Source organism: Mustela erminea, chromosome 1 (genome assembly GCF_009829155.1).
Source record: "Mustela erminea isolate mMusErm1 chromosome 1, mMusErm1.Pri, whole genome shotgun sequence".
NCBI lineage: Eukaryota > Metazoa > Chordata > Mammalia > Carnivora > Mustelidae > Mustela > Mustela erminea.
The window spans coordinates 311,309-377,112 of NC_045614.1; the positions used below are offsets into that span (position 1 = coordinate 311,309).

Below are 65,804 nucleotides of genomic sequence, written 5' to 3' on the forward strand. Positions count from 1 at the left end.
GCGGCGGCCGGCAGGGGGCGGGCGCGGGGCCGCGGCGCCGGGAGCCGGCAGGGAGCGCGCGGGGAGCGAGCGCAGGACGCGCAGCGGCGGCGGCGGAGACGCGCGCGCCCAGCCCACCCCCTGCGCCCGCCGCCGCCCGGACAATAAACAGCCGCGCGCGGGGCGATGCCCGAGCCGGTGCCGCCGCCCCCGCGCCGCGCAGCCCCGGCCGCCAGGCCTTAGTCCGCCAGCCCCCCGCACCCCGCCGCCGCCCGGCCCCCGCGCCCGCCCCGCGCCCGCCCCCGCCCAGCATCGCCGACCCACCCGGACCTCCGCGAGGAAATGGAGTGAGTAGGCGCGCTCGGGCCGGAGGCGGAGGGCTGGGGGGCCGGGGCGGGGAGGAGGGGGCGAGGGAGGGGTGAGGCCCTCCTCCACTCCAGCCCCGCGTAGGGCTCGTCGCGGCCCCCGCGCGGGGAGGGAGGCGGCGAGGGGCCTCCGGGACCCCAGCTCGGCTGGGGAAGCGCTCGGGTTGGGCCGCGCCCGTCCTGAGGCCTCCCCCACCCCCGACCCCGGCGGCCCACGGGCTAACGGGGACTCGGGCCGCAGCGGCTGGGAGCTGCCCAGCGGAGAGGGAGAGGGAGGCCGGGTGTCCGCCCGCGCCCCGCCCGCGCCCCCGGGCTAGCCTGGACCCTGGGCCACCTGTGGGCTCCAGAGCGGGAGTCCCGGGGTGATGGACCGACCCCTCCCCACCGCCTCGCGCCGGCCTGGAGCTCACCGCCGCCCCCCATCTCCAAGCCTGAGCTGGCGCTCCCTGTACCCTGGACGCGCCAGTCCGGGCTCTGGCTGGCGGCTCTCCCTCAGGGCCACGGCGCTGTCAGGGGCCTCTGCTCCTGCCTGGGTCCAGCCGCTAGACACTGTCCTGAGAACTGCCAGAGAGAGGGGACTGTTCTAGCCTTCCTTGTCCGCGATGTGTGTGGGCCTGGAGGTCCAGGTGCTTTCCAGCCCGGGAGCCTGGGTCTGGTCTTTTCCCAAGAAAAGTGTTCCCAAGATGGGGCCCCAAATGGTGTAGCCAAGAGCCTGGCTGGCCTGTGGTGCAGGTGGGGTGGGCCTGGGTCCTTGCGGGGTTCGGGGTAGAGCTGCTGGGGGGCAGAGAGCTCTCACACAGGTTCCATCCATGAGGGTGCCTGGGCATTCCAGGCAGAGTCCACTCTCTTCCTGGTATCAGGGTGACCCCCAGGCCCCACTCCCACAGGTGGGCGCTGGAAGGTTGCCGGGTGTGTTTACGACGCCAGGGGATGGGAAGTGGGATCTGGGATCCTGGAGGCCCCCTACTGTGTGCGGAGGCCTGGCAGGCACCTTGCTGTGGACCAGGTCCCCACCCTGGCCAGAGGCCTGGACTCGGAGGTCCAGCCAGCCCACCGGACTGTCTCCTCCTGCCCTTCTCACTGGGTGTGAGCCAACGACTCCTCTCCAGGGATTCGCCCGTGACCCGCCACCCGCCACACCCTCGGCCGGGTGGGAGCTGCTGCCTCCCGCCCTCCCCAGGAAGGCGACACCCGATGTCCTCTGCTTTTGAAAACTCAGACAAAAGCCCAGTTTGCTCCCCCACCCGGCCCTGGGAGCCCAGCCAGGGCTCAGGGGAGCCAGGGCCCGGATGTGTCTGCGCTAGGTTCCCCGACTTGTTTATCTGCTCTGCTCCCCAGGCCCACAAGGGAGCCTCCAGGCCTCCTGACAGTAGACCCTGAGTGGAGTGCGGGAGTGGGGAGGGGGCTGCTGAGGGGACAAGGGGTGAAGAACTAGGGAAATGTCCACGCAGAGCCAAAGAATGAAGGGGTAGTCTTGTCGGACTCCGCCTGGGACTCTGCCGTCGGACTCCGCCGTCGGACTCCGCTGTTTCCTTTCCTAACGTCGCTTTTGCTCTCCGTGGCGATGCCGAGGCCCAGAGTGGGGCAGACACTGCCCAGAGTCACTCAGCACACGCTGAGACCCCTGCGTGCTTGCTGCCCTGCCCCTGTGCCCCTTGGCACATAATGCCACAGGCTCTGCGCCGCATGGATCACTGGATTTTCTGGGTGCAGACCTGGGCAGGGACTGAGTAGCCAGGAGAGAAGGCCTCTGTCTGGGGTGCTTGGGCGGATGATGGGTGGGGACTGGTTCCGTCTGGTGCTGGCCCGATGGAGCGCCTACCCCTCGCTCGCGCCCGCGCTCCTTTTCCGGGGGGCAGATCGGGCTTCGGCCTGGAGGCAGCAGCTGCGGGGACCGAACCCCTCATTCCCTTCCCATGGGTTTTTGCCATCAGAGTTGCGAGAGGTGGTTGTGGCTTATGGTGATGCTGACGAGTTTGTTTTAAAAATAAACTTAAGAATTTCACAAAATTTTGTTAATATAAGCATTAAATTAAAGATTAAATTAGTTTTTGTTAATTTAACAATTTGAGGATTTAACAGTTCTTTTTTTTTTTAAGATTTTATTTATTCGACAGAGATCCCAAGTAGGCAGAGAGGCAGGCAGAGAGGGGGGGTGAAGCAGGCTCCCCGCTGAGCAGAGAGCCCGATGCAGGCCTGATCCCAGCACCCGGGGACCACGCCGAGCCGAAGGAAGAGGCCCCAACCCACTGAGCCACCCAGGCGCCCCAACAATTTTTTTTTCCAAAGAGTTTATTTATCTGAGAGAGCGAGCTTGTGAATGCAAGTTGGGAAGGGGGGACCGAGGGAGAAGGACGAGCAGACGGCACGCTGAGCCAGGAGCCCGACTCAGGGCTCGATCCCAGGACCCGGCATCACGGCCTGAGTGGAAATCCGGAGTCGGATGCTTTGCCGACCCAGCCACCCAGGCGCCCCTTAGCAGTAATTCTTGAGTAACTCCAGGGAGGCAGAGAGCAGGCTGCTGAGGTGGGACAGAAGGACAGACGCTCCTGAGAGCATCTCAGGCGCCGCCGGCTGGAAATCCTGCTCTGGGAAGGATTTGCTGTGGGCCCCGGGGCGAGGGGCTGCTACCCCGGGAGCCTCAGGGGCTGGCTGGTAATGAAGGCTAAGTTAGCTCGGAGCTGCATCTCTCAGACGCTCAAACGCCCCTCCTCCCCCGCAAGTCTCGGACCCCAGGGCCAGAGCCGGAGAGCACAACCCTTCCCGGACCCCGTCCCTTCCCTGCCCAGGCCTGGACGTCCTCCAGGAGGTGGTCTCGGCGGGGTGCAAAGTGGGTCCTTCGCGCCTCTCTCCCACTCGGTCATTTCACGAGAGATGGAGCCGGTTAAAAAGGCAGCACCGTCCCCTGGTACCTGAACCTAATAAGAAGATTCTATTCTCGTTGTATCTGTTTTGTAATGTGTTTACTCGGATGCTTGTGGGAGCCCCTTCTGCTTCTCAGTCTTGGTAACAGTGTAGCATTTCCTTCTGAAACAAGGGGAATGCGCGGGAACAGCGAAGGCAGAGAACATTCGGTGGCAGTGGAGATGGTGGCAAGAACTCAAGAAGGTGGTTAACATTTAGTAAGCACCTGCTGTGTACTGGGCCCTGTTCTGAGTGCTTTGTCTGTGTGAACTTGCGGGATCTTCACGGCAGCCCTACAAGGTGGGAAAGTGAGGGTGCAGAGAGGTGACCGTGACACTCCTGGAGCCACACGGGACATACGTGCTTCTGGGTTCTTCCAGCTGCCAGAGTTGGGGGCGTGCAGGGGTCTTTGCTCCTTCCTGTGTCCCGCCGGGCTGTCGTCTGGGCGTTCCTAGGTACCCTGACATCGGCTTTTCACCCTGGTTTGTTTCTTCGGCCACATGGAAGGTGGCTTCCGCCCCTAACAGCACCTGCCTTGTACCTGTGGCCCCCCAGGGACCCCTTCTGTGTCTGCTGAGTGGGAGCGGTGCATGGACAGGTGGAGTCCTGACCCCTCCATGAGCCTTTGAGCATGTCACTCACTTTCCTTGGTGAAGCGGGTGCGCGGGGACATGAGTGCGCCGCGTCCCCTCCCGGGCAGGATGTGCGGAGAGACGCGGGCTGGCGCTGAGTGCCCCGGCAGGGGCTCTTCCCCAGCCCGGTGCTGAGGTCCGTCTTCAAGATGCTCATGCTGGGGAATGAGTTGATGTTCTTTTAAAAAATTCGTATCATTTTCCAAGTCTGGGACCCTATTTCTCTCTGGCTTCTGCGCGGAGAGCTGTCGGGTCGTCCCGCGGCACCCGCTGAGCCGCCAGCCGTGTGCGGAGCAGGCCCTGCGGGAGCCCGTGGACGGCCTTCTCTGTGGTCTGGGAGGGTTTCCTGGTCCCTCCCTTCACGGACTGTTTCTGGGAAAAGTATTAAGGGTGTACCTGGGGGCGCCTGTGGGGCTCAGCCGGTTAGGCATCAGACCCTTGGTTTCAGTCCTGATCTCAGGGTCGCGGTGTGGGCCCGGGATCCGCCTGGAGCTCAGCGCGGGGCTGCCTGAGACTCTCCCGCTCCCTCGGCCCCTCCTGCCGCTTGCACATTCAGACTCCCTCTCTAGTGAGTAAATCTTGAAAAAGAAAGAAGGAAAGGTGTACGTCGGTGGGCAGAAGGGCGTGCCTGGCGGAGGGACTGGCCTGTGCAAAGGCCCGAGGGCCCAGTAGGGGAGCCATGGGCAGCCATGGATGGTGCCCTCGGGAGGGGAGGGGTGAGGTTCTGACCTCACCTCTGACCTCTGGGGTCTGAGGAGCAAGTCGGGCTCAGTGTGGACACTTACCATGGGGGCAGCTTGGAGAAAAGTGCTGGGGCTGTGGGGGTAGACCCCGTGTCTGGGCAGCAGAGACCTGAAATCAGAGCTGCCCCCAGGTCAGGGAGAGATGGTGCAGTCCCTGGACACACAGGGACAGGGACCCTTTGGCCGGGCTACAGAGGGACCCCACATGGCATGGGATGGTGGAGTGCAGGTCTCGGTGTCCGGGGAGTGGGACGTCAGGCTGAGGTGTTTGTCTTCTGCCCAGAGGCTCAAGGTAGGAACTCAGGGACCATCTGAGCCCATCAAGGGACAGTCTGGATCAGGCTGGGAATCCGGAGGGGAGCCCAGGCCGGGCCTGGTGGTGGGAAAGAGAGGTAGGAATCCGAGTGGGTGGCAGTTGCTGTGTGAACAGAAGGGTAGTGGTGGGATGGAGCCCGGCCTGGGGGAGCAGAGGGTCCATGGGGCTGTGAAGACCAAGTGAGGGGCAGGGGTTTGGCGGGGGCACTTCTGGTGACGTCTGTCGCAGAGTAAGAAGGCCCTGCCCGGCTGGTTTGCGCTCAAACCAGGCGGAGTTCAGGGCAGGGCTGGCGTGATCTCACAAGGCCCCGCGGGGTGGGCTGGACCCCAGCTTTGGCCGCAGCCCAGCCCAGCGTGAGAGGGTCTGCGTTCCTGCTGTACGGATGCACAGTTCTCACTTGAACTGAGATGCACACACCACACGGTCCCCCTGCCGGCAGTATATAATCCAGGGTGTTTACACGGTCGTACAGCCCTCGGTTCTGTCTAGGTCCAGAACATTCTGTCACACCCAGCCGTCACCCCCCATCAGCCGTGCCGTCAGCCGTCACCCCCTCCCCAGCCCCCGCCCCCACGAGTCCCCTTCCGGTCCGTGGAGGAGGCTGGTCTGGGCCCGTCACACGCGTGGACTCACACCCTGTGTGCCCTTCTGTGTCTGGTTCCCTCCCTAAGCGCCATGGGCTTGGGGTCCGTCCCTGGGGCTGCGCGTGGGGGCCTCGCTCCTGCTGGTGGCCGGGGACGCTCCCACGCGTGGGGACCTGTGTTTATCTGTTTATCTGTCAATGGGTATCGGGGCTGTTTTATACGTTAATTGTGTAGTCCCTTCTGAAGTGGTCAGGACTTGTCCCTTGTCCTCTGCTGGATGTGGGGGCCACGTCCTGTTTTCGATGAATGTAAGAGGTCACAGTAGGTTTCTTCAAAAGAAAGGAAGTGATCACAGGACAGGTGGTCCACAGGCGTGGGGTCGGGAACGTGACGGGGAGGGAGTTCTTGGGTGGGGACTCTAGCTGACTCCCCGGTCCGGTGACCATTTACCGAATGTGTATTGTTCACACATTCACAGCATCCTGCTGTGCCCGGGGTGCTGGGGACATGGTGGGGACAGAAGGAGACACTGTCCTTGTAGCGAAATAAGAGACAAAATAAGTGAAATGGCTGTAGGGTGTCGGTTGGTGGTGAGCCCAGGAAGGGACCGGGGCACAGAGGAGGCCTCCGTGAGGAGGAGACTCTGAGGGAAGTCCTGAGGGGTGAGTGAGGCCCGGGAGAGCATACCAGGCAGAGGACACAGCCAGTGCAAAGGTCCTGCGGTGGGAGCATGCCTGGAATGTTGGAGGGGAGCGGGGCCGGTGGGGACCTTGGCGCTCTGGGGCTGGTCTCTGCAGCTGACGGAGGCCCAGCTTACCTGAAGCTGGAGAAAGCCGCTGGATCCCTCATTCCCATTCGTGCCCCAATGCCCTTCCCTCGCGAGGGCCCAGGGCAGGGTCCACCCGCCCTCCTGGTTAATAGGCAACAGGTTTGCTCTTCTGGGTCTGCGGCCTGCTCTGATCTCAGTCTCCACCATGGAGAGGATGGTGGAGAGCATTGAGCGTTCTGGAAAGCCTGTGCATGCCTCCTGAGCCGGCGACGGCGGCCGTCACCTGTGCCGAGCACTCAGGGTCTCGGAGGAAGAGAATTCCTCCCCAGTGAGGGGGGGGGGGGAGTCATCCGGAAGGCTTCCTGGAGGAGGCAGTGGCCCTTGACCTGAGCTTGGAGTGGAGGAAGGGCAGCGGAGGGCAGGGGCCGGTAGAGGAAGAGGGGCAAAGGGACGAGAGGTTGAGGTGTATGCAGGATGGTTTGGAGGAAGGAAGGTTCTGGGGCTAAGGGCACATGAAGGCCCCCACAGGGAGCTGGGAGCCAGCTGTGACCTTCAGACCCCCCCCATTCCAGCCACCCCAGTGGAGCAAGGGCCACGGGCCCCTCCCCTCCCCCCGCCTCGGTGAAGCTCTGCTCCCCTTCTCTGCCCCATGGCCAAGGGCACAGTCAGCTGTTTCCTTTGAGTGAGCCCAGGCATGTTGCTGGTGTTGGGCTCCATGCCAGTGCGGCCCGGACCCCTCATGCTGCTGGGGCTGCCTGGCGTGGGCTCTGGAAGAAGGGCTCGAGCCCACCAGCACCCACGGCCCGCCTCAGACCCACCTCATCCTGCCTCCTGGGTGACCTTGGGCGGGTTGGTGACCTCTCTGGTGCCTTTAAAAACTACATGGGTCCCAAGGCTGAGGCCTCTGCAGGGCCGTTGGGTTTGGGCCTCATTAGCTCATCTCCTGAAGCCAGGATTATCTCAGACGCGCTCAGCCCACAGCCTCCCCAGTCCTGAGCCGCCCACACTGGGGCTCGAGCCCGGAATTTGCTCCAAGCTCTGTAAAAATAATCAGGCAAGGACAGGAGTGTGTGTGCGGAGGGTGGGCCTCCTGGAGGGCGTGTCCCTCCTTCAGCAGCCGCGAGGTGGCCTCTTGCCCAGCGGAGCCTGTGGAGGCTCAGAGACAGGCGGGTTTGCCCTGGGTCACACAGCCCGTGAGGACAGCTGCCACACCTCAGTGTCTCTGCCCAGCGTGTCTTGTGATCTGGGCTCTGATGCTCTTCCTGAGCCCCGGCGAGTGTCTCAGCCACCCACTGACAATGGGGGCGTCCCCCCACCCTTGGGCGCCTGGCAGGGCCTCCGGGGGACCTCAGGGGCTCTGAGGACCGCGTGTACACTGCGCACACACACGAGTCTGGCTGGACCCGGGTCCCCGCTTCCCCATGGAGCAGCTTCAGGTCCTGCATTGACAGGACGGGGACGATGGTCCAACCTGCCCCGCACACCCCTCCTGATGGGCTCAGCAAGGGTCCTTGACACACGCACCCCCTTCTGCCGTCCGGCTCCCCTCCTGGAGACCGGGCTGGGACTGTCCGTGGAAGGCAGCGAGTGCGGGGCTGCATGCTCTTACTTTACTGATGTTTAATTAGGGTTCTGTGGTTGTACTCTGTTTTATTCTTTGGACTTACGATGCTGAGCATTTTCTTGGCTTGACCTGAGCTACTTGGCCCTGGGGGCAGGTCCAGAACTGCCCTGGGGAGAGTCCTGTCCCCTGACACTAGGGCGGGAAGCAGCCCTAGGCGTAGGGGGCGGGTAGGCCCCAATTCCTCTCTGCATCCCACCCTCCCCGGCAGCCCCTGAGGCCCAGGGCAGGAAACCCTTAGCCCCCAGCGCCTGGCTGGGGGCGGGAGATGCTTGCTCTGCGCCGGCCCAACCCCCCTGCGTGCCGGCCTCCGCGTTGCCATGGGGACGGCGCAGTTGCCAGGGCTACCGCCTCCCGTGGGCCCCACCAGGGGGGGTGGCGCCTGGGGCGGGGCCACTTTGGCGCCCTCAGGCCTGGGGAGTGGGGCACACTGCCTGTGCCCTCCGGGCTGGGCCAGGGACGTTGACGGGAGGGATGGAATTCTCTTCCTGGGCCCCGTGCACGCTTCTCACTGCCCGTCTGACCTTCCCCTGACCTGGTTCAGCCGGCAGGGACACACCACCCAGGCGAGGACACTGCCGGCCTTGTTGTCTGCAGCCCGGCAGGCTGGCCAGAGCTGTCCCTGTGTCCGTGTCCTGCCTCAGTGACCACCTGCCTGCTGGGCCGCTGGGCCTCTGCCCTTCAGGGCCCTGTGTGCACTGGGGTCTCAGCCGCTCCGTGCTCCTCCCCCAGCTCTGCCTCTGTCCCCGCTGGGTCCCCGGAGGCCCCGTGACAGCTGGGAAAGGGCCATCTGGGAAAGGGTCCACATGTGGTGTGGCCCAGAGCTGGGCTGTTGTGGTTCTAGTTCCAGCTCTGCCCCTTCCCAGCTGTGTGACTGTGGGCAAGTGACTTGCCCTCTCTGGGCTTCACTTGCCAGCCAAGGAAAGAGCGTATCAGGCAGGAGGAACAGTAATGCAATGATTCTAAGTAAGGAACGAGCTTGGTGCAGTTCAGGTGTGGCCAGAAGGTCCTGGAGGCTGGAGCAGCGTAAGCAAGCAGGAGGTCAGAGAAGTGGGTAGGGCTGGGCTGCACTAGCATTTCTTTCAAGGGGTGATGGGAGCCAGGGAGACTTAAGAGCAGGAGAATGAGTCGTTCTGATCTTGTTTTGAGAATCTGGTTCTGGTTGGGACGTGGGTAGGGGCTGTCAGGGGCCAGGGGGGTAGCAGGCTACAGTAGAGGCATGGGATGGAAAATGTGAGGTTTGCAAAAAGTGGAGGGTGGGTCTCTATAGGGAACAGTGGAGGTGTCACCTTGCCTGGATTACACAGGACAGTGTGGCCGACTCAGAAATGTAGCTGACCTGGCCCTTTAGGAAGGGCCTCCAAGCTGGATTGCTGGATCAAGCCTTTCCTGAGCTCCACCCAACTGAACCCAGCCTCCCTGAGGAAGGAGAGACGGAAGCCACAGAGGGTGTGACCAGTGCTGGGGTCCCTGGGAAGCACAAAGGGGGCAGGTGCCACCCGCCAGGAAGGGAAGAGCTGGGTGGGGTCACCTGTCTGGGGCGTGAGAGCCAGATGATTTTGTGTGTCTCAGCTAGGCCAGGAAACCGAACCTGAATGGAGTGGGGGGAAGGTCACCGCAGTTCATGATGGATGTCCACCGGGAGCAGCCACCTGGGCTGGGGGGAGGGCTGAGGCTCAAGAGTGGGCCCAGCACAACGTGTGACTTTGGGTCTCCGTTTCCTTTCTGAAGCACAGGGGAGGGGGCATAGAGCAGGAGCTGGGGCGTCTGTTCCTGCTGTTTGTGCAGAAGGAGAACCAAGGCCTAAAAGGGGTGGGGGGTCTTTGGAGGCCACAGAATGGCTCCCAATCCCGATCCGGGGCCAAAGGCTGGGGGGGTCTGTGCGTAGCAGAACCAAGGGGGGGGGGTCTGTAATTTCAGTCCCTGTGCAGATACGGGGCTTGGAGTGGGTAGGGGGACGTGAGGGGTCTGGTTCCCACTGCTCAGAGCCCCTCCTTGTGGGCACAAGGCCCTGCCCCCGGGAGACCGTTGAGGCCTGAGTGAGTGGCCCTGGGGTCTTTCAGGATTTGGGCTGAGAACAGACTTCCGGATCCCGCCTCCTCTTCAGGCCGCATCTGGTCCCCCAGCCCTGGAGGCCGAGGTTACTATCAGGTGCCTTGTATGCAGTCGCTCAGGGCTGCACAGGTTTCACTGAGCGCCTCCTGTGTGCCATTCCCAGGGACCCCGGGAGAGACCGTGGAAGGGAGCGGCCAGGTTTGCAGTCTCCTCCCTGGCCTGCCACGTGGGTAGTGGGGTTCAGGGGAGCCAAGGGGAGGGGAAGGGCAGGAAGGATTCACCCTCCCTCCTGGCCCTGGGCCTGGGCCTGCCCCCACAGGGCCTGTCCCTTCCTTGCCTCTGACATTATCAAGCTCCTGGTCCACACGGCTTTAAGGCAAAAACCACACCGCGTGCCTTTCGGAAAGCATCCAGTGGACAGAAGAGGGAGTCTGGGGCCGAATTCGGGTTTGCCTCTTCTTCCTGCGTGTTCTCGGGATGCTCGGAGCCCTTTCTGTGTCTTGGGGCTCCGGGCAGACGCCAGGGAAGCAGCTTCTCGAGAGAGGACGTCCCAGGGGCAGGGCGGTGGGTCTGGTGGGGCCGGCGTCCTGCGCGTGTCCCTCCCAGGGCTGGAGGTGCTTGGTGGGCCGGAGCGTGAAGCGGGGGCTGTCCTGGTCGTCTCAACCCCTGACCGCTGGGAGTCCCTCCGCCTCTTTCTTGGCCCAGCTCAGCCTCTCGCCTCCCCAAACCCTTCCCAAGTCTCTGGGTAGAGCCTCACCCTCCTGTCCTTGAGCCCTGTTCCCAGGGAGCCCCAGGGGGCTCTGGGGGGGATTTGGGGGGGACCTCGTGAGGACGTAAGGCCAGGTGGAGAGAACTGCGCTGCCTCTGAGGCAGGGGAGGGACCCCACTTTGCAGAAGGGAGCCTGCGATGACCTTGCATCCCCGCCCCCAGGGTCCTGGCGGCAGAGACCACATCTCAGCAGGAGCGGCTCCAAGCCATTGCAGTGAGTTTCCTGCCCCCTAGCAATGTGGACAGGGGTCGCAGCCCTCACCCAGCCCGGGGCCTTGGGGACTCAGAGCCGGGGTGTGGCAGGGTCCCGGGGGACCCAGTGCGTCCCCAGGAAAGGAGGAGGAAGGCGGGGCCTCCGGACGGGGCCTCCGGGCGGGGCCTCACGCCGCCAGCTCACGGAGACCCTCTGTGCGCGGCGGGGTACAGGCTGCGGTAGGTTTCTAGAACCTTGCCCTTATGCTGGAGCTGGGGGTGGGGGGAACTGGGGGTTAGCGGGGGACAGGGGGCTGGGGGGCAGCGGGGTGTGGGGGACAGGGGTCGAGAGGGGCTAGCGGGGGGGGGGCAGGGGGCTGGGGAGGGTCCAACGGGCCACTCCACAGGAAAGCAGGGTGCGCGTGGGCAGAGCCTCCGGTACTTTGGGGGGTCGGCGCGCCCCTGGCCTCGTCCTGACCTCCGTGCCCATCCCTGTTGCCAGGAGAAGCGGAAGCGGCAGGCCGAGGCGGAGGCAAAGCGCCGGCAGCTGGAGGATGACCGTCGGCAGCTGCAGCACCTGAAGGTCCCCCCACCCCGCGGACCCGGCCTGGTGGGGTTGCGGGGGCGGGGGCGGCCGTTCCCTGGGGACCAGGCACCGGGCCTCGGGCGAGGGCGGGCACGGCCGCGCCTGAGCCCGATTCTGACGTCCAGCCCTGTGCCCCCAGTCCAAGGCGCTGCGGGAGCGCTGGCTGCTGGAGGGGACGCCGTCCGCGGTCTCGGAGGGCGACGAGGGCCTGAGGAGGCAGATGCAGGAGGACGAGCAGAGGGCGCGGCTCCTGGAGGAGTCCATCGGCAGGTGCGGCGCGGGGCCCTGGGGTGGCTCCGGAGCGCGCGGGCTGGGGGGGGGGCCCACCCTCGGGCCGGGATGGGGTTGGGCCCGGGGAGGCTCCTGTGCAGGTGGGAGCAGGGAAGGGCCCTGTTCGCTTCGACGGGGCTGCGAGCGTCCAGGCTGGGCTTGACGGGGCTGGGGGCTGCCTGGTGGGACCCCTTCTTCTAACCACCCAGCAGAGCGGGTGCCGGAGCCGGGGAGGATGGGAGTGGCCGCCGCCTTCTCCCTGGGGCCTTCCTGGCGCCAGCCCATCGGGTGAGTCTTCCCCCGCTTGGTCCTGATGCCCCACAGCCGGGCAGCTGGGCCTGCAGCAGGCCCGGGGAGAGTGACCGCCCCCCACCCCCCCACCCCCGCCGGCCCCAGAGCTGGACAAAAGGACTGGAGTTTCCAGGCAGGCAGAGGCCCAGGCTCAGCCCAAGGGCAGCAGGGTCAGGGTGGAGGGAAGTGGCCGCCAAAATTCCAGACGTCCGCTTGGCCAAGGAAGGCGCAAGAGGCCCGGGCCCCGCGGCACGCTGGCTCACCGCCTGGCTGGGTACGAGGCACACCCGCCGGGAAGACCTGGGGATCCTGGGGGGGTCGGGTTTGGAAGAAGAGGGGACAGGTGTCAGCTGGGACTTTCCTCCCCAGGCCTGTTTCCCTGCATCCACCTGGGCCAGAGCAGGGGTGAGGGGGTCAGACGGGCCTGCACGCACATAGCCAGGACTGACCGGGCAGAGGACTGTGGGCCAGCGGGACAGAGAGCTGGTGGAGATCTCTGCCCATGGGGGCTGGACAGGGCGGCTGCTTCTCGTTCTGCCCTGTTGGGTATAGCCCTGGGTGGGGGCACCCACCTAAACTCGGGTGCCTTGATGCCAGAGGGGCCCTGCCGCGAGCCCTACCCTGTGTCTGGCGTGCGCGGAGGGCTTTGGGGCTTGGCTTTCTAACTCCCGGGGAAGCCCGATCCTCGGGTGCCCCGCCGCCGGCATTTTGCCCGGTTGGTGCCCTGCCTGGACATCTCCTCCAGGAAGCCCTGCAGGCCGACCCTAATGGTGGCCGCTGTCGCTCCCTTCCGTAGGGGCCTCAGACTCACCCCCAGGGCCCAACAGGCCCGTGGCCCCAAGCCTCCGGTGGGCACTGGCTGCAAGGGGACTGGAGATCTTTGTTCCGTTCCCGCCGGGTCACATGCGCCGTTATCGTCTCGTACTTGGAAGGTGACATGGTTTTTCCAGTTTCCCCGGAGAAATAAAGCTTCCCGTAAAAATACACGCCTCTGAGCGGAAAGCAGGAGCGCGGGTTGGAAACCAACAGAGAAGCGAACTGTGGCAGTGAGGTGCCCGTGGACGGGCCGGCCTGGGGTCACACTAGCCCTGCTGCTGGCCGGCCCGTGCGGCCGCCGCGCTGCATCTCAGTTTCCCCAGTTGCAAGGGGGGAGGGTGAGACCACCTCACGGCTTGTGGGGAGATCTCGCGGCCAGGAACCCGGAGCAGTGCGGGTGCCCACAAGTGCCCAGTGAGGACCGTGGCTCCCGTGCCCCACCCCCAGGCTGCAGAAGGAGATTGAGGTGCTGGAGGGTGCAGGCCTGCCCGCTGCCGCCGCTGGGGAGAGGCCCGCCGCCCCGAGCCCAGCCAAGGACCAGAAGGCAGACGTGGTGCTGGAGTCTCAGCAGGTGAGGGGGCGGTGATGTTCCCGGGGCCCCGGCCCTCCCCGACCCTCCCCAGCCCCAGAGCTGGGGCAGGGGCCCCTGGGGCATCGTGACGACCGACATCGCAGCTGTGTGTCTGAGCCCTGTCCAGCTGTTCCCCTGGCAGCACTGGTCCCCCTCTCGCTGTCTGCCAGGGCCTGGTGTGGGGCACACTGGGGTGATGCGGGCTGGGCCCAGCCTCCCTGACTCACGTCCGTTGAGCAGAGGGACGTGGTATCAGTGACCAGAAGTGCAGCGAGGATGGTGGGCCCGGGATGGGTAAGCCCAGGGGCACCGTGCAGTTCCTGGGGAGGAAGCTGACGCATGGGAGCGCTAGGCAGACTTCCTGGAGGAGGTGGGTTTTGAAAACTGAATAGGAGTTCTCTAGGCATGGACTCAAGATGAGAGGGGGCTTCCCCTGAGGTTGATGGAGCACAGACTGTGGGGTCCCTGTCCTTGAGATGCCCACGTCCGGAAGGAGCCAGAGACAGTACCTCAAGGGACAGAGACATGACTGGGGGGACTTTGATTGTGGTCAGGGGGCTGAGTGGAGAGCTGGCCAGGCAGAAGCCACGGTGCAGGGGATGCCACACACAAAGGCCCCAGGGCGGGAATGTGTCCCAGGAACAGTGAGGTTGGCCAGCGATTGGGGGGGGGGGCTTATAAGCCAGGGTCTATGGACACAGGGCCCTGGAGGTCATCTAGAAGGGTTTCGGCTTTGTTCGGGGAGCACTTGGGAGCCACGGGAGGCTTCTGCCCAGGGCAGGGATGTGAGGTGGCCGTCACAGGCTAGGGCAGGGCTGGGGGATCCCTTCAGGAGACGGCCCCCGCAATGGGGCCTCCAGGGGCAGAGTCGAGCCCTCCGCGCACGGGTGGGGACCTCCATCAGCGGGAAGGGAGCGCCGGCACCCTGACCTCTCTCCCTTCTTTCTTGCAGGCCCCGGTGGGCACGCCCAAAGGTAGGCTTCCAGGGGGGCCTCCGTCCTGTGGCCCGAGTGGGGTGGTGGGCATGAGGCCGGCACCTGCGGACTGACGGCTTCTGTCGCTGATAAAACCAGCAGCGACAGGGACCAGGTGCCGGTGCTTCCCCCGAGCCCAGACCCCAAGCCCGTCCCATGCCATCATCTCCCTTAGGGCAGCGACCCTGGGTGGAGCTGGTGCAGGTGAGGGACCTGAGGGCTCAGCCCGAGAGGCCCGAGGCCTGGGGTGTCCCCCCCGCCTGCAGCAGGTGCCCTCGCCCAGCCCCACCTCTGCCTCATGTCCGGCCACTCTGGGCACTGGCACAAATGGGCAGGCCTTGGTTTTCACATCTGCAAAATGGGCTCTGCGGGGTTAGGAAATCAAGGTCTCAGCCGTTCTGGGAAGGGGGCACTATTAAAACAGAAGGGTCCCCCCCCCCGCACAGATGTGGAAGGTGGTTATGCAGGAAACAGACCAAAGAAAGAGCCAAAGTTTGGAGTCTGGGATCTGTTTTTCCCTTCCTCAGCAATTATTACAGGTAGATAATGTGCATTTGCAGGTATCTTGCAAATTTGTAGGACGTTTAAATATATTTAATTTAAATGTAATAGCTTATGGAACATATGAAAGTATTAAGTTATATTTTTAAAATGTATTTCAAACTCATCTATTTTCACATCTAAGGCACGGAGGGAAAGCCGCCAGCCAGGGTTGGGTGTGGTGGTCAGAGTGTCTTCGGCCTGATTTGTTGTGTGTTAATTATTCAGGGGAGTGTCTCACTGTGGAATTAAAGTTTAATCATTAAAAAAAAATTCACAGAGGCCTCTCAGGGATTTTATGAAAATCATCTGGGCTGAGAGATGGAAATGGACCGGGGGCTGGTTGTGTTTGGGGCTCTGGGTACGCACGTGGTGGGGGGTCTGGGTGCATGTGTGCATCAGGGGAGGCCCAGGCGTCTGGGTCAGTGTCTGGGGGTCTGGGGGGTCGTGGGGGTGTCTGCAGGTGTGTAGGTGTCGGGGGTCTGGGGGGTCGTGGGGGTGTCTGCAGGTGTGTAGGTGTCGGGGGTCTGGGGGGTCGTGGGGGTGTCTGCAGGTGTGTAGGTGTCGGGGGTCTGGGGGGTCGTGGGGGTGTCTGCAGGTGTGTAGGTGTCGGGGGTCTGGGGGGTCGTGGGGGTGTCTGCAGGTGTGTAGGTGTCGGGGGGTCGTGGGGGTGTCTGCAGGTGTGTACATGTCGGGGGTCTGGGGGGTCTTCTCCCTTCTGACCCATCTCTCCCCACCCTTTGCTTACTGAGCAGAGAAGCGAGTCTCCAACACGCCGGTGAGGCCGGTCGAAGGCTCCACCCTGATGAAGGCAGGTAGGTCATCTCCGGACCCGCTGCTGTCCTGGGCTAAGCTCTGGTCCTGGGGAGCCCGGAGAGGCGGGCGCGAGGTCAGACATGCCCTCAGCAGGAGCTGTGGTCCTGGGGGTGGCGGCTGGCCCCAGTCCCCCTCTGCTTTGGCTCCATGGTCACGTGCTGGCCCAACTTCCCTGAGAAGATGGGCCCCCTCGCATGGCAGCGCTCTAACCCAGCACCCCTCATGGCATCCCCCAACCTTGCTGCTCACTCCCGGGGCCTGGCAGGGGCCGCACACCTGCCCACACACGCTTGCACACGCCCGCACACGCTTGCACACGCCCACACACACTCGCACAGCAGCTCGCACACGCCCGCACACGCCCACGGCGGATCTTCCCTCCTCCGCTGTCCCCAGGCTGCCTCAGGATAGGGAGGGAGCACCCTGTTCCTGGAGGGGACCAGGCGGGGACTCAGACTTTTCTGTGCTTCTGGGAAGCCGAGGGAGACGGGGTAATGCTAAGCTTTCCAGAGCTGCCGTTGGGATCCGGGCTCTGCCCCAAGACAAGCGCCCCTCCAGTCCCTGCCTGCTGGCACTAGCCCAGAGAAGGGACCAGTGAGCACAGCGGGCAGAACCTGACTGCTGTACCGGGGTACTGGTGTGAGCTGTGCAGGCCCGAACCTGAGGGTGGTGAAGACCATCTTGGGGACGCGGTGGCCGGGCCACCAGGACACCCAGGAAGAAGAGGGCGGCAGGGGTGGCCCAGGGTCTCGTGCAGGGTCAGGCCACTTTGCCCCAGGAGGCAGGAGGCAGAGGGTAGCATCTGCCAGAGAAGGAGGTGTCTTCGGGGCCTCTCTGCCATTTAGACCAACCCTGCGCTGACCCTTAGCCAACGACCTTGTGTGGTGCACAACCCACCCAACTGTATGGAGGTGAGGGTATTAGGCTGTGTAGGGATGTGGAATTAAATAACATTCATTTGATCAGTCATTCAATAAGCACTTACTGAGCACCTGCTGTATGCAAGGTGTGAGGGCCCCAGCCTGAGGGAGCTAACGTCCTGATAAAGACCCTGCCCTGCCCGGGCTTTCGTTCACTCCAGGAACCTGTCCACCATGAGCTGCTGGAGCAAACAGCAACGTGCAGAGCTGGGGGGGTGCGGGTCAGTCAGAGGGCTCGGGGGGTCAAACTTAGCAGGTGACCTTTGAGCGAGGCTCCAAAAGAAGTGAGGGAGCGAGACCTCCGGGGTGGGGGTGGGGGGTGGGGGCATAGGTGTGTCGGGGGAGGGCACAGCACATGCAAAGGCCCTGGGCTGACCCCTACCTGCCTAGTCGGAGGAGGAGCCGGAGGCCGTGGAAGGAGTTAGGGGGAGAGAGGGAGGACTGGGGCCTCTACCCCGAGGCACCGGGAGCCCCGGAGGGTTTCAGGCAGAGCCGGGACCGGCCCCACTCGGTGCGCGCGGCGCCCTCTGGCGGCAGCGGGGGGAACAGGCCGTGGGTGTAGCGGGAAGCGAGGGGGGCGGCCGGCGCGGATTCCGGAGGGGTGGGGCCCGGTAAGGAGGCCTGGACAGGGGACCCTGGGGGCGCAAGATGTGGGCGGGTTCCAGGTGTTCCCAAGGCAGAACCCACGGGATTGCAGAGGACGTGGGGGCTGAGAGAGAGAAGGAGGAGGGAATTGCCTTGACCAGGCTGGGAAGACCCCGCAGGGGCAGCTTACAGGGCCCACTGGGAGCGAGGCTGCGACGTGTGACTCAGAGGCTCCCAGGGGACCCCAGGGGCAGGCGTGGAGGAGAGGGGCGATCCTGGGGCCCAGGGCGAGGTCCTGGAGGCTGCGGTCAGCGCCCGGGGGCGGGTGTGCTGTGGGACCGTCTCTTCACGTAAGCTTTGCGGTGATGATCTCTACGGAGTGCAGTGGCTCCTGAGCCACGGTCCCGACTGTCCTGACGCTCGCAGGGTCTCGTGCACCCTTCGTAGCGCAAGCGCTGGGGACCGGGTCACGCGCTGGGGACCGGGTCACGCGCTGGGGACCGGGTCACGCGCTGACGGAAGGAAGGTGCAGAGCAGACACAGGCTGAGCCGGGGGTCCGGGGCGGGGCCGAGACCCGGCTGGGAGCGCGGGCTAACCCCAGCTCACCCTGGGCTGTGCCTGGGGTCAGGGCCTGCCTCCCTCCGACTTACTCTGCGGCTCCGAGGAAACGGGAAGAGTCTGAGGCTTTCCCGACGGGGGGGACGGCGAGCACGGGCCTCGAATGCCAAGCAGAGGAGCTCAGGCGGACGCCCGTGGCGCAGGAAAGCTGTGGCGGGTGTGGAGGTGGGGGTGCCGCGGAGAGGGCGTCCCCACTGCTTGGCTCCGCGCTGCCGGCTCCCCTTCCCTGGCTTGCCTGCCGCCGGCGGGGGGCACGTGGGCGGGTGGCCTCAGGTAACCCGTGCCTCTCGTGCCAGCCATGTACTCGGTTGAGATCACGGTGGAGAAGGACAAGGTGACTGGGGAGACCCGGGTGCTGTCCAGCACCACCTTGCTCCCTCGGGAGCCGCTCCCTCAGGGCATCAAGGTCTACGAAGACGAGACCAAAGGTATGCAGCCCCGACCCCCCAACCCACCCCGCCCCCTTCCCACAGCCTGAGCCAGCGGGTGACCTCCATCCTGATCTGGCACAAACACGGTTCAGGGCAGGGTGCCACAGCTGTAGCCCGCTGTTGGCGCAGAGGCTGTTCCCGGCTGGACCTGCAGCCCCGTCTTTCGTTCACTCCAGGAACCTGTCCTCAAGCTTGGCTGAGCGCCAGGTCCTGGGCTGGGCTCTGGGACTCGAAGCAGAGTGGAAATTAGCTCTGTCCTGGGAGAGCCTTGCAGCCTGAGGTTCACAAATAATTTGAATAAGTATTGTTTTGACGAAGGTGACAAAACCCCCAGAGATGCACAGGGGGCTTGGGAGGTTCTAGCAGGACGGGGCGGGGGCCGGGGGGTGGCTCCTCAGAGGAAGTGCACAGAAGCTCCCTGAATGCGCAGCAGTGTGCAAAGAAACGGTGTGTCTCACAGAGGCCACAGCATGTGCAAAGGCCCTGTGGTGGGATGAGTTTGCTGGACTAGAGGAACTGGAGGGAGCCTGTGGGGCTGACGTGGGCGGAGGGAGGGGTCCGATGAAGCCCTGGAGGGAGGGCTGAGCAGGGGGCTTGGTGCTGAGATCTGGTTTGGTTTTGGGGTTCCCTGTGGCAGCTGGGAGGGGGACAGGGAACGAGAGACACCCACAAGGAAAGCTGACTGGGAGGAGCAGGGCGACCTTAGTCCAAAGCCCCAGCGTGTCTGTCTGTCTCTGTCTCTCTGCCTATAGATAATTCACACATACAAAATTCACTCTTCTTTGTTTTTAGGTAAGTAAGACTTTCATTTAAACTGTGTTATCCATCAGTATTTGGACGGCGATTTTATAAGTGGTTCGGCATTTAAACTTTGGTCATTTTTGGCCTGGCCTGTAAGGGTAGTTTACAAGCAAACCTAGGGAGGGCAATACTGACTCTGATGGCAGAGAAGGAGACGAGCCCACTTTAGTTAAACTATGTTTTAAGAAGACGTTAAAAAGGTACATTGAACATGGAGGCAAACATCTGCTTTCCGCCCGCAGTGGCGCTCGGGGAGGTGATCACCTAAGCCAGTGTGAAATCACAGCACCCGGCTGCGGAGTCCGTTAGCAAGTCCGCAAACGCCGTCTTTACACGAAAACGGCGTCTGGGGTGGGAGGGCCCGGGCCGCGCAGCTCCGCGTCCGGTTCAGTGGGCTTTCGCTCATTCACAAGGTCGCGCCCTCTCGCTAATTCCGGAACATTTTTCCTCCCCAAACCGAAACGCCGTCACCTCCTATCCCCACCAGAGCGTCCACGGGCCCCTTCCTGCCTGTGGATTCGCCCAGTCTGGGCGGGTCACACGCGTGGACTCACACCCCCGGTGGCCACCTGTGTCTGGGTCCCTCCCCGAGCATCCTGGGTCAGCGTCTGTCCACGTTCATATTTTAGGACCAAATAACATTCCGTTGTTTGGCTGGGTCACATTTTATCCGGTCATCAGCTGAGGGATGTCTGGGGTGTTTCCACCTTTTGGTTTTAGAACGCTGTACAGGTTCTTATGTGGACGTATGTTTTCATTTCTCTTGGGTGATATCTAGGCATGGGATTTCTGGGTCGTGTGGGATTCTGTGTTTAACCTTTTGAGGAACTGCCAGGGTAGGGTTGTCTTCTGCAGCGGTGGCCCCACGCCCCTTCCCACCAGCTGTGTGTGACGGGCCCCTCTCCCCACATCCTCAGTAACACTTGTTACTGTGTTTAAGTTATCGTTATCTCTGTGGGCACCGTGGTGGCTGTGGAATGATAGCTCACCGTGGTTTTGGTTCCCAAGGCCTCATGTTCTTAGAGGCTGGTGGGTCTCTGCAGCATCCAGGATGTTTTGAAGGGGGCCTAGTGTCAGCCATAGGTTTGGGGACATAGACCTGAGTGGTACCCGGTTCCAGTTCTCACTAGCTGTGTGACCCTGGTCAAGTCTCAGCTGCCTCATCTCCTGTGCAAGAATGAGCTCATGGGGCTAGAGGCAGAGGACTCGGCCACTCAGTGCAGCCTGGCCCAGCCCTGGGGGACTCTGGACATCCGCCAGACTGGAGTCTGGTTGCTTAGCAATGGGAAGGTGAGCCATTTCCATGGCAGCTGAGGGCTCGGGTTCCTATTTGGGGGCAGTGGCCGGGGGAAATACTCAGCCTGATTCTGTGGGCCTCCAGCCCAGAGTTGCTGCAAAACCTTGAGGTATGGACACTCCTCCCCAGGGGTTTGGAAACTGAAAGCAGAAAGCACTTTCCTCGTGGCCAGCAGCCAGGAACTGGCGCCCTGACCCTTGGCCCAGGAGGAGGCAAGTCCCGAGGGCCGGTGTGTCCCTCCCTCCCACAGGCGGGCAGCTGTGTTTCTCGGAGTTTGCTGGGCTGGTGTCCGAGTGTGGTCAGTACTCCTGCCGGCATTCAAACTGGCCCTCAGGACACGGCAGATCAGACCCCATGGGGCAGTTGGAGAGGTTTGGAAAAGATATTGAGCAAGATTCCCTGCACACAGGGAACTGCCTAGGGGAGACCGTGGCTTCCTTTCAGACACAGGGAGCGCCGTTTCAGAAAGTGATTGTGCCCGAGGTTGCAGAGGTGGCCGTAAGGAACGTTAGGAAGTTTCTATCTCATGCCCTGTGTTCCTGGACCAGAGTCCCCTTCCTCCCAAATTTAAAAGTACCCTTCTCCATGACCCTTGGTTTCAAGAGACAGGCTATCAACGTGGGAATTATAAAGTGCTTACATGTGACAGAGAAGGCCAGGGCGCCTGGGAGGCTCCGTGGGTTAAAGCCTCTGCCTTGGGCTAAGGTCATGATTCCAGAGTCCTGGGATCGAGCCCCGCATCGGGCTCTCTGCTTGGCGGGGAGCCTGCTTCCCCCTCTCTCTCTCTGCCTGCCTCTCTGCCGACTTGTGATCTCTCTTTCTCTGTGTCAGATAAATAAATAAAATCTTTTACAAAAGTAAAATAGAGAAGGCCATCACTGGTTTCAGGGACAGAGTAAAGCAGACCTGGCCTGCAGCGTGTTTCCTAGGGAACAGGACACTGAGTGACCAAGCTAAACCACAGGGACCAAAGACGGAGGCTGTCACAGTCCCTGAAATCCCTCATGGAGGAGACACACTTAGCTCCGGAGACGGAGCAGCGGCTCGGCCTGACCAGCTGTGGGACCGTAGGCTGGGTGCAGCCTTTTCCCGAGCCGGACCATTTCGCAGTGGGAGAAGCAGACTGGGTTTGCTGGGGGGCCGTGCGGGACCCAGTGGCGGGCCATGTGGAAAGGCCGCAAGAGGCGGGCGCACACAGTCCCCAATCCAGATTCCAGTCCCCCGGTCTCTGACCGGCGCCCGGGCCTGGACACTGCCCTCTCTGGAGCTTGGGGAGGCAGCTGGTTCTAAAGGTGTGACTCAGTTTCTCATTTCCCCCAGCCTGGAGGGCGGCCCGCAGCCTTGCCAGGCCTCCGCCTCGAGAGCCCGCTCACTCTCTCTCTCTCTCTCCCCGCCCCCGCCAGTGGTCCACGCCGTGGACGGGACCTCGGAGAACGGGGTCTGCCCGTTGAGCTCCTCCGAGGTAGACGACCTCCTTCACAAGGCAGACGAGGTCGCGCTGAGCGAGGCCGGGTCCACAGCTGGGACGGCGGAGACCCGGGGGCCGTCCAAGGAGCCCGTGCAGACCACACCGTCCAGGCGGGAGATCCCCGGAGTGCAGGCGCAGCCGGGAGAGGCCACGTCCGGCCCGCCAGGCGTCCGGCCCGGCCAGGAGCCCCCGGTCACCTTGATCTTCATGGGTTACCAGAACGTGGAGGACGAGGCCGAGAGCCAGAAGGTGCTGGGTCTTCAGGACACCATCACGGCCGAGCTGGTGGTCATTGAGGACGCGGCGGAGCCCAAGGAGCCCGCCCCGCCCAACGGCAGCGCCGCGGAGCCCCCCACCGCCGCGGGCTCCAGGGAAGAGAACCAGGTGGGGCCCGAGGCCCCCGCCAGCGACCCCCAGGACCTCGACGCGAAGAAGCAGCGCTGTAAATGCTGCTCCGTCATGTGAGCCCCCCGGCCCCCTGGCCCCCCAGCCCCGCCCTCCACACCACAGCCCCCCACCAGCCCGGCCCCGGCGTCTGCCCCCGCCACCTGCAGTCACGGGCCCCAGGATGTGCGGTTGTCACATGTTCCTTCCGAGGTTTCTTCTGTTGGAGAGAGAGGGACAGGGGTCCCCCACCCCATCACCACCCGACACCCCCAAACCACTGAGCCGTGCACCTACGTCTGGTAGGAGAGAGACATGGACAGACCCGCTTTCCCCGAAATGAAGGGCCCCCCCCACGTCACGGCAGCTCCACAAAACGGCCCCCAGCCCCAGCTGTCCTGGCCGGGGTGACCGGGGGCCTCGACGCAGCCCCGGGCCAGCCAGCCGCCCTCTGGGCCTCCTGCCTGTGCCTTCCTGCCACCTCCAGTGAGGTCCCTGAGGGGACACCCTGCCAGAGAGGAACCTGGAGAGCCGAGGGCTCCTGGGAGCGCGCTCTGTCCCCGCTTAGCCCCTGGGAGTGCGGCTTCCCGGCCAAAGCTCTGGTGTCCATAGCTTGGACAGTTGGGGTAAGGCCATGCCTCTCTGGGGAGTCTTGGTCAGAGGTCAGGTTCAAGGTCGTGGAGAGGAGCAAGGCCCCTCTAGGCATCCCCAGCCTGACGCGCTCCTCCCCCCATGCCCTCTTGGGGCATGGCCAGTGGGTGATGGAGCCTGGGAAGGGAGAGCCCCCCCAATATCCCCCCAGGCAGGAGGGGTCCGTGACCCCTGCACTGTGTCCTGCAGGCCGGGCCCTTCGAGCCGCCCCTTGCATAAGGCAGGCCCCTATGAGCCACTTCCTGTCCTAGCTCCGACTCCCATTGGGCCCTCCTTCCTCCTGGTGCTAATTTGGGGACCCTGGGGGGCGGCCCAGGACCTGCTTGGACCAGGGCGCTGGGTCCCTCCAGCCGTACCCCAGAGATCAGGCCACTGCCAGCTCCACTGGGCTTGGCACATTTCGGGCAGCGACGGGCGCACGCAGCCCGGGGCAGGGGGCTTCCTCAGCAGAGTCCCCTGCGCTGCCCCGCCCGACGTGAGCCTGTCCCCCTCTGGCCAGGAGGGGTGAGGGGTTCCCCCCGGATGCAGCCACACTCGCCCCCAGAGGCACATCTGTGCGCACGCTCACAGACCCACACCTGTGGGCTGTGGCCCGTGAGGCCCCATCTCGGCCCGCCCCCGGGGCCTCCGGCCTGGTGCCAAGGGCAGGTGCAGGGCCCTCCTCGGGCCGCAGCCTGGACCCCGACTCAGCTCTGCCCCTCGGTGGCGGGGGGGAGGCCGTCTCTGAGGTGACCCCGGGCAGTGGCCGTGGGACCCCCTCCTCCTTGAGTCCTTGAGCTGTGAGCGTCCGCGGGAGCGCCCCTCTGCTTTGATGTGCGACAAGGCCCTGATGTTCCTGACTTTCCCAGAGAAGCAAATAAACCGTGTGAACAGCCCCCGGCCCCGCAGTCCTTGGCTTTCACCTGGGTGGGAGGGTGTGGCCAGGCCAGGGGGCGGCCCCACGGGGGCGGCTCGGCCAGGAAAGGGGCCCCCCCGGGAGCTGGCTTTTCCCTCCATCCGCAGTCTCCGGGCCCCCTCGGGCTCAGCCTAGTGCGGGGGGCGGGGGTGGGGGGTGTCAGTGGGTGCCCGCCTGTCCCGGTGCCCATCTGAGCAGCACCTGGGCAGGGGAGGCCTGGAGGTAAGGGGGACCCGGCGGGGACAGCACCGGCTCTGTAACTTCCCTAACCCGCCCCGCCCACGGCGGCCCCTTGCTGGATTCCCAGCTTTCCCCCAGCTCTGCAGAGGAACCAGTCCCTGGGAAACGGGGTGGGGGGGCAGTCTACAGTGGCTGCCGTCCCCCGATTCTGTCTCCCCAGCTGAGCTGGGACGTTCTCCGCCCTCTCTGTGCCTCAGTTTGCCTCTCCGGGGGCAGGATGGTGTCCTTGTCTCCGCCACTGTCCCAGTGAGCGGGGTGACCCAGTCTCTGCCCTTTGGGCCCGCACTTTCCCTGTATAAGCAACAGGGGGGAGTGGATAGGATGAGGGGCTCCAGTTCAAATCCCAGTCCTCCCATTTGATGAAAGAGGAGACGGAGGGTCCAAGGGTCCCCAGAGCCAGCCACGGGGCAGTCAGGACAGAGCCCCAGAGCAGGGGATGAAGGTCCCGTTCACAGTGTGTGTGTCCCTCTCCTGTCCCCACTGTGGACTGACCACCGGGCCGCTGGGTCTACTCCCCAGAGAGACTGGGCTTCTGCAGTCCTTGACGGAGAATCAGGCAGGACCCCTGCCCACGCCAAGCCTCGGTGCCCCGTCCATCAGTGGTCCTGGGCTTTGCACACCCTGCACGTGTTTTCTGGCACTTTTGATGTCCTCCTTTGGTCTTTTATGTCAAGGTGGCCAGGGGGACCTTCCCAGCCCTGTAATGTCCCCATCTCAGAGGAGGGGACAGGCTCCGGGAAGCTTAGTGGAGTCTGAATCCAGGCTCGGCAGAGGTGCCCCCCACCCCGACCAGCCCCCCACCCCGACCAGCAGGCCGGGCCTGCACCCGAAAGGGATCTCCGGGGTAGTAGCCCCACAGGATGGGCTGAGCCAGGCGGCAGGGGGGCAGGGGGCTGGGCGGGCCCTACTGTGGGACTCTGGGCAGGGACACCCCCTCTCTGGGGTCCTGGAGAGCCTGGCAGCGGCAAGAAAGAGGCCTCTGTGAGCTCTGGCTCCGTGGGGCTGGAGGCCCTGGGGGCTGAGGGGCGGCGGGCCATGGGCATGCTGCCTGCCCTCCGCCCTGCCTGGGTATCGTCTTTCTCCTTCCTCCTCTGGACTTTGTTTCCCGAGCCCAGGTGGAGCCCGGGAGGAGGGGGTGCACCTGCCTTCCCCTGGCAGGGCCCTGTCCCCTGGCAACCTGTGGGCGGGGCGGCACCCGGCGTCTCTGCGCCTGTCGGCAGGTCGGAGCCAGGCTCAGGGGCTGCTGGGGGCCAGGAGCCCGCAGGTGAGGCCCGGGATGTGGCAGTCCGGGGCGGGGGTCCTGCGTGGGGCGGGGGTGGGGCAGGGATCCCGCCGCCCCGGGACGGGGCGGGGGTCCCGTGGGGGCTGGGGGGGTCCCTTGGGGGGCGGGGTTTGTTTCCGGCATGGGGGGGCATTGCCAGCTGGTCTCACCGGGGAGCAGAGACTCAGTCCCAGAACCTTGCTGGGGCCTCAGCGTCTGCCCTGGGCTTCCGGCCCCCAAACCCAAGAACCTTGAGCCCCGAGCCTCCAATGAAGGGATCTGATTGCACCCGCCCTGGTCCTGAGAATCCTGTGGGAACAGCCATCAGCACCAGCCAGAAACTTGGGGGCGGAGACCTTGCCTGATGGGCGACACCCCCATGAGGTCCAGGTCCGGACACAGGGGTGGTGGGTGAGGCAGACACTCTGTTCAGAGTCCCGGGGTCTCCAGGTGTTGGAGGCTCTGCCCAGGCCCCAGTGCCTGCCCACCACTTTGCCGTGAGACCTTGCCCTGTGGGAGCCTCCGCGCCTCCAAAGGGAGTTTGCTCCAGAGCGGGAGGCAGGTGCGTGGCTCTAGGGGCCATAAACCCCACTTGGGTCTGGTATCGGTGTGCGGCGGGGTGGGGCTGGGGAGCTTCCTGGAAGCAGAGGTGACCGACTGGAACAGAGCCTCGGGCTTCAGGACCTGCCCTTCTGTCCCTACGTGACCTCGGTGAGCACCTTCCCTCTCTGGGCCTCAGTTCCCTCTGCTCCGGTCCCAGGGCCCCATGAGGAGCTGCCTGGAGGCTGGCGTGTGGTGCTCTGCGCAGGGGCGGCTCCGGGAAGGCCTCGAGGGGGCTCTGGGACTGTTGTTACCACTCACCTGTGAGGAGCCTCTGGGGGCCTCCCTGGGGCCCATCCACCCAGGCCTCCTGCTCCTCTGGCCCCGTGTCGGTGCAGCGTCCTCCCCACGCACACACAGGGAGACTGAGGTGTTGTAGGAGGGGGAGCCTGCCTGAGCCCCTGGTGGGTTAGGGTTTGAATAATAATGATATTAACAACCACCATGAAAGCATTTAGGCGGCACCTACTGTATACTGGGTTCAGGGTACTGACCGTGCATGGCAGGTCTCAGCACGGAGCCAAGTGCCGTGGGCTCTACCTACAGTCCAGGTGTGGACACTGAGGCCCACGGGGAGCAGAGGGCTTCCCAAGGACGCAAGCCCGTGGGGCCCTGGGGCCTTGAGCCCGAGCCCCCGCCCGAGCCCCACCCCAGTGGCCTCGGTGAATCACCCGGCAGGAGCGGACCAGGAACAAGCGGCGTCCCCACCCGTGCTCCTCCCGACGCCACCAGGAGCCGGACGCCCTCCCGACAGGTGGTTCTTCCCGGAGCCGATGTCCTGTGTGGCGTGTAGGTCCTGCCGGGTGAACGTCCACTTGCTAGCTCAGCAAACACTCCTGCGTCACCCCCTCCCACGCCTGCCCTCCCTGAGGATATCCGGGGCCTGGGCACACTCCTGCCCAGCCCTCAGGGTCAGCATGGGGCTCGGGGCTGGAGGGGAGACCCTGGGGGGCAGCCAGGTCTGTGGCAGAAACGAGCCCGACTCCCACGTCCTGGGCACCCGGGAGGAGCTGTGTGTGCAGAGACCACGCCTTACGCAGCAGTCCGGATGAAATCCATGCTGTGTGCCAGACTCTGGGCTGCAGGGGAAAGGCTCGTCTGGGCCGCTAGCGGGAGGGACCTGGGCTGATGGCCCCCAGTGGGAGAAGACTTACCCCCTTTCAGAGATGTCCCCACCCCTGTGAGTTTCAGGGAGAACACTCCATGGGGGCTGTGTGCTTGTGGGGGCGGGGCTCCGTCCCTGGGCTGGGGTTTATGACCCAGGCCTGCTTGTCTCTAACGACTGGTTTTCCAAGTATAGTTTCAGTATTTGATACACACAAAAGCCGATGTGATGCGTGCCAGTTCCAATATCGTTCCCAGGATGGATTTCCGGGTGCTTTAATGCCACTTCTCCAGCTCAGGGAGGGGCTCCCTTTTCCGTTTTAGAACCACAGCCTTTACATGCAAGTTGGCCAAGAGACAGCCGATGACAGTGCAGCTCTGACGGAACCGAGGGTGGACGCAAGGACCGGGCTGCTTGGAGAGCTGGGAACGGCCAGTCTTTTCTCCTCGGCTGTGGAAGGGGACGCCCATCTTGCTGCTGAGCCGGGCTGCAGATGCTGCTCAGACAACAGGCTGCAAGGGCACACGCTCTGCCTCTGCCCCTCTGCTGGGGCAATTGGGGGGGGGTGCTCCCTGGAGGAGGTGTCCTGCAGGCTGCCGGTAAGAAGGCTGTAGAGGAGTAGAATTGAAGCCTTCCAGGCAGAGGGAGTTGTGGGAGGAGGTGGGTCGGATGTGGGGTAGGGATGCCTGTGAAGTTTGGGGGTTCGTGTGGGGGCCAGACAAAGGCCTCGAGCATTGCAGGAGAGGCCGGGAGCCCCGGAGCTTTGAGAGCAGGTGCGTGACCTTGGCAGACAGGGCTCCTGGAGCTGTGCTCAGCAGAGCTCCAATGCTTGAAGGGGTGCAGTCCCCCTGGGGCACTGGATTGGGGTGTGGCCCAGAGGCTCCAGGCCTTCCGGTTCAACAGGACAAGGTCCAAGGTGTTCCCTAGCCTGTCCCAGCTTTATGGCACGGAGGTGGGGGACTGAGTGGGACTGGACAAAGTGTCCCTCTAAGCAGGGAGAGGAACCGGGAGCGGGAGTCCCTGCTACCCACCACACCTCTGAGTCTCAGTTTCTCCTGACATCTCTTAGTGAGGGGCAGGCCTGCTGATGAAAACATCACATCAGGAAGAAGCCTCATGGTGTGCGTCCGGAAGAGAGGCAGAGCGTGTGCCCGCAGGGGCCCGGGGGACAGGCTTTGGGTCTGGCCATGGCGAGCTGGGAGGGGAGGGCAGTAGTGGGAGTGGAGCACCCACAAATATCAGACACTCGGGGGCAGACGGAAGAGTCAGTACAGGAGTGGGATCCAGGTGTGGCTGGATCCAGGAGCTCAAACATTCCCAGTGCCCCAAGCCAGGGTGGGTCAGGGTCCTTTTTTTTTTTTTTTTTTTTTTTTTTTTTTTTTTTTTTTTTAAGATTTTATTTATTTATTTGTCAGACAGAGAGCGAGCGAGAGCGAGCACAGGCAGACAGAGTGGAAGGCAGAGTCAGAGGGAGAAGCAGGCTCCCCGCGGAGCAAGGAGCCCGATGTGGGACTCGATCCCAGGACGCTGGGATCATGACCCGAGCCGAAGGCAGCTGCTTAACCAACTGAGCCACCCAGGCGTCCCAGGGTCCTATTTTCCAAGGTAATTGCCAAGGCTCAGATCAGGATTTCAGGTCTAGGACAGTTTGGGTCATATGTCCACCCCTGAGCCAATCACAGAGGCCAGAGGGTAGAGCGCTCTGATTGGCGAGGCCGGCCCATTCACCCATCCCTGAACCAATCACAGAGGCCCCTTGGCCAGGACTTTGCCCTTGAAGAGACTGGAAATCGAGCCTCTCCCCAAGAGAAGTTCTGTCGCCTGACCTGTTGGCCCTGTTCCCTTCTCCTTCCTCCTTCCTCAGTGAGCCCGGAGCACCTCCGCCCCTGGGAGCCTCAGGGAGCTGAGACCTCCAGGACATGGACCGAGTGACCAGATACCCCATCTTCAGCATCGCTCGCTCACCTCGCCTGGCTGGCTTGGACCCCGGTGAGGACACCAGCTATACGTCTGAGGTGGTGGATGTGGGGCCAGAGGCCAGCGGCTGGAGCCAGGACAAGCCACAGGCGTGGCCCACAGAGGCTCGACTGAATGCAGCCAGGACGGGGGCGTCCTCTAGCCCACGCGCCTTCGCTGGCCGGTCATCCCCATGGACGCTCTGGCGGGAGGGTCACAAGGATGAGGAGGCGAAGGCCTGCCACCTGGACGCCAGGGACGCCCAGCCTCGGCGGCCAGGGGACCTGGAGCAGGAACGCTGGGCGGTCATCCAGGGCCAGGCCCTCAGGAAGAGCAGCACGGTGGCCACGCTCCATGGCACCCCTGGCCCCCCGGACCCCGGCAGCCCCCAGGCACAGCCTGGGCCCCTGGAGGAGAGCGCCGTGGACAGGGAGCAGATTGACTTCCTGGCGGCGAGGCAGCAGTTTCTGAGCCTAGAGCAGGCCTGCGCCGGGGGCCCTCTGCACCCTGCGGCTCCCGTGGCCCCTGCTCGTGCTCCACCTGGCGGCGGTCAGGCCCCCAGGGCCTCAACTGGGCCGCTCCAGGGCAGCTTGTGTGCTGTCCCGCCGCACCCCCGGGAGAGGGAGGCGCTCCCTCCAGAGAAGAAGGTCGGGGGCCTTCCGGCTGCATCTGGCGTCCAGCCTGCGCGTGACGCAGCCTCCCTGGCCCAGGCGGGGTCCCCGCAGCTCCCCAAGGAGACCCCCATCGAGCGGGAGATCCGGCTAGCCCAGGAGCGGGAAGCGGACCTGCGAGCGCAGAGGGGGCTGCGGCGGGCGAGCAGCCAGCAGGAGCTGGTGGAGATCCCCACGCGGCCGCTGCTGCTGACCACGGTGAGCCTGACCGCGGCGCCACGGCGGGAGCGAGGGCGCCCGTCCCTCTACGTGCAGCGGGACTTGGCGCAGGGGACGCGGCGGGAGGAGGACCACCGGCGGCGGGAGGTGTCGGCGCCCACGCAGTCTGGGCTCCGGAGAGCCTTCAGCTCGGACTCCATCCTGGACCTGGCCTCGGCCGGCGGCGCGGCTGACCCCGGCCCCCGGGTGAGGAAGGTGAACCGCATCCCGGCGGACGCCTACGAGCCGTTCCTGCGCGCCGGCAGCCGGGGCGTCCCCGCCGTCCAGGCGCGCGCCCAGCCCGGCGGTCTCTCTGCGGACAAGGCGGGGGCTGCGGGCTCCGTCGGGGCCGCGGGGTCTCCGAGGCGGCCCTTGGAGGCCCCTGGAACCGCCCCCGACACGCAGCGCGAGTGCCCACGGGCCCCCCAGGGGCGCGGGCTAGCGCCCGGGGGTGTCGTCCGCTGGGAGTATTTCCACCTGAGCCCGCTGCGGTTCCGGGTCCCTGATGTGCCCCCGCGGGCCGAGGGCCCCGGTGGCCGAGGCTGGGAGGCGGGGGACACCCCAGCAACGGGGCGGCCAAGGCCCCCGTCGTCGGAGCTGCTGGAGCGGGAGGTAGAGAGCGTCCTGCGGCGCGAGCGGGAGGCGGCGGAGGAGCGGCGCACGGCCCTGTTCCCCGAGGTGTTCTCCCCGCCCCCGGTCCACGACGACGACCAGGACTCCGGGAGCTCCTCCGCGGCCTCGGGTGAGGACGGCGGCGCGGGCAGCGGCTGCTCTGCTCGGGCCTGGGAGGCTGGAGGGTGCGGGTGGGCGCGTCAGGAGGGGCGCGGCGTGGGGAGTCCCGGGGGCGGGGTCCCGTCCCCTCCCCCAACCCACTCTGCGTGCTGGTGGGCGCCGACGCCCTGGACTCCGCACCGAGACCCCAGCTTTGCCGGGGGTCTGGGCTTGTCAGCGTGGATACGGGTCTCTCCGTGCGGACGGTCTGCGGACGCCGTGCCCTCTGGGTCGCGGTCTGTGTTCGCGGGGCAGGGGGCCTGTCTGTCCACCCAGTGTCTCCTGACCGCTTATTCTGGTCAGTCTGTTCCTTTCCCCAGCTCGCTGTCGCTTTGTCTGTCTGTCGGCTCGCCTGTCTCCTTACCAGGGTCCTTGGCCAGAGACTCTGAGTCCCCCAGGCCTTGGGCCTTCGTGGCCCAGGGACGGTCCCTGATGGCTCTTCGTTCCCCGCAGGCATCACGGGCAGCTACACAGTGTCGGAGACCCACTTCTTCAGCCCCGTCCACCTGCGCTCGGGCCTGGTGTGGACAGCGGAGGCCCCCAGCGACCCGGCTCCGGGGCAGAGAAGGAAGGAGCAGCGGGTGAGTCTCGAGCCCTGGCCGGACCCCAGGCCGGGCGGAAGTCTGGCCCCCCATTAGGACCACAGGTTGCTTGAGGGAGCCTCCGGTGTGACCTGGGTTGAAGCCGGCCTCCCTCAGTGCCCTGTGGGAGGCCGTGCCTCAGTCTCCCCGCCTGGAAGTGCAGCAGACTGGGTACAGTGGGTGTCTCCACACACCCAGGCTTCCGACTCCAGGGGCCGCCTACGCGCGGGCCCCAGGTCCGTCTACAGGAGGGGGGATGAGATGTAGGCCCTGTGTCCGCTGCAGTGGTCTCAAGGCATCGCCCTCCGAGGGCTGAGGCCATGGCCTCCCTGGGTGGGATCTCTGGCCTGCGGAGAACACCACCAGCTCTAGCCCCCACCGAGTCTCACAGCCTGGTCCCACAGTCCGGGCTCCAGTCCCGGTCCTGCCCTTGCTGGCGCCAGACCCTGGGCCAACCCTCACCCCTCTCGGAACCGCGGGCTCCCTGCTATAAAGTGCACAGGACGGTCAGAAGGCCCCCCTGTGAGCCTGGGCACGGGGCCTGGGCACGACGGCTCAGCTGACCATGACCGTCTTCATCACGATGGCGACGTTTGCAGAGAGAAAAGGGTTGGGAATGAGGCTTCAGGCCATCCCTGAGGGGAGTGCATGGCGCACCGCACTGAGTTTGGGGTGGTGGCGGGCACTCGCGGGACCGTGCCATCCGCGGGCTCTGGTGGGGGCGTGGGGCCAAGGCTGATGCATGTCCCCTTCCTGCAGTATGCCGGCATCAGCACCTCAGACCGCATCGACTCGGAGGTGAGTGTGCCTCTGGGGTCAGGGCCCCTGCCTGGGGCGTGCAGCCTTTCTTCTGCACGCGGGTCCTCCGTGGCCGCCTGGGGTGGGCTTTGCTGGGACCTGCTTTGGGGGCCGTGGGCACAGAGCGTGAGCGAGCTCTGCGTGCCACCCCTTTACCCCACCGTGAAGGCTTGGGGTGGGTCGGGCCGGAGACAAAGGCATGTTCTCTGAGAGAGGGACTCCTCGGAGACGGCCCGTCTGTGGATTTGTGGAATCTGTGTTTGCACCGGGTCCAGAATGGCAGACCCCAGCAGCTGAGCTGCTGTGGGTCTCAGCATGGGTTAGCACATTCCTTGGCTCTGTTCCCAGAGGTAGAGGGTCTGACACAGAGGAGGGGAGTGGGCCTGCGTTGCTCTGCTCTAGATCCCTCCTCCAAGCTGGAGTGGGAAAAGACTTCTGGGGGTTCGGGATCCCAATGGAGACTCCCTGTCTCCTCGTACAGGTCCTAGAAGCCACGCGGGTGACCCACCACAAGAGTACCATGGCGAGGCGCTGGGAAGCGGGCATCTATGCCAGCGAGAGCCAGGACTGAGCAGGGGACAAGATGCCCTTGCCCGCACCCTGCCCGTGGGCGCTGCTGGGACCATCCCCGGAGCCCCTGCCCCTCAGGACATAGGTCCCTGTGGGAACCCACCACTGGTCGACCACGGGTCCCGAGCTGCCAGTCCAAGGGGGGCTGTGTTTTCAGATGGAGGGTTTTCCTTCCTGTTTTTATCATCCTGGAGCAGTTGCTCTGCTTTCTGTATCTAAAGCTGGGGATGAAGTGGGACCTGTGTCCGTGGTGCTTCTCAGACCGAACCCCCGGGTCCAGAAGGGGAGGACAGCAGCCCCTGGTGCCGATGTGAGTGTCCCTGCTCGTCCACGGTGGTGGGGCTGGTGAGGAGGGAGATCTGGGTCCTGGCCCCTCGGGAGCTGCGGGTCTGAGGGGGGAGCACCCAGTCTGAGGGTCTTTGTGCCACCCACCCTGAGCCCCAGCCCCGCCGCTTGCCCAGCAAGATGCGGACGTCATGGGGCCCCGTGGGGAGGGCCCCGCACCTGGTGGAGAGAAGGGCCGTCTGCTCCGTACCCCAAATGCCGGAGCCGGCCCACTGTGGACGGATGCCCGGGCGGGCCAGCCGGCCTGTCCCGACCCCCCCAGCCTCAGTGCGAGCCGGTCCCTTGCCTGGCTGGCCCCCCCCAGCATCAGCCACGATGCCAGCCGCATGCGAGGCAGGTGTGAGCCGCCCAGCACCAAGGGATGGTGCAGGGGTGCGGCTCTGGCTCTGTGGTGCGGGGCTCACTCCTGGGACATGGTCATTCTGGGCGAGGCTGTGGATGCCAGGCCCCAGTCCCGGCTCTGCTGCGGCCCTCTGCGTGGCCTCGAGGCTCCCCGGCTGCCCCTCCACACCCCGGGAGAGCGAGGGGACCCGGCTCCCAGCCCGCTCCCCGCCTCAGCCTCCAGGCCTCTCCCACCACTGCTCTGCGCTGCTGCCGGGGAACCGAGGCCGCTGTTTGACGAGATCCAGCCTCAGACGGCTCACGCGGGAGGGTGAGGGCCTGGGGTAGCCGGGCAGGAGCAGGACTGTGGTGGCTCCCCCAGGGCAGGGCTGTCTGAGGGAGAGGCAGGGTCTGTGTCCGCAGGAATTGCCTGAGCCTTGCAGGGTGCGCCTCACTGACCAGAGCTTCCTCTGGGACTCCTGCGGCTCTGCCCTGGTTCCAGAACCAGATGTGGGCCCTGCCCACGCTCGGGAAGGCAGTGTCAGGGCCTCCAGCGCAGCCCTGCGATGAGTCTCATGGGCTCCATTTCCTGTCCTGTCAGCGCACCAGTGCCAGTAAGGCCTGTCCCTCCTTCCCCAACCTCTCACACCGCTTCTCTCACAGTTCTGGGCTTGGGAGTCCTAAAACCCCGGTGCGGGCAGGGCTAGTGCCCCCTGGGGTCCCAGGGAGACCCGGCTCCCGCCCTTTCCTGGCCCACACCCCCCCATTCTCCCCGCAAGCAGCACGGGGTCTGCCCGTCTCCGGGACCCCCGTATTCTGCCTCCCTCTCGTGAGAATCTGGTGAGGACGCCGGGTGCCCCAGGAACGCAAGGTCACCCCCACCTCAGGGCACCCTCTGCCGCAGGAGGTGGCATATCCCAGGACCAGGATGGGGACGTCTATGGGACTGTTACTCTGCACACTACACAGTCTCCTGGTCCCCCTCTTCAGCTAACCTTCCTTTGCCTCTGCTCAGGGCTGCCCCGGACTGTTGCACAGGTCGTGTACAAGGCACCCAGCTGAGGTGCAGAAGGTCTGGGCTCCCCTGTGACCCCTTCTGTCACCCCTCCCAATCCTGCCACACCTCTTTGCATATGGGGCATATTCATGTGTCATCTGGGTTCGAAGACACCCTCCCCCGCCATTGTCCCAGGATTGAGACAGTCCCATGATGGGATCAGCTCTTGTGGTCTCAGTAGACTGTCCTCGGGGCCCAGAATGTCTCCAGCCCTGTGGCCTGTGAAGGTTCCCCCAAAGCACAGAGCGACTGCAGCGCAGGGCCGGCCTCCCGCAACTCCGTCTTCTTCTGTCCCCGCACGCTCCTCTCTGCCCTTGGTCCCCGCTTTGTCCGGTGGGCGCCGCAGCAGCCCTTAGAGACAGGAAGCAGCTTCCCCAGCCTGAGTCTGAAAGGGGCCCTTGTGGTCTGGCCCTACTGTCTGGGGGAGAAGGGGCCGGCAGGTCACATCCACAGGGCCACCCGCCTGTCACCCAGACCGGGCTCTGAGGCACAGGGGCCACGTGACATCCACCCCCAGGCCCCCCAGTTCTGGGCTCTGCAACCCACGCAGCTCTGTCGTGTGCCAGTCTGTCCCCAGAGGGGCTCAGTTGGGGGCACGGGATCCGGAGCCCCGGGGCCTGTGCCATTCGAGGTGCTGGGTCTGTTTTGGCCGCTGGGGCACCTGCCGGCTGCCCGACCCCAAGGTAGGGGTCGCAGAGCAGGCCATCCCCGGCTCGTTCCCCCAGCCAAGAACAAGGAACAGTGTTTCCTGCACCACCCCCACCCCCGCCGGGCCACCAGGTGGAGGGAAGACTTGCGTGTCCCCTGGGCACATGAGGGCCCTGTCCCCTCGCGCCTGTAAGGGTCCCTGGGTGTGGACAGGGGAGCAGACAGACCAGTCACAGGAGCACAAGGCAGTCCTTTTTGTGTTCAGTCTGACGAGTGCCCTTTACACAACCAACAAGTTCCTCAAAAAATGAAACCTAGAACAACCGTGTGACCCAGAGATTCCAGTACTGGGTGTGTCCCCAAGAGAGCAGGAATCGGGGATCGGGAGAGAAACGTGCCCGCCTGTGCTCACACTAGCACGGGTCACAGCGGCCTAAAGGAAGAAGACCCAGCGTCCGCCCACAGATGGACACACACGGCGCTGTCGTCCCCAGTCAGGAACACAGTCCAGCCTCGGAGGGGGGCCCCTGACCCCTGCCACGACTGGGAGGGACCCAAGGACACGGGGCTCAGCCAGAGCAGCCGGACCCAGAAGGACCCGTCCCGCAGGTCCCACTCCCAGGAGGGCCCAGAGGAGTCCCGTCGGCAGGGAGAGGAGCGGGTGGGTGCAGGGGCTGCGGCAGGGGTGGGGAGTCCGTGCTTCGTGACGACAGAGTCTCCGCGTGGGGACACGGAAAGTTCTGGAGACGGAGGGTGGGGAGGGTGTGCCTCACACCACTGAGCTGTGCGCTTAGAAATGGTTAAACTAGTAAGTTTTGTATTAAGGGTATTTTACCAAGTTTTAGAAAGTGAAAGAAAAAGTAATCCCTTGAAAGTGCGAAGAGGCCCTTGGGGACCGCCCACAGGAGCCTGCGATTTGCTTAACAAATTAGAAGTACCTAAAACAGGCACCGCAGGGAAGATTCTTTTTTTTTTTTTTTTTAAGATTTTATTTATTTATTTGACAGAGAGAAATCACAACTAGATGGAGAGGCAGGCAGAGAGAGAGAGAAGCAGGCCCCTGCTGAGCAGAGAGCCTGATGCGGGGCTCGATCCCAGGACCCTGAGATCATGACCCGAGCCAAAGGCAGCGGCTTAACCCACTGAGCCACCCAGGTGCCCCCGCAGGGAAGATTCTTAATGGCGCAGGCCGTGCGGAGGCCAACAGCCTGACGGGTGGGATGTCCTTAAACTCCGCCGTGCCCTCCGGACCTGACGCCGAGGGAACCCTGCCCTCCCGCCAGGCCTCCGGTCCCCAAAACGTCTGCGCTGAGGGGGCTGCAGTCTTAGGAGGATCCGGGAGGAGGGAGCGACCTCAGAGCAGGCCCCTGGGTGAGGGAGGCGGGAGTGGGGCTGACCCAGGCGCGCGCCCCTCAGAGACCCGGTGTCTGCGTGACCCTGGCGCCCCACGTTCTTCTGTGCAAGGGACAGACGTGCTTTCCCGAGGCTCACGATCCAGGGGAGGAGCGTTCTCTCCAGGCCCTTGGAGAGGCCGAGATGCGGGCCAGGCTCTGTGCTGGGCTCCTTGACCCAGTCCACTGCCAGGCGGCTGTGCTCTCGTGGAGCACGCACTCTCGTAGGCCTGCGTGAGGGAGGAAGGCCCAGGAGCCAGGCTGCGCTCCCCACTCCCCTGCGCACTCTCCGAGCAGACCGGCACACGCGGTGGCCGCCACCCCGGCCCGCTTGGGAGCCTGCACCGAGGCCATGCGTCCCGCCCTGGGTCCCCGCAGCCAGCCGAGGCCAGGCCCAGGGGTGCGCGCCCCCTCACACGTGTGGAGGCGGGGCTGCTGTTGGCAGAGGTAAGCCAAAATTCAGGCTCCTCAGCCAAATTTGATTTCAGGCCAACAACGAATGACTTCTCTACGTGCCGTGCAATATTTGGGACCTACTATCGCTGTAAAAAAATCCGCTCATCGATTACCCGAAGTTCACATTTACTGTGTGCCGTGTACTTTTATTTGCTAAATCTGGCCACACCCTCCTTCCCCTGGGGCATCCCGGGAGCAGCAGGGAGCCGGGGGTGGTGGTGGGGGGTCAGGCCGGTTGGAAGGCAGAAAGAGGCTCCTCTGGAAATGGAGTTAGGATGTGTTAGGCCGAACTTAAAAACCAGACGCGGACTGTTACAGAGAAGGGCCTTTTGGCAAACGGCTGGCGTCAGCTACATTTGCACGTAGTGGCTTGCCACGACACCCGTGTGTTTTCTCAGGGCGTCTGGGGATCGGCGGTGGTCTGGCCCAGCGGGTCAGTGCCCCGGCTCTGGGTCCCATGAGGCTGTGGACAGGTGTCCCCTGGCGGCCTGCGCAGCCAAAGGCTCAGCCGGGGAAGGACAGGCTTCCAAGCTCTTTCAGGCGTTGGTAGAATTTTGTTCTTGCTCTGGGGGGCACAGGGTCTCCATTTCTTGGCCGGTCGCCCCGAGTGCTGGCCACATGCGGTGAGCTGTCAGGGGCCCGGCTGTCCCCTCCTCTCTGGCCTGTTTAAAGGTCCTCTGGATTAGGGCCGGCCCACCAGCAGGATCTCCCTCCCGAGGGACTCCAAGCTGACTGATTTGGAGACCCCGGTCACATCAGAAAAGCCCTCCACCTTGACCAAATCCACCCACGCTCAAGGAGCTACACTGGGAGGGGGGAGGGGGACAGGAATCTGGGGCCACCTCGGAATCCTGGTCATCTTGGGACAACCCGAGGTGGGCTCTGCTGGCAAAAACTGGGCTCAGACCTCAGCCCCCGGCCTACTCACCGGGTTAGCGTGAGTCACCCACTTGCTTCCCCTCTCCAGGACTCAGTCTCCCTCTGAGAAATTGGGCAGCCCGTGGCTCGTGGTCAGATGCGGGGCAGTGAGGAAGACTTCCTCGTCCTCGGGTTCTCAGTGCGGCGGCTGGAGGGCTGCGGTCGAAACTCAGACTCCTCTTACCCCCCATCAGCGGCTTACGTTAGAAGGTGCTTTCAAAGGTTTTGCCAAATTTAAAAATCAGGACATTTTTTCTTAAAGCTTGGAGTTCTCCCTTGTTTTCAGAATTCCCTGTTCTTGGGCCACGGCGGACTGGGTTTTAGGGAGCCATGCTGGACCCGGGCCCCTGTCTCGTGGCGAGGAGCTTGCTAAAGGCGCCAGGGGCGCCCGGCACCCAGAGCCAGAAAAGAGGGCCGTGGGGGACCCGGCGTCTGTCCAGCAGGACCCGAGTCACAGGAACACCTGGCCTTTCACCTGAAGCTGCTGGCAGGGTGCCTGCTCCCCACTCTGCAAAGGTGGCTGCTGCCGTGGCTTACGTAGGGCCCCCCAAATTCACATGCACCCTGAACCTCAGCACGTGACTTTCCACGGAAGCTTTTCAGAGTATGACTCGTGGCGTTCTGACTGGGCGGCCACGGCAGGGGTCTCTGCTCCTCGGCGTGCTGATCTGTGACACGGGCCGGTCCCCAGGGTTTGCAGTGCCCGCAGGATGTCCCAACACGGAAGAAGCGTGGCCCGTGGCCTGGGTGGCTGGTGGCCACGGCGCGGCCGGATGCTGAACGTGCGTATGGCGCGGGCTGCTCTGTGCGCCACTCTGCTGATAGGGGCACTGCTGTGTTTCCCGGACCGGCTCACAACACCAGAGAGCTGTCTGCCGGTGGCTCCGGAGGCCCCAGGGCTGTGCCCCAAACCCCCCCTTCCTGCCAGTCAGGATTCATGGGGGCGCACAGGGCCCTCCAGGACAACCCGGAAAAGCCGCCCTGCCTCGAGGCCCTTAGGCACATCCACAAAGACACTTGCTAAATCAAGTAACGCTTGCCATTTTCTGGGGTCTGACATCTCTGGGGGCCGGTCGTCAGCCCGTGACTGCAAGCGAACGGCTTCCCGACCAAGCTGTGTGAGAACACACAGCGTCCGGATCAGCTCGGGAAGCTGCTTCCACACCCACAGGATGAGCGTCCCCAGCGGTAAGAAAGCCTTCATCTCTAGAGCCTGAAATAGGGGTGGGTCTTTTCATCAGGGACCTCTGAGCTTTGGTGAAGGTCAGTATCTCATTTAATGCCATCGAGGCTGCCTGAAGCATTAGATGACTCACAGAGGGTCACAGATATGGTCGGCGGGACTTGGGGTTAATACTGATGCTGGATTCAGCCACAGCCGAAGGGTCTTCGATCCAAAGCAAACTCAACTCACGGGCTTTGACACAAGTATTTACAGTCAGAGTCAAATAGACTTCAGGCTCAGCTGCTTCTAGGACCCAGACCTGCTATTTGGGTTTCCCTTCACCGTTGAGAGCATGAGGTTCAAGGCCCAGGTCTGCCTAGAACCCCTGAATGATCCTGGGCAAGGTGTATCTCTTCTCTCAGCCCGAGGTGGCACATTTTGAGGGTTACCAGGCAGTGAGTCATACAGTCAGTGCTGAACAATGTTGGCTCTTGGCTCTTACACTGACCAAGTGAATAAATGAATCCTCAGCAGACAACCAGAGACCTACCTACAAACTTCCTGGTCGGAGGTGGACAGAGCACACGCACGCTGCCACCAGAGGGCGGCAAGACCTAATCGGTGCCGCCGCGCTCGCCCCCTCGCCCTCTCCCTCGAGGAGCCAGAGGAGCCGGTCTGCGGCTGCTTTGGAGCACGATAAGGGACAGACACTTCCCCAGAGCCCCCTGACCCTGCAGATAGGGGTAAAGGCGTCCCAGTCCCACAAAGTGCCCCAGGCTGGTAGAGACATCAAAGAGAGGAGTGGTGGCGGACAGAGACTGACCAAGCTGTTTTAGAGGAAAACATGCCCTTTGTACACATTTCTCTGTATCTAAAAACCTTTCGAACACTGAAGTAGTTTAAAAAAAAAATGGAGGGGCGCCTGCATAGCTCAGGGGGTTAAAGCCTCTGCCTTCAGCTCAGGTCATGATCTCAGGGTCCTGGGATCCAGCCCTGCATGGGGCTCTCTGCCCGGCGGGGAGCCTGCTTCCCCCTCTCTCTTGTCATTTAAACTCCCAGCAGAACGTATCATTTTGTTCCCAGTCCTGCCCCCGTGAGCCGAGCTTCCTGCGTGGGGTCTGGGGAGCAGCTCTGCAGCGCGCATGTGGCAAAGAGCCTTTGGCAAGGGCGGGGAGCTCCAGGGGCTCCTTGGACAGATCCTGTGCGGTTCCGAGGGAGGCAAAGCGGGGCAGGGGAGGGGAGTGGAGGGGGCGTCGCCGGCCCCCCGGACCAGCCCCTCCCGTTCCGCACCAGCCCTCCCGCCGTCCCTGCCCCCCCCCCCCCCGTCCTCTTACCTCCACGCCCCACCCCCGAGCCTGCCGCCCTCCATGTCCCCCGGGGCCCCCACTGGCCCTCCCCCCTCCCCATCCCCCTTTCCTCCCCCCACCTTCCCCTGCACCCCTTCCCGGCCCCACCCCCTCCTCCGTCTCCTCCCCCTCCTCGTCTCCCACCGCCACGCACGGCCTGTTCCCCCCGCTGCCGCCAGAGGGCGCCGCGCGCACCGAGTGGGGCCGGTCCCGGCTCGGCCTGAAACCCTCCGGGGCTCCCGGTGCCTGGGGGTAGAGGCCCCAGTCCTCTCGTCACGTCTCTGACCTCCTCCCTCTCTGCCCCTCACTCGTTCTGCTGCAATCAGCAGCCTCCGGGCTCCTCCTCCAACACGGCAGCTACAGTCCAGCCCAGGGCCTTTGCACGTGCTGTGCCCTCGGCCTGGTACACTCTTCCCCAAATGCCCCTTCAACGCGTTCTCTCAACCTGTCCAAGCGTCTGCTCCACTCCCCCTTATCACACAGTAGCTGCTCAGTAAATTCTGGTTGAATAAGTGGGTGCCTGTGAGGCAGGCTCTAACCCCACAAAGACCGCCGGACCCAGAAAGCCCGCCCGTGGGATTCAGGTGGGGTCGGCCTGTGGAGGGACTGCGGGGTTTGCTCTCAGGCTGCTAACAGCGGCCAGGCTGCTCTCACGCTCAGGGCTCCCTTTGCCCTGACCTCAGGAGGTAAAATGAAGCCCCCGAACGGGGCCCCAGCCCGGGCCCGCCACACAGTCGGTGCTGATGCGTTTTTGCCGGGTGAAGCAGTGGAAAGGGGTCCCTCCAGCAGCCCCGTCGTTGGGCTCCGCACACAAGACGGGATGAGATCCTGGTGCTGTTTCCAGGGCTGCGGGGCAGCTCCCTGACCCCCCAACCCTGCAGGCATCCAGGGCCACCTGGCCAGAGCCTGGAATTACCCTCACGTGGGAGAAGCTGCTGGACCTCGCTGTGCCCCTCATCTGGGCGGCGGGGCCCGTCATGCGGCAGTAGAGCTTTCCAGGCGATCCCAGCAGTGACAACAGCAGACACCAGCCAGCCCCCTGAGTGGCTGTGGCCGGCACCTAGCCCCACGGTCTGACGCGGTGGCAGCCACCTCTGTTGACCCTGTTTTTACAAGTTGTGGGAAGATTGGCATGACATAAAACTACCCAGTAACCACTGTGAAGTGTACAGTCTGGGGGCTGATCAGACATTCACAAGGCTATGCAGACATCACCTCCATCAACTTCCAGAACATTCTGGAAAATAACACGGTCCCCATTAGCAGTCACCCCCTCCACCCTCCTCCTCAGCCCCAGGTAACACGTATTTGCTCTCTGTCTCTATGAATTTTCCTGTTTTAGGGATCTCAGATAAATGGGGTCACACACCACATGGCCCTTTGAGTTTTTGGACCATTTTCTTAAATTAGCTTGTTTGAGTTTTGTCATTGATTTTTGGGTGTTCTTTATATATTCTAGACCCTAGTCCTTTGTTGGATTATGCACTGCAAGTATTTTCTCCTAGTCTGGGCTTTGCCTTCTGACTTTCCTAATGGTTTATTTGGACAGACCAAGTTGTTTAAAGTAAAATATTGCATGTTTTAATTAGAAATAAATTTTACAGGCGAGGAAGCTCACGTATGAGTCACTGGGAAGCTAGTCTGCCAACCGCGGCTTCAGGTTTTCCACACAGAGGGCAGAGGGAAAGGGCTCTGCTCCGTCCGCAGACGGTGACGAGGGCTGCCCGAAGCCCGGTCCCCAACCTGTCCGGGCCGCGGGGGACAGAGCGGCAGCTCAGCGCTCCTGCCCTGTGGCGGGCAGCCATCTGCCAGCCCAGGCCTGGCTCCTCGGTGTTTCTCAGCGGGTCTGCAGGTTCGGCACGAGACTCTCCATTTGAAGTTACAAAACCTCATTTCCTGCCAAGGCGAGTGGAAAAGGCCAGGGACACGGAGGCCACTGTTTACGTCTCGTCCGCTCTGGCTGGTCGGGATTGGTGTGATCACGTCGTGTGGAATGCGAGTGTGGCGGCCCTCGGGGCCCCAGAGGGTGGGTGTGTGACACGTCGCCTGAGCTGGGTGCTCCCGCTCTTGCCCCGGGGACATCACGGCCCAGCCTGTCTGGGCGTCAACCCGTGGGTCTCGTGACCCTGCCCCCAGGTGTGCTCCCCGAAGGACTCGAAGCAGTTGCTCAGGAAAAGCCTAGCTGACTGTCACCGCAGCGGAAGAGGCAGACAGACCCAATGTCTGTCTGTCTGTCTGTCTGTCGACGGCCGACTGGCTCTACTGCGCGGAGCGTCCCCAGCCCCAGCAGGAGCGAGGCCCCCCTGCGCCGCCCCGGGGACAGACCCCGAGCCCACGACGCTCAGGGAGGGAACCAGACACAGGAGGCCCCACGGGGTGTGAGTCCACGCGTGCCACACCCCAGTCCAGGCCCCTCCACGGATGGGAAGGGGGCTCGCGGGGGCCAGGAAAGGGGGAGCTGGGGAGGGGAGGCGTGACGGCTGGCGGGGACGGGCCGGGGGCTGCTGTTGGGAAGACGGCGTGTCCGGAACTAGGCAGGGCAAGGTCGCACCATATAGTCAGTCAGTGCACCAAGTGCCACGGGGATTGTTCACTTAAAGTGGTTAATTGTACATTGTGCGAATTTCCCCTCAAGTTAGGGAAGCACGGGAACGGTGCCCGGGCCGCGCTGACGGCCACTCCCCGGGACCGGCCGGCCTGCGGCTCCGGGCTGGGCTGACTGAAGGCGGCGGGAACCGACGCAGGCCCCTACCGCGGCCAGAACTGGCCCGATTCTCCCACTTCCCAAGAACAGTCCCATCTCAACCAGCGTCCCTGAGGTCGGCGGGCTTGCACTGAGGCCTGGCAGATGTTACCTGCCAGGAGGAGGTCAGAGGCTCGCGGAAGAGGCTTCCGCACCGCGCGGCCCACCGGCAGACCTCGAGGTCAAGGGCTCCCTGTGGACCTGGACCCTGAGCTCTGTAAGGGGCCGCCCATGCCCGCATTTTAGAGAAACCGTCAGTGTCTGGGCAGTAAAACAGCTCCCACCACCGCTGGCCTCCCCGGACCCTTCCGCAGGACCCCTGCCCGGTGACCCCCCTCTGCGGGATCCCTGCCCGGTGACCCCTCCGCGGGCAGTCCCTGTCTCCCAGAATGGCCGCCTCACCCCCTGCTGGGCTCTGGGACACTCAGCAGCAGGGCTGCGGAGCCTGGTGGCATCCCACCGGGGACCTTGGGACTCAGGACCGCGTGTAGAGGGCACAACAGGGTCACGCACGCCCGGTGGGGGTGCCAGCAGCCAAGAGAACACACAGACCCACTAACCTGATAAGCAGCGACCCATGCAGGCTCTTAAAGGGCCCGGACAGATCCAGTCCCTTCAGAAGCGGAGGACTGGGGACGACAGCCACCGCCTGAGCCGTCGGGGAAGACTTTGCCCTCTGACCCCGGAGCAGAAGGGACACCGCGAGCCGCCCCAGCCCACGGCCCGACCCCACCACCCTCGCTGGCGCCCGTGGGGAGAGCTTGGGTCTGGCTGGCCACCTTCCTGCCCTGGTGCTGTCTGGTTGGTTGTGCGACTTCAGCTCGCGCTGGGTGTTGTGTGAAAGGCCGTGAGTCTGGAACTGGGGCCTGCTTCACCGGGAGGCTGACCTGGGGCCGCCGGGTGGCTCGGCCGGAGGCGTCTGCCTGCCCACAGGTCATGATCGTGGGTCCTGGAATCAAGTCCCGCGTGGGGGTTCCCTGCTTGGCTTCTCCCTCTCCCCTGCTCATAACCATTCTCTCTCTCAAATAAATAAGATCTTTAAAGAATGACGGGAACCTGGCTTTATGAATGGGTAGAGCAGGGGCCTGGGGGGCTCAGTGCGTCACGTCTCTGCCTTCGGCTCAGGTCGTGATCTCAGGGTCCTGGGATCGAGCCCCGCAACGGGCTCTCTGCTCAGCAGGGACCCTGCTTCCCTCTCTCTCTCTCTGCCTGCCTCTCTGCCTGCCTGTGATCTCTGTCAAATAAATAAAGTCTTTTAAAAAAAAATGGGTAGAAGGGACACTGTGGGAAGACGTGACTGGGGTGTGCACCAGACGAGCGGGGCCTGAGCTTAGTACCTGCCTCAGTTTCCTCACCGGGGAGGCTGGATGCAGACGTGGGATGCGGAGTGGTGTCCCCACCCCTGGACCCACGCTCTGGGGTCCACCACAGCCCAGCCCCGCCTGCGAGCAGCCCGGGCTACAGCCAGAGCTGTGGGGGACATGGAGGGGTGTCTGGGTCTGACGGGGGGAGGCTGATAGGGGAGGCTCAGGGACCTCGGGCCGGGGGGTAGGGTGCCCTTGCCGGCCTGGGGGCTTGTGGCCAGCTGCACACAGTCCAAGGAAAATAAGCCTCCCTGGGGGGCGTCTGGGGGGGAGGATATAGCCTGGAGGGTACTGGAATGTTCTGTGCCCTGGCCAGGAGTTGGTTCTTCGAGGGTTACAAAGTCCCAGCAGAATCTGAAAGGAAATGGAATTCCTGGCGGCCCTAATTTAAAACAAACAAACAAACAATGTGGGAAGGAGAGGAGGAATGCCAGGCATGTGGCCCTTCCCTCCCACGGGGCCTCCAGGGCCCACCCAGGCTCCCTCCAGCCTCTCTGTGCTCCCTGCGGAGAAGCAAAGAGAATCATTAACAAAAAAGCAATCAAAAGGGCCCCGGACCCTCCTTCTGGCCCCCTTCTATGCCCAGTGTGAGTCCTTGATAAGAAATTATCACCCGCAGAGCTGAGCATGGTAAGCAAGTGTGTGTCCTTGTCAGGGCAGTTGGGGGTCCGGGTGCGAGGTCCCCGTATTTCAACCCCCACGGAAGGTTCCAGAGACATGTGTCACAAGAAGAAATAACCACGAGGTTTCCGGATTGTTGGAGAAACACAGGCTTTTTAAGACACCATGTCTCTGGTCCCGTGGCCCCGTGGCGCGGGCACGTCCCAGCTCTGTCCGTGCACTCTGCCGGAACCCCACACAATATCTGGAAATGACACAAGAACATTCCGGAGGCCAGAGGCCTTTGGAGATAAACACGCCATCTCAGTAGGTTCGTTTTTATTGTCGGGACCTATTTTATCTTCAGCAAAAAGGAAGTTGCCGTGAAAACAAGGCAGGGCACAGAAGCTGACTTAGGGGGCCTGCACCTGCCCTCCTGATTCTAGACTTTTCCATCAGAAGAACGTCTGGGAATTTAAACCCTGTTGTCTGGACAGAGAAGCCTGGGTTGGGAGGCAAAATGTCGCTTCTTCAAAAATAAAATAAAATAAAATAAAATAAAATAAAATAAAATAAAATAAGGACGTTGGGTTTTGGAAAAGAAAGATTGTCACCTCGGCCCTCCTGGGTTTTTCTTCTTGTTGTTTGGGGCCTTTGCTGTTCAGATAGGAAGGCTCTTGGCTAACAGGCTGGTTGAAGGGAGGGGCCGAGGGCCAGAGGATCAGACTGGTGGCAGGGCCTGGCCCGTCTATGCTGGGGAGGCTGGGGAATATGGGGCCGGGAGAGCCAGAAGCAGGCGGGTGCTGACCAGCACCTGGGCTTAGGGCTGGCCGCGGCCCGTGGCCCCGCGAGTCGTGCGTGCACATCGAGAAGCCAAGTTGGTGTCGAGGGTGCACAGCCCCGGGGCAGGAGGGGCACGGCCAGCGAGACGAGGGCCCATGGCCGCCACGGCCCGGGGCTCCCTCGTGGCGGGTGGACAGGGAGGAAATGCCGCTGTCAGAAACCACGATGAAGACGATGTTTTCCAGAGCCTCGGTTCGGGGAGGTGGAAGGTTCTGGAGACGGACGGGAGGGGCGCTGCCCCAAAGTGAGTGTGCTTGGCTCCTGCGGGCCGGGCCCTTAGGGAGCGGTTAAAGGGATACATTCTATGATTCGTGTGTTTTGCCACATTTTCCTTTAAAAAATGATGTTTCGGGAAGAATTTCAGGATCCTCCACGAAGTTTCAGGTTACCGGTGGGCACGAGGGAGAACGGGAACTTCTTCTCGAGAAAACAGACTAAAGCTACAAAATGCAAAGTTTAAAACCCGCTCCGGGCAACAGCCTTCAAGGCCTTCAAAACAGCTGCTGTGGTCCCCTCGGGCTGACCCCTCAGGCTGACCTCCGGGATGTCCGTCGCCAGCCTCCACGCAGCCCTGGGTTTAACTGTCAGCCAGCCGAACCCAGGCTTGGGTTCAGGCGTATCGAGGTGAAGGGGACACGAGAGGCTCTGGGGCCGGTTTTGGAACCGGGGGAAGGGGGTTGTGTGGCCAGAAAGCACAAGGGTGACGGGTCTCCGGGACACCGGGTCATTCACAGCTCGGGAGGTACCCGCGGCTGCGGGCCGGGCATGCGGCCTGTGCACGATCCATGGCGAGCGGCTGCCCTCGTCCTCCAGGAGGCACGAGCAGCTACAGGCCCGTCCTGCCAGGACATCCCCTGGTGCCAGAGGCAGGTCTCGCGGACTCGGGGCGCTTCAGCCAGCCTCTGTGCCGCGGCCTGACGCACGCGGTTCGACACACGGATTTTAAGTTCCCGGAGGACATATGTGGACAAACAGCCAGAGGAATGACTAGAAGTGCCGACCCCGTCAGCGGCCACCCCCCAGCTCCCGGGGTCCGCCAGCCCCTTCCCGTCCATGGAGGAGCCTGCTCTGGGCGTGTCACACGCACGGAACCACAGACCTTCTGTGTCAGGGTCGAAAGATGGCCGTGTTTACCCTCCGGAGGAACGGACATCCCGCCGGGCAGGGACGGGGCTTTGAGCCCCGACATCTGGGCCCACGCGTGTGACCTGCCCTCGCTCCTTCTCGTGGTGCAGCTGGTGGTCCGGCCAGCCTCTGGGCAGGGACGTCCATCCAGGGCCGCCCTGGAATCTGGAGCCAGGGCTCAGCCTTTCCTGTCGCTCCGATTCCCCCGGCCTCCCAGGCAGCTGGGAGCAGACGCCCCGCCGGGTGCAGGACAGGCCTCACCAGCTCCTTCGGGTTCACCCCCAGCCCGGCGCCCGTCCCTTGGGGCCCGGGACAACGGCAGATGGGGACACAGCGTCTCTGCTGTGGAAAGGAGCGGTCTCAGCTCGGTCACCTGCTGGCGCCTTCGGACCAAGGAGGGGGGCTGGCGCTGCCCTGGGCTCAGGCAGGTGTCCCTATAGCCCCAGGAGCAGCTGCCCGCGACGCGGGCTCAGGTGTCTGTCCCGCTATGAAATATTGATGTGGCCCCAGGGAGGGGCTTGGTGTCGCGGGTCTCACGTGTCACCTGCCGTGAACCCTGCGGCTGCTCGGCCTTTGGCCCAGAGTCCAGGCCTGCCTGGGGTGGGGGACAGTCCTTCCTCTGTGCCTGGACCCTTCCAGAAGTAGCTTCTGACCAGAACTCCCCGTCCGCTGACACGGGGGCCCAACTGCGGGGGTGCCTGAGCCCTGAGGACACGTGGAGCAGGTTGCTCTGGGGGGCTGCCCCGCCCCGCCCCCAGGCCTGGAGCCCCCCAGCACGGCAGCACAGGTGTCCCCGCCCCAGCCGGTGGGCATGGAGCCGGCCAGGACCCGTCGGACCCTTTGAGAACGGGCCTCAGGCCCTGAGCGACAGGAGCCACGGCGCCCCCACGGGGGGTCACAGTGCACCAGGCCGGGGCTGGGGTGGTGGGGGTGGCCGGCCCCTCTGTGCCTGTGACCCCGAGGACAGGCGGGGGCAGCTGAGCAGGTGGCCATGGGATCGCTTACTCGGCTCACGTTGCGGCCCCATAATCGAGACATCTTCCTTGTCATGAATTTTGCAGAGCTGAGGAGGCCAGCGGCTCTGCTCGCCCGTCACAGCCTCTGTCCCGCCCGCCCAGCCCCCCACCCAGGTTTGCGGGAGAGCCAGGCTTCCTGGGGCCCGTCACCATCACCCAGGGCCGTGAGCGGGCAGTCGGGGTTTCCGCAGGACGTCGCAAATGTCCTCCAGTGCAGAGGCTGGCAGCCGGGACCAAGCTGTGGGTGGCCAGCTCTGTGTGGAAGGGTGGCCTGGCATCACCGGCAACCTTGGTGCCCCCAGGGTCAGGGCCACCTCCCCCAATCCCCGCCTCTGTCATCATACAGCTTCTCTCCGTGTCTGTCCGAACTTCCCTCTCACGAGGACACTGGGCAGTGCCTCAGGGCCGCCGCCCGATTCCCAGGCCACCTCATCGTAACCTAACTCCATCTCCAAAGACCCTATTCCCCAGCAAGGTCGCGTTCAGGGAGCTGGAGGTCGGGATGTGGACACGTGTGCTGGGGCCATGATGTAACCCACCACAGACCTTTGTGCTCCTCCTGTGCTCTCGCCCCTGACTCCCCAGGGACCGGCTGGCACCCCGGGTTCAGAGCAGCTGTCCCCTTCCTGCCTCGCTCTCTTGCAGCGGCCACTTCCTGTGGGGCGGGCACAGCTGCCCACGTTGCTACCTGTGGTCCTGTGCGTGTCCACCTCCCCGCGGCTCACTGCCCAACAGACATCCGGGCATGACCACAGGCCTCACCCTGGCCCCCCTGCATGGGCGGCGCAGAGCGACCCCTTCCCACGAGGATGGTGTGGGCCCGACCAGCACAGCAGGCCAGGAGACAGGGCCAGCGTCCGCAGGCAGGAGCCGTGTGAGCAGCAGGGACCCCTGCTGGGACGAACGCAGCCTGGGGACGTCCTGCAGGACCCCCGGCCAGCCCTCCTGCGACCTCCCAGGGCACCACACGAGGAACAGTGGACTCAGGGTCCCGGCCCGGAGGGTCCGAAGCCGAGGGACAACGGAAATCCCGTGGGGTCGGGACGGGGTCCCGGGACAGAGCGAGGATCTCTGCTAAAGGAGGGGACGGGGTCCCGGGACACCGGGGGGACCACAGCAGTGACGTCCAGCGAGCCCTCGACACGGCTGGTGGGTGGCAGATCGGGGCAGCCACGGGGGGGGCACTGTCCGCAGGTCCCTCAGATATTTGGACATGGAGCTGTCGTGGGATGAAGTCAGTCCACTCCTGGGTGTTTGTCCTGGGCTGGTCGTGTCACCTCAGAACACAGGTGTGCCGGAGTCCCAACCCCGGTGAGGGCCATGTGGGACGCAGGGTCTTTACAGAGGGGACCGAGTCAGGCTGAGGTCATGAGGGTGGCCCTGAGCCCGCGTGACCAGCGTCCTTACAGAAAGAGGACAAGATGCCACACAGGGACGCCCGCAAGGACACGGGCAGAAGACAGGGTCTGCGCGCCACGGAGAGCGGCCTCAGCAGGCGTCCGGTACCCCCCATCTCCACCACTGGCCTCCGGAACCCCTAGTCTCCCCAGAGCGGCTGGGCCTGCGGGTCCCTGCTGCAGCTGCCACAGGAAACGCAAGCCAAATCCACCCAGAAGTGCGAGGACACAGGTGTCCACACGGACGCCCGCACATGTGCCTGGCTCGTGGCGTGGGACAGCCCGGATGCCGCCAAGGGACAAACGGACAAGCACCACCTGTGGGAGCATCCCTGGGCCACACGCAGGAGCTGCCCCCGGACGGACCTGAGTCACGATGCGCAGGGAGGGAGCCAGACACAGAAGGGCACGTGGGGGGTGAGTCCCCGTGCGTGACACGTCCACGGGATGGGAAGGGGGCTCCCAGGGACCAGGGACGGGGGGCGGGGCTGGGAGCTGACGGCTGATGGGGATGGGGCTTCCTTTGGGGAGATGGAAGGTTCTGGATTAGCTGGTGGTGTCACGGGACCGTGCGAGTGTGTAGGGACCGTGGACGGTACAACACACACGGGGGTCGTGGTGTGGGAACTGCGTCTCGCCGAGGCCATTGCCGGGAAGAACGTGTAGTGCAGGTAGCTGTAAGTCTTCCAGATACCCGCCCGCAAGCACAGGCCCGAACGGGCCTCCCAGAGCCGGGAACCGCCTGCCCACGACTCTGCCGTCCCCAAGAGTCCGCTTCCGGAGTGCAGGTTGGCCGGCCCTGGCCTGTCTCTGGACTTTCCCCGAAAACAGGCGCAGCCCGTCGGTTCCCAGCCTGTGGCACGTCTCCCTGGGCCCGCCCTGCCCGCACGTGCCCTCCTGCGGCTGCTGCCTCGCCCCTCCGGCTGCCCGTCCCGTCCAGGGACACTCCAGTGTCTGTGGCGGGATGTCTCCCAGCCGGGGCCCTGCGGCTGAGACGTGGGGCTCCCCAGTGTCTTACCGGACGCTCCCACCTTGCTGGTTAGCGTCTGTGCGCTTCCGTCTCTGCTTCTGGGCCGCCCAGCCCAGCCCCCCAAGGCCCTCCACTGCCCAAGGTTACTGTTCCCTCTGCCTTCGATGCTGTTCCCTCCACTCGGCTCCTTGGGACGACGTCAAGCCTGCGCCTCGGCCCCACCACCTGCCCACGCGTGGGGGCCTGAGACACTGGAAGGGGCATCGGATGGGGGAGATGGACCTCTGGTCCCGCAAAGCAGCGAAGCGTGAGGAAAGGCATGAAGCCGCCGTGTCTGGCTGTGGCTGGGACGCCTGCCTGTGCCGGTGTAGACCCCGGAGTTTAGGGCGGGTGTGGCGGGGACCCACACGACTGATCGCACTTGGGTTGTAATTACTGTCGTTTAAACAGCCACGTGGGGCCACGGACCGCTTTACTGGGTGCCGCAGACTCAAATGACAGTAGGTTCTCATTCTGCAGGGACTCGATCTGCAAATTCACTGACCCCGGGGCTTTGTATTTGCAAAGGTGTTTGGACAACCTCTTGCAGGTTTGTCAAGTCTACTGTGGCTTGATGCTCCGGGTGAGTTTGCAGTCATTCCCGAGTCCACCGGGGGTAACTGGTGGGCACGGTCTTGCTGGGGGGAACCAGGCCTTGCGGGGTCAGCTCAGGCTGGAAGGAAGGGCCCTTTCTTTCTTCTTTAGATTTTATTTATTTGAGAGAGAGGGAGAGCATGAGCAGGGCGGGGGGCAGAGGGGGGCAGAGGGAGAAGCAGCCTCCCGCTGAGCAGGGAGCCCGATGCGGGGCTGGATCCCAGGACCCCCGGATCACAACCCGACCCACAGGCAGATGCTTCACGACGGAGCCCCAAGAGGACCCCTATCTGCGGTCTAGTTTGCGCACGTGTTTTGCACGTTTGTGCTTTTGGCAAGTGCTTTAGGTCGGCCCCATGTGTCCCCGGCCTCGAGAAGGCCGCCACGTGCCCTCTGGGGGAAATGCGTATGTTGGACGTGCTGTGTTTGTGGCGCTTGTCACCTGTGACCTCGACATTAATGAGTCACTACCGCGCGCCCCGTCAGGGGTCTTTCGATGGACCTGCGTGCAAGGACAGGCAGGGGCGATGCCGTGGCCGGAGGCTCCCCCCATTTCCCGCGGGGCGCCCTTCTCCAGGCTCGCCATCCCGTGCCGTGGGGACCTCGTGGAAGAAGGGCCATCAGCAGTATTTCCTGGGCCGAATTTTTACTAAGCTTTAACTTACATGTGGCCTGTTGTCCCCACCACCGAGCCTCACCCCCAGATGCCCCCCCGACCCGGCCAGTACCATCTCCCATACCGGCTTCTGTGACCCGTTCCTGCACGTTTCTCTCGGTAAACACACGGGAGATGGACGGCCTGGGCTTGGAGGAAGCACAAGGGCGACTCAGTAAGACGCGGCGGGCCCCCTGCCCCTGCCGGAGCTACAGCTCTGCCCCCCCCGCCCGCCCCCCAGCGGAGGGCGTTCCCGGTGTCACAGGAAGTTCTCAAAAGCACCTTTATTAGATTCATGCCCTTTCCCTTTCCAAGCCTGCAGTCCAGTGGCTTTTAAGGTACACAGAGCTGTGCTACTCTCACCGCAGTCAGCCTGAGAATACGCAGGAAAGAAATTCTGGCCGTCAGCCGTCACCCCCGGCCCCTCCCCAGCCCCCGCCGGCACGAGCACCTTCCCTCCGTGGAGGGGCCTGGTCTGGCGGCGTCACACGCGGGGACTCACACCCCGTGCGGCCTTCTGTGTCTGTTTGCCTCCCCGAGCGACACGGGCTCAGGGTCCGTCCCTGGGGCAGCGCGTGGGGGCCTCGCTCCTGCTCGTGGCCGAGGGACGCTCCCGCGTGTGGGGGGCACCTTGGGGGTCCACCACTTACCTGCTGGTGGAGGCTGGGTTCCTCCGCTTTTTGGCCGAGTCCTGCAGCGGAGGGCGAGGGTTGGGTGCATGCCTGGAAGCGGAGTTGCTGGGTCTCATGGTGACTCTAGGCTGAGCCCCCAGAGCACTGGCCAGACCGTCCGCCCCACCCCTGCAGCCCCCCAGCCGAGGTGGAGTGGCCTGGGTCCAGCCGGGTGGGGCCTCGCAGGGCTGGGAGGCTCAGGCAGCTCACCCAACCTCTCTGTATTTGGGAAAAGGAAATGAAAGTATTTCCTAGCTGAGGATTAAACAGTTACAACAGGAAAGCACACAGGGAGGTACGAGTCAGGCTGTCTGGGGCGAAGAGACAGCTCGGGGCAGGCCCTGGAGAGAGGAAGGGTTCTTGGGTTTGCGGAGGGGAGTGGCTGCATCTGAAATGGGGTCAGGGATGAGAAGGCCCTTGAGAGGTGACAGGACCATTCAGGGACAGGGCCAGGGTTCCCCCAGGGGCTGGGGGCTGGGCAGGACCTGGCGGGGGCGGGGGAAGGGAAGGAGAAGCCAGAGGCTCCCACCCCCACCTAACAGAAGAGGAGGGTGGGCTCCTGGGACTGGGGAGTCTGGCCCCGTCACAGGGCAGGAGGCAGGCTCTGGTGTGTCATCAGGCCGGAGTAAGCCATTTTGGTTTTGCCTCCCTGCTCTCTGTGGCCCAGGCCAGGATCCCGGCCACCCAGCTGGGGCAGGGCTGGGGCTCCAGCTTGCAGGGGCTGGGGGCAGCCTGCTTGGTTCCCCCCAGCCCCTGCTCAAACACAGTCTGGATGGAGAATGGCTCCGAGAAGCTGGGAGGCAGATGTGGTGACGTCCCCGAGCCCACTCCCTGGACCCCTGCACTGCCTCCCCCCAACGATTGCTTTTATAATCCAGGCACGAATAAACAGACACATGAATAAATATTCTGAAAACATTAACCATTTCCATTTGAAACACAGGGGAAAGCCTACAGGGAGGCCTGGCTTGGTCCTGCCTCTTTGTTTTGACAAAGGAGTAAACTGAGGCACCAAGGCACACACCCCCCTTCTGATCTGAAGAGAGGAATGGGGCCCCAGCAGGTCTCCCTGCCAGGGCCCGGGATGCTGGCCGTCTCCAGCCCCGTCTGGCCCCTCTGTCCCTTGCTTCTGCCACGGAGAGGACCCTTTCCCAAACCCTCTAACGAACACGGGGCTATCGCCGGTCCACAGTCATCCCTGAATCATTCATGAGGGAAGCAGCTGGCGGGCTGGGGCGGGAGAGAGGGGAGGCGGGGCGGCTCCTACTGAAGTCAGGGGCGTCCATCTGATCCACACACGCTGGGGGGTCTAGTCAGGAGGGTACGTCTGTGTCACAGGCCTCCAGCCTGCGGATCGCCTGACCCTGGAGATCAGTATGGACTCTCACCAGGGGCCCTGGCCCCTTCACCTTGGGGTCCAGCCACCAACAAGATTCGGGGCGCCCTGAGACACAGAGGACCTCATGTCAGCCGCAGGCTGTCCCCGTGTGGCCTCCTGGCCCCTGCCAGATTCGCTACCTAACCCTGGCCTGGATTTGAGTGGGTGCCAGCGCATTGTGGAAATGAGAGGTGACGGCCTCCGCCACCTCGTGGGGCACTTCAGAGAAAGGCCGTGGGCAAGGGCTCGAAAGAGGAGCATTTTAGGGAAGAGTCTCCCCAAAAGGGTCAGCCTCACACAGGAGGCCTGTGTAAATGAGATCAGAACCAGGCAGGCGGCCAGTGTGGGGGTGTGAGCCTGCTGGCCGCCTGCGCTGCACCAGGACCCCTGGCCGGGGCTGTGAAGGAAGTGGTTTTCAACACCATTCTGACGGTCTACACTCTCCAGTGCCAGCTGCGCTCCCCCCGCCCCCCCGGGCTGTGACACTGCCATGTCCCCTCGCTCCCCGCTGCTGTCCAGTGCCCAGGGAAGGAAGACCAGCAGCCGACTCCTGGTGGCGCCCACCGCGCGGCTCAAGGGGGAGACCTGGAGGGAGCAAATCCGCGGGAGCGTGTCAGAGACCCTCCTAAAGCCACGGAGACAGTCCTGATTAGCGGTTCTGGGGCTGGACGGCCTGTCCAGGGGCCACAGGCCGGGAGGCCTCCGCGCAGGTGTGTCGAGGCTCGGTGGCGCCGGGTCTGGTGCTCCTGCGAAGCCCGCCCGACGCAGGGCGCCCACCCAGGGCAGCAAAGGTCACTCCTCCCCGCTCTCCGGTCAGGCCCCGACTGGAAACCGCCTCCTCCGCACGGACGCACAGCGAAGGGCATCGGGGCGGTGGCCTCCGCGCCCGACGTCCACTCGGGGCGGTCTCCCGGGTCCGCGCGCAGCGGCCCGCGCGGACCGTCCTAGGGCCCTGCACGACCCTCCCTGCCGTCAGCGCTCTCGGGAACACGTTCAGGACGTTCCCGGGCCGCCGAGTGGAGACGCAGCCCGTCCTGCAGAGCCCAGGACGGCGGGACGGGGCTCTGCGCGCCCGGGGCGCAGCCCCCCAACGTGGGCAGGGCGGGAGGGCCGTCGGGGGCCATCCAGCACCACATCACGCTCTCGATATCGGAGACCAGCCGCGCAGACGGAGCCCTGGCTACTCTGAGACGGGCTAAGCGGCCTCCGCTTCCCCGCGTGCCAACCTAGGAGGAAGGGCTCGGTGCGAACCAGCCTTTTCAGCCACGTGCCCTAAAGCAAGATGGAGCCTCACAGGTTCCCTGCCCGACTCCAAGATGGCAACCCACACCCTCCCCGTGGACGGCCCCTGCCCATTTGCAAGATGGCGGCAGCCTGGGGGAAAGCGCGCTGCCCGCCGCCTGACTCGCCACGTACCCACTCTCAAGATGGCTTCTCTCGCAAAGCCCCACGCAGGAGAGCCGCTCACTCACTGGCTCAGCCTCCGTGATATGATCCCGCCTTCTCTCCCCTCCCCCGTCTCCACGGGTCGTTTCCGCTTCGAGCCCTGACGGACGGCCGCCTTCCCCAATGGCCGCCTGCCATTCCTCTTGGCTCCACCCCCCCCGACAGCCTCCGAGCCATAGGGAGGCGCTGGCAGGGACCCGTGGTGCCCGCCCCGCCCCCTCCCCGTGGCGGGAGCCAATGGGCAAAGCGCGCGGGGGACGTGTTCGGGCGTCTCCGCCATTTTGTGAGTCTATAACTCGGAGCCGTTGGGTCGGTTCCTGCTATTCCGGCGCCTCCACTCCGTCCCCTGCGGGTCTCCTCCGTGTGCAATGGACGGGTAAGTATTGTCTCTCCGCGCTCCCCGACGGCCCCCTCGCGCTCCATCCCTCCCCTCGCCGCCGCCCGGGCATCTTCGGGGCCGCGGGCCGCGCGTCGCTCCGCCTCCGCCCGGGTTCTCGGGCGCCCCCGGGGTTCCTCCTCTCCCTGGGCCTGGGGCGCGGCCGCAGGGGAGGTTGCCGGGGGCCGCCAGGCGGGCAGCGCCCCCTGGGCGGGAGGGGGTGGGCCGGGCCCGAGTCCTGCCCGTTTCCGGCCCCCGCGTACCTCGGCCCGAACGCACGCGGCGGCCGCGCGGCCCTTCCCGCTTCCCGTCCGTGCCCCGCGCGCACGCGCCAGCCTACGCGCGCCCTGTGAGGGCCTTCCCGCTCCCCGTACCCCCTTCGCGCGCCCGGTGTGGCCCTTTCCGCTCCCCGTCGAGCCTCCGCGCTTGCGTGCGCAGCTCTCCGCGTCCCCCCTCCCCCCCGTTGGGCTTTGCGCGTGCGCGGTCTTTCCCGCCGCGCGGACTCTGTCCTGGGCCTCCCCCGCCCGCCGGGGGCCCGGGCGCGGCCGGGAGACGCCGCCCTCCTGCCCGGAAGGGTGCGGGCCCTCCTCCGCCTTCTCCGGCCGCCGGGCCCCTCCCCGTCTTCCCACAAAGGATGGCCGCGCGCCCGGCCCCCCCACCCCCCCTTTGTTCCTGCCCGCGGGGGGCGCTCCGGGCCGGCCGTTCCCCGCGGGCGGAGCCCCCGGCGGCGGGGCAGCCGCTCGGGCCGGGGCCGTGGTGGCGGTGGCTCGTCGCAGGTCCTGGGACGCGGGGCCGACGTGCCTGTGTCGGAGGGCACTGGGTGTTGGGGCGCTGCCGGTCCGGGGGGAGGGGTGGGCGCTCGCGTGGACCGGGCGCCTCGTCGTTTCCCCGCGGGGCGGGGCGGGGGCCGCGGCTTCCGGAGCCGGAGGGTCCCGCGGGCGGCGCGGCCTCGCCTCTCCGGATCCCGAGCGTCGAGCGCGCCCTCCTTCCGCCCCTGGGCTGACCCTCGGGCGGGGCGCGCGACGCCTGCAGGGTCACGTGTGCCGGGGCCTGGGGTTTGAAATGATCGGTTTCGGGCCGACTCGCATCCGGGCCTCGAGCGGGAGGAGCGCGGGCTGCTCGCGGGGCGCCGGCCGCACGGTCTCGGCCGTGCCGCGGCCTTGCCCAGGGAGGGCCCCCCGACCGCCGCAGAGAGGCCGTGTCTTGGGAGACCTGCGCGCGAGGCCCGGCCGGGGAGTGGAAGCCGGAGCCGCTCCGGATCAGCGCGCGGAGCTGCGTGCTTTTCATTCTTTGCGGTTTTCTGGGAAGCTGCTTTTTGGCTCAGGAAGGCTTTTTAAAAGTCAGTTGATTACCGGTGCGTGGGAGGTTTTCCGTGTGCCCTTTGGTAGCGGGAGGTAAAGGCCCTGCTGTGAGGGACCCCAAACGGGTGAGAAAGGGCAGGTGAGGGGTGTGGACCCCATGACCACAGCGGTGTTTTGAGTCCTGCAAGCTTGGTTCCCCGAGGGCAGGAGGGCAGGAACCAGGAGGTCTCCGAACCCAAGAGGGAAATAGCACAGGAACTGGCATTTGTCCAGGCCGGGGGCGCAGGGGGCTGCCCCAGGGCCCCTGCCAGGTCTGAGTCTGCGACAGCCTTTCCCTGGCCCGGCTGGGGGCCGTCGTGACGACAGGGTGGGTTTGTCCGGGGCCTCCAGGCCTTGGCACACGGTTGGATAAACCCCTTCCTGGAACGATGCCCGTGGGTCGGCGAGGACCTGGTCCGTTTGTAGGTGCCACAGCAGTGCCCTCGGATGTGCTGAGAGCGGAGGCGGGCAGGGCTGTGGGAGCCTCCCTCCGGAGCCATGTTTTCTTCCCGCCTTCCGCGCAGCCCGCCTGAGGCGGGGAGAAAGTCCAGGCACGCGGAACCAGGTTGATGAGTAACCGGCGTTCATTTTACGGGACCGCTTCTGCGGAGCTGCCCCCCAGATCTCTCAGACGTCTGACCCCAGGGCCTGAGGGCCTCAGACCTGGTTTCCTGCCCCGTTAGAAAACGTTCCCGAAGCGCTTCCGTTTCCCGTGACACAGACCACAGTGCTTGAACCTCCGCCTCAGGGGTCCGTCCTGGGGTTTTCGCAGGGGGCAGGCCCGGGGGCGGGGCCTGGTCCTGCGGGGAGGGAGCGAGCGGGAGGACAATGGTGGCTCCTCTGCACGTGGAGGCTACGCAGAGCGACGCTCGCTTCCTGCCCTCTGCTGTCTCCTTAGCAGAGGGCCTCGGAGGGGGATGTTGTGCAGCCAGAGGCCACGCTGGTGGCGGTGGGGGGGCTCCCGACATCCCGGTGGCGGCCGCTGGGAGAGGGACGGCCTCCGGCCTGCCGAGTTGGCGGCACACCCGGCTAACCGTTGTCCTCTCTTTCTCTCTACAGCATCGTCCCAGACATAGCAGTTGGTACAAAGGTAGGCGCTCTGGCTCCGGTTCCTCCTCACGCTCGTGCACCCTGAGTCTGCGCTGACCCGCGTGGGCCCGTCTGCTCGCCTCCAGTGCCCCCGTGTGGCCCCGCCCAGCGGCGTCACACCCGTCCCGGGCTGGGCCTTCCGGGCCTTGTGGGCCCTCCGGCCTCTCTGCCGGCAAGAGGCCTGCTTGTACCCACCCAGGCTGAAGCGGCTGCACACTGGGGCTGAGGGGACGTCTGCTTGGACGTGGGCCGCGTCCACGTCTGGTTATGCCCCGGGCGGTTGGTGGGGGGGGGGCGGAGGACGGAGGACCGTCGGGGCTGCTGCTGGTGGTGGTCCGGATCGCAGAGCTTTTGCTGCGAAGGACTCCGTAGCCTCTTTGAAGGGAGGGGAAGGAGAGCCCCGCGGTCTCTGCGCAGGGGTTGTGTCACCTCTGAGCGGGGGAAGTGGGGCCGCGGTGATCCTGCCCCCCAGTGGGGGACCAGGCCTGGGTGCGCCCACGTGTGTGACCTCCGGGAATCCTGGGGCTGACAGAGCCCCGGAGTCCTGCCGGTTCGCCGGTTCCCGGCTCTGTCCTGGGGGTGGCTGGGAGCCAGGGGAGTCCCCCCGCCGCGGTCGAGGTTCCTGAGCTCCCTGCTGGGGGCTCAGGTGACCTGAGCCGGCAGCCAGATGGTTTCTGGTCAGTCGGCCATGATGCCTGGGCCCGGTTTCACTTTCCCAAGTGGGTTTTTGTCTTCACCGGCTGGCTGTCCTGATCTTCCTGCAGATAAAACCTGTTTGGCGGCAGGAGGGGAGAGGGACTTTGATCTGGAGCATTTGTCACTGGGCTGCGTGTCGACCTCCCCCTTCCGTGGGAACCGCTCTCCAGCTGGGACAGCTCTTCAGCGGCCGTCCTTGGAGTGGTCCCCCTTTGGCCATCCTGTTCCCAGGGGACCTTTGTTTCCAGAATCAGAGCTGAACAGACAGAAGCCCTGGGGGTGTTCTGCTTGGGGCGGGGGCTGAGGCGCACTGCCCGGCGCTACTCCTCAAACCTGTGTCCAGCCTGCAGGGGAGGATGTGGCCAGCTGTGCGGGAAGGGGGTGCTGTCGAGGTTTTTAGCTCTCGATGGGAGAGGTGGTTACTCGCTGCTGTCCCCGGCAGAGCGGCCCCGAGCTCAGGAGCGACTACACACTTGAGGGTCTCATTCTGTTCATCCTAGATGGGTTCCGGGGTACGCGCCAGTGGGGCCTCCCAGCGCCGGCTTCAGAAGAGGGCCTGGCCTAGTCCAGCTGTGCATGGGGTCTCTCCTGTGGGCAGTCGCCCCTTGAGCCCCGTGCTGTCCCAGTGCCATAAGGTGCTGCTGAGCACCCTGGCCCTGTGTCCTGGGGGTGGGGGGTGGGAGCGGGAGCTGACAGGTGGCACTTGGTCCTCAGGACATGCTTGCGGGGGGACAGGGTGGCCAGGAATGCTGCTGCTCCTGGAAGTCACAGCCCCACCAACCCGGTCAGAGGCAGGCGCCCAGAAGCCCTTTCTAAGGCTGCATGGCTAACAGACAGGTATTCCTTTGTGAGCCTGTGGGGGCAGGTCAGGGTCTCAGGCCAGAGACAGAAGGGGCTTTGCTGTGGCTCAGGTTAGTGGGATCTGGACGTGCCTCCCCTTGGTGAGTGTCCTAAATGCTCTAGGTCCCGGGCATGGGCGTCGCCGGACTCGGCAGTCTTGAAGGCCAGCGGCGGCTGGGTGATGGTTTTTAACGTGCTGTATGGTGTCAGACTTGCACGCGGGACCAAGTCTTAATGGTTCATTCCTCTTTCTGAGCTGTGATGCCGACCTGTGGGCCGTTGGCCTCCAGAGCTGTGGGCTGGGAGGCCCTCTGCAGGTGCCGGCCTATCCTGGGGCCTGGGTCTGGGTTGTGACAAGCCTGCTGGAGCTCTCTGAGCCACGTGGGTCAGCCGTTCCTGGTCCTTATCCCCGAGGGCAGTCTGTAAGCGTCGTGGCATTCCTGTGCTGCTCTCGCGGGCTGCTGGGCATGGAGGTTCTGAGGGGTTGTCGGGCGCCGGCAGCAGCAGCGGGGAAGCCCGAGCATCCCTAGATGGCTGTGCGAGGCTGAGCGGGCGGTTCGGAGCAGGGGTGCGGACGTGGTGTCCTTGAGACATAAGCAGCTGGAAAAGTGGTTTGGGGGAGAAGGGGTGAGGCTGCTGGCGGCCCGGCTGGGCTGGTCTTCCCCATCCCTGCTGCGGTGCTGGGCCTCGAGACTCTTGGCTCCCGGTTTTGCATCCAGACATTCCTTGAGGAGTTACTCCTGGTTCCTGGTCATGGAGCCCAGGACACAGATCTCGATCCTGGGGTCCGGTCTGCGGAGGGCAGAAGTGTTAGGTGGGAGCCAAGTCCACGTCCCGTGTGGCTCTTGTCGAGAGTGGCTCCATCCTCGGGCCTCCGTGGGAGGGATGGCTGCCTGCTTGCTAGGCCCCGGGTCCGTCTGACGTGCGTCACACTGAGACCAGCAGGTGCACACGTTTGTGGAGAGACAGCGGCAGGCCACACGTCCCAGATGGCGTACACAAATGGGCCTTTGGGGTTCCTCAGGCCCTCATGGGCTCCCCCAGGTGCCCCCACCCGTCTCTGGATGGCACCTCCTGCTGCATCGAGGGGTAGTATTTCTGTCCAAAAGCCGTGAGGGCAGGCTCAGGTTCCCTCAGACGCCTGGAAAATAGGGCAGTCTCCTGTGGCCAAGCCGAGTGGCTGCCATGGGACAAGGGGGCTTTGTTCCCCGGGCCTGCCAGCGGCCCTGTGGTTGTCGAAGATGGTCCCCCAGTCTTGACACGGGCAGGGCTCCACTGAGCTCTCCAGGACAGTGGGTGTGGGCTCGTGCCTGTGCAGCCCTGTCCGCGCACACGGAGGGTCTGCAGAGCGGGGAATGGCAGTGACGTACGGGCAAAGCCCCTGGGGGCGGTGGTCCCCTACCCCGCTCTTGGAAGAGGAGCAGTATTTGGGGTTAGGACCATGTGGCCACGGCGAGGGAGGAATGGTCACAGCTTCGGGTATCGTCTGTGCCAGTGTGGAGCAGAGAGGTGGGCACAGGGGGTCTTGGGGAGGTCCTCTGCTGTTTCGCTCTGCTCCACACAACCCCTCTCTCTTTCCAGCGGGGATCCGACGAGCTTTTCTCTGCCTGCGTCAGTAACGGACCCTTTATCATGAGCAGTAACTCGGCTTCTGCAGGTAACCCCGAGCGCAGTCCCTGGTTCTGGCTTGGGGCGGGGGGGGGGGGGTCCTCCCGTCCATCTGCGCGTGCTCTGCTGCTTTGGAGGACACTTGGGTGAATCGGTCCTGGCTGTTTTGCCCTGGAGCCCGGTTTGTTCTCAGCTGACTTCCTGTGGACGGTCAGACAGGCGGGGTGGATACCAGGTGTGGGGGCTGCCCTGTCCTTGCTGTGGCTCGGCAGTCAGGAAGCTGGCTTCATCGGACCCGCGCGGCGCTCTGTGCCCTACAGTCCGCTCCTCTTTGCAGCAAACGGGAACGACAGCAAGAAGTTCAAGGGGGACAACCGAAGTGCGGGCGTGCCCTCCCGAGTGATCCACATCCGGAAGCTCCCGGGCGACGTGACGGAGGGCGAGGTCATCTCTCTGGGGCTCCCCTTTGGGAAGGTCACCAATCTCCTGATGCTGAAAGGGAAGAATCAGGTACCCGCCTCAGCCGTGTGAGCCCCCATTCCCAGGAGGGCCCCGGGGCTCTGGGCACGGCTCATGCCCTTGCCCCGCCAGGCCTTCATCGAGATGAACACGGAGGAGGCCGCCAACACCATGGTGAACTACTACACGTCCGTGACGCCCGTGCTGCGCGGCCAGCCCATCTACATCCAGTTCTCCAACCACAAGGAGCTCAAGACGGACAGCTCGCCCAACCAGGCAGTGCGTCCCCGGGCAGGGGACTGGGGCGGGGCGGGGGAGCACGGGAGCTGGGGGCAGGGGACTCAGGGCCGGAACTGCCCCTCTGCCCCCACAGCGGGCCCAGGCCGCACTGCAGGCGGTGAACTCCGTGCAGTCAGGAAACCTGGCCCTGGCGGCCTCGGCTGCCGCGGTGGATGCTGGGATGGCCATGGCCGGCCAGAGCCCAGTGCTGCGGATCATCGTGGAGAACCTTTTCTACCCGGTGACTCTGGATGTGCTCCACCAGGTGAGATGGCCGGGGGCTTGCGGCTGCTCAGGTCCTAGTCCGGACCGCGGGCGTCCCCGGGCGGAGGCTGACCGAGCTCCTCTCGCAGATCTTTTCCAAGTTTGGTACGGTCCTGAAGATCATCACTTTCACCAAGAATAACCAGTTCCAGGCACTGCTGCAGTACACCGACCCTGTGAGCGCCCAGCACGCCAAGCTGGTGAGTGGGGCCCTGGGATCCCCGCCCGGCCAGCACACAGCCAGGGCCGCTCACGGGCCTCTCCCCGCAGTCGCTGGACGGACAGAACATCTACAACGCCTGCTGCACGCTCCGAATCGACTTCTCCAAGCTCACCAGCCTCAACGTCAAGTACAACAACGACAAGAGCCGGGACTACACGCGTCCTGACCTGCCCTCCGGTGACAGCCAGCCCTCGCTGGACCAGACCATGGCCGCCGCCTTTGGTAAGATGCCCGGCTGGGTGCCCAGGACCGCCGTGTGCCGTGGGAGGCGAGGACGCATAGCTCAGGCTCTGCCCCAGGCGCCCTGCGGCGTTGGCTCTGCCCAGGGAGGTTGGTGTGTGTTGCTCTTTGCAGGGCCACATGGCCCTCGGCCCAGGCCGCCTCCTGGGTGTGGGTCACGGACACACGCAGCCCTCGCTTGCGGCCGAGGTGGTGGGTGCGATGATTAGTGTCTCGTTTGTTCCTAGGTGCGCCTGGTATAATGTCAGCCTCTCCGTATGCAGGAGCTGGTTTCCCTCCCACCTTTGCAATTCCTCAAGCCGCAGGTACTCAAACACTTGACCTGGGTCCCCACCGTCGCTCGTGCATGCCCACGCGCCTTTCAGTAGCTCTGCTTCCACGGGCAGCGGACGTGGGCGCAGTCTCGGGGGGAGCCCGCCTTCCTGGGTGCGGGCCTCTGGGTTCCCCGAGGAGCCTGGACAGGGCAGTCATAGGGCAGGGCCATGCAGAGAACCTGCTAACCCCACAGTGTCTGGTCTGGTTCCCTTAAAGCACCTCTGGGCGAGGACGAGCGCGCACGGTGGTTGGAGGGCTGTGTCCCTCGTAGATGCGTTTAAGTGGTCCGGTAAGCAGAGCCGCGTGGGCGCCGTGAGCGTCCCCCCGGGGGCCGGCCTGCACTCAAGACAGGCTCAGGCCTGCGGGGCCCGCCCGCTGGTCGTCTGCATGGGGACGGGCGCCTGCATGCACGCTCGGCCGTGGCCCGCCCGGGGCTCGATTCTGCGTCCGCGGAGCGGAGCTGTTGTACTGTTGGGCGCATGTAGACGGGTCCAGACCCGGTGCAACCTGTGCCGTGAACAGAGGAAGGAGAAGCCGGCAAGGCTGCCCAGTGGGCACTGGGCTGAGTGGCCGCGGGCACCTCCTGCGTGACTCCTTTGCATGAGGACAGGCAGGACCCGTGTTCGCCTCTTGGCAGTGAACCCTGGGCGCCGTTGCTGACCTCCCGACCGCCCTTCCTTCCCCAGGCCTCTCTGTCCCTAACGTGCACGGGGCGCTGGCCCCCCTGGCCATCCCATCCGCGGCGGCGGCGGCGGCGGCGGCGGGCCGGATCGCCATCCCAGGCCTGGCCGGGGCGGGGAATTCTGTCCTGCTGGTCAGCAACCTCAACCCCGAGGTACGTGCCTCTTCTTCCAGGCTGTCGGTCCCGGAAGCACAAGCGGGGGAGTCACACTCAGGGTCCTAGGGCGAATACCAACAGGCTGGGCTCCTGTCTGCCCCAGGAGCCAGGGTCTCAGGGGTCTCCCTGCGGGGCGCGGTGTAGCCCCTCTGCACTGGCCAGCTCGCTGCTCCTTCCTCCGTGCTCAGAGTTCTCTCGTTCTTCACGCCTTGTTGACGTTTCCAATTCCGTAATGCGCAGTCGAAATGGTTTTCATACGTGAAAGCGGTCCTTAGAATTTCTAGCCCAATTGGGCGGGTCTGAAGCGGCCTGTGGGAGCAGGAGCGCCCCGCAGCCTCGGGCCGGGGGATGGCCATGCCGTGCCCGTGCCTGTGGCTGCGTCCGGCTCCGAGAGAGAGCTCGGGTGAGCTGGCGGGGGCTCGCGGTCTTTAACTCTGGGAAGTCGGGACCGGCCTTAATGAGCACTTCAGACTGTTCTGTCATCTGTCTGCCCCTCCTGTGACTTCCTGGCCTGGGGTGGCCGGCCCGCGGCTCGTCCGGGCCCGACGCCAGCGAAGCCCTCCACTAACAGACTCGCTCCGCCTTGTGCTTGTGTGAGCCTGGCGCAGGGGCCCGTCCGGCGGGCGCGCAGGAGGCAGCAGCCCCCCGGTCTCCTGCCCGCCTCGGGGAAGGGCCTCTCCTGCTGTGTTGCGAGGTGAACCTGTGACTTGTAATGTGTGTAGATCTTGACTGATGGAGCGCTCGTATTTCTTATGTATTTACTGACCTGTGTTTTTTTGCTACTTTTTTTCTTTTCTCCCCTTCCCCTTTCCCAATTTGTTTTCTTGCCCTGATCCGGAATTTCTTTGCCAACTGACTGCACGGTTCTTCTGCTTCCTGTTGTTGCTTGAAACAAAACAAAACCATAAATAAATAAACAAACAAAATTCCCCCTCAAACCCTGCTCTCCGGAAACCAACCTGCCCTTGAATATTAACATCTTGACAACTTCATCATCCATCAACCTGCACGCCTGCGGGGCTGCCTCCTCGTGGTGGACGATTGGCGTCTCGCCCCCTGACCTCTCCCTTTCCCTGTCCCTCGCTGCCTTGCTCTGCTGTCCTCTAAAGAGAGTCACACCCCAAAGCCTCTTTATTCTTTTCGGTATGTTATCATTCACACTTTTATTACCTTGTTTTCATTTAATGGAGGTTATTTTTGACGCCCTAAGATGTACTATGAGTTTGCAGTTGGGCCCTGGGCCTCGTTACGTGGCTTGCCTTCGGTTTGCGTATTTCCCCGACTGCGTAGACGCATGGTTTATTGCCCTGCATGCTTTTCGAAGAGTTAAAGCGTGTTGGTAGCATGCTAAAGTGATGGTTCTTGGCCATCGACCTTTCCTGGATTTCAGGACTTCTCTGCTGAAGGTAGTCCTCCTGGTCACGCTCCCTGTGCTAGACGCAGGGCCCAAAGGCAGAATAAGCAACCTTCGGGAAGAGCCGGCCCTCTGCGGGGTGCGCGGGGCGGGGGGTGGGGGTGCTGGCGGGGGAGGCGGCTCGGGCTGCAGGCGGCTCAGTGCCTTCCCTGTGCTCTTGAAGGCGTGTACGGCGACGTGCAGCGGGTGAAGATCTTGTTCAATAAGAAGGAGAACGCGCTGGTGCAGATGGCCGACGGGAGCCAGGCGCAGCTGGGTGAGGCGGCGGGGGCCGTGGTCGGGCGGGGCGTCCCCGGGCCGGTGCCCAGGGCACCTGCAGTCACACACGTCCCACCCCTGCACCCCCCCCAGCCATGAGCCACCTCAACGGGCACAAGCTGCACGGAAAGCCGGTGCGCATCACGCTGTCCAAGCACCAGAATGTGCAGCTGCCCCGTGAGGGCCAGGAGGACCAGGGCCTCACCAAGGACTACGGCAACTCCCCCCTGCACCGCTTCAAGAAGCCGGGCTCCAAGAACTTCCAGAACATCTTCCCGCCTTCAGCCACCCTGCACCTCTCCAACATCCCGTAGGTGCCGGGCGCGGTTTAAGGGGGGCCCCTCCCGGTGGTATTCGGAACTTGCGCCGCTGCTGGGGAGGGGCTGGGGCAGGGGGGCCTGGCGCAGGAGGGGCTGGGGCACGCCTGTTGGACGTCCTTCCTGGGCCCCTTTCAGGCTCTCCGCGCCCCTCCAGGCCCTCCC

General features: G+C 64.3%; 3 protein-coding genes, 1 long non-coding RNA gene and 1 pseudogene across 14 annotated transcripts in view; 3 read left to right on the forward strand and 2 right to left on the reverse strand.

Moving 5' to 3' along the window:
- The first annotated feature begins 214 nt into the window (after positions 1-214).
- On the forward strand, positions 215-23,824 carry PALM (paralemmin). Of its 3 annotated transcripts, XM_032304405.1 has the most exons (9): positions 215-326; positions 10,900-10,951; positions 11,432-11,512; positions 11,655-11,785; positions 13,340-13,463; positions 14,416-14,437; positions 15,733-15,792; positions 18,214-18,345; positions 21,850-23,824. In XM_032304405.1, the coding sequence occupies exons 1-9, from the start codon at positions 322-324 to the stop codon at positions 22,377-22,379; spliced, it is 1,137 nt and encodes a 378-aa protein (XP_032160296.1). In that variant the 5' UTR covers positions 215-321; the 3' UTR covers positions 22,380-23,824. The 3 variants fall into 3 exon arrangements, with proteins under 3 accessions (XP_032160296.1, XP_032160300.1, XP_032160302.1); XM_032304409.1 differs by lacking the exon at positions 18,214-18,345; XM_032304411.1 differs by lacking the exons at positions 215-326; positions 10,900-10,951 and having other exon boundaries at positions 11,641-11,785.
- Positions 23,825-23,912: 88 nt separating this feature from the next.
- On the forward strand, positions 23,913-32,831 carry MISP (mitotic spindle positioning). 5 transcript variants are annotated; one of them, XM_032304315.1, is made up of 6 exons: positions 23,913-25,348; positions 27,374-27,649; positions 28,915-30,617; positions 31,100-31,227; positions 31,987-32,025; positions 32,507-32,831. In XM_032304315.1, the coding sequence occupies exons 3-6, from the start codon at positions 28,970-28,972 to the stop codon at positions 32,594-32,596; spliced, it is 1,905 nt and encodes a 634-aa protein (XP_032160206.1). In that variant the 5' UTR covers positions 23,913-25,348; positions 27,374-27,649; positions 28,915-28,969; the 3' UTR covers positions 32,597-32,831. The 5 variants fall into 5 exon arrangements, with proteins under 5 accessions (XP_032160206.1, XP_032160223.1, XP_032160215.1 ...); XM_032304332.1 differs by having other exon boundaries at positions 23,913-24,330; XM_032304324.1 differs by lacking the exon at positions 23,913-25,348 and adding an exon at positions 25,842-27,125.
- Positions 32,832-36,932: 4,101 nt separating this feature from the next.
- Positions 36,933-38,024, reverse strand: LOC116568758. The gene is made up of 2 exons (XR_004276747.1): positions 37,742-38,024; positions 36,933-37,475 (listed from the first exon to the last, which is right to left on the reverse strand). It is a non-coding gene; the product is annotated as an uncharacterized LOC116568758 (long non-coding RNA).
- Positions 38,025-39,941: 1,917 nt separating this feature from the next.
- On the reverse strand, positions 39,942-55,272 carry LOC116568751 (annotated as a pseudogene).
- An 87-nt stretch (positions 55,273-55,359) lies between these two features.
- The window catches only part of PTBP1 (polypyrimidine tract binding protein 1), a 12,190-nt gene continuing 1,745 nt past the window's right edge, over positions 55,360-65,804 (forward strand). The window contains exons 1-13 of one of the 5 annotated variants that reach the window (XM_032304372.1): positions 55,360-55,459; positions 57,859-57,889; positions 61,006-61,081; positions 61,370-61,542; positions 61,624-61,770; positions 61,865-62,035; positions 62,124-62,234; positions 62,305-62,479; positions 62,725-62,802; positions 63,499-63,647; positions 64,760-64,793; positions 65,228-65,320; positions 65,416-65,632. In XM_032304372.1, the coding sequence (XP_032160263.1) occupies positions 55,452-55,459; positions 57,859-57,889; positions 61,006-61,081; positions 61,370-61,542; positions 61,624-61,770; positions 61,865-62,035; positions 62,124-62,234; positions 62,305-62,479; positions 62,725-62,802; positions 63,499-63,647; positions 64,760-64,793; positions 65,228-65,320; positions 65,416-65,632 (1,463 nt within the window). In that variant the 5' untranslated portion in view covers positions 55,360-55,451. The other 4 variants (XM_032304352.1, XM_032304391.1, XM_032304381.1 and 1 more) reach the window with 4 other exon arrangements.

Excerpts from the sequence above, each read along its gene's own strand:
- PALM (XM_032304405.1), top strand. Across the intron at positions 11,786-13,339 it reads CTGGAGGAGTCCATCGGCAG|GCTGCAGAAGGAGATTGAGG; the intron begins GTGCGGCGCGGG and ends CCCCACCCCCAG. Across the intron at positions 18,346-21,849 it reads CTACGAAGACGAGACCAAAG|TGGTCCACGCCGTGGACGGG; the intron begins GTATGCAGCCCC and ends CGCCCCCGCCAG.
- MISP (XM_032304315.1), top strand. The coding sequence starts at position 28,970 with ATGGACCGAGTGACCAGATACCCCATCTTCAGCATCGCTCGCTCACCT. Across the intron at positions 30,618-31,099 it reads GAGCTCCTCCGCGGCCTCGG|GCATCACGGGCAGCTACACA; the intron begins GTGAGGACGGCG and ends CGTTCCCCGCAG. Across the intron at positions 31,228-31,986 it reads AGAGAAGGAAGGAGCAGCGG|TATGCCGGCATCAGCACCTC; the intron begins GTGAGTCTCGAG and ends CCCTTCCTGCAG.